General features: G+C 39.4%; 1 protein-coding gene and 1 pseudogene across 1 annotated transcript; both read right to left on the bottom strand.

Annotated features, from left to right (window-relative positions):
- Positions 1–11,820: 11,820 nt before the first annotated feature.
- Positions 11,821–59,568, bottom strand: AQP9 (aquaporin 9). The gene is made up of 7 exons (XM_045449602.1): positions 59,405–59,568; positions 57,852–58,659; positions 29,094–29,220; positions 25,486–25,623; positions 23,798–23,916; positions 18,377–18,594; positions 11,821–13,733 (listed from the first exon to the last, which is right to left on the bottom strand). The coding sequence occupies exons 2-7, from the start codon at positions 57,960–57,962 to the stop codon at positions 13,559–13,561; spliced, it is 888 nt and encodes a 295-aa protein (XP_045305558.1). The 5' UTR covers positions 57,963–58,659; positions 59,405–59,568; the 3' UTR covers positions 11,821–13,558.
- On the bottom strand, positions 43,350–43,433 carry LOC123584563 (annotated as a pseudogene).
- Positions 59,569–72,089: the final 12,521 nt, after the last annotated feature.

Genomic DNA, 72,089 nt, shown 5'->3' on the forward strand with positions numbered 1-72,089 from the left:
GATTAAAATGAGATCATGTGTGGAAAACATTTAGTACCATCTTGTGATATCTCAATACATGTTGCATTTCATTATTGTTCCTGTTTTATTATCGTAACAATAAGTTGTTCCTCAATCTGCGGTTTCTAAAATTGACCTCTTTCTTTTCACTTTTCTGAAAATTTGAATAATATATGCCAATCCCTAGTTTTATGGCACTGTGTTGAAGAATATAGCAAAAATAAAAATAGTACTTCTTTCTATCTGCCATCTGTTAACATTAACCATCTGCCCGAAGCTGTAGGCCTATCGCTTTTTTTTTTCCTTTCTGCTCAAAACAGTGATTAAAATGAGTCCCCCGCCCCTGCATCTAACTCATACCTTTTGTGTTCCTAACCTGTTTCACATGGTTCAACTCATGTGGGGCTCCAGCCTCCATCAGACAAAGCCATTGGACCACTCTTTTGCTTCTTTCATATTTTGCATAGGTCTGTTATCCTGTCATAGTTCTGTCAACTCAGGAGTAGGTTAGGCCAGACCTAGAAGTTATTAAGCTCTGCCAGAATGGTGTAGAAAGCCACTCAACACTAAGAAGTCATTTGCTCGTGGGTTAGGGAGCAGGGCTTGGAGAAGCAAGAGAGCACTCTAGTCATGAGGGAACTGGGGCACCAGAAAGGGAAATGGAATAGAATTATAGTAGCAAGGACCTGGGTACCAAGTCATAGGATGGGGCGCAAGGCTGACATAGTGAGATGCTAAAAAGTATCAAATCCAGGGTTCCTCACATCTCCCCTCTAAAACTGGTGGTATCAGGGTGCCTGGGTGGCTCCGTCGGTTAAGCATGTGACTTTGGCTCAGGTCATGATCTTATGGCCTATGAATTCAAACCCCGAGTTGGGCTCTGTGCTGACAACTCAGATCCTGGAGCCTGCTTCAGATTCTGTGTCTCTGTCTCCCTCTCTTTCTCTCTCTCTTCCCTGACCCTGCTTGCATGCTCCCTCGCTCTCTCTCCCTCCCTCCCTCTCTCCTTCCTTCCCTCTTTCTCTCTTTCTCAAAAAAAAAAAATAAACATAAAAAAAATTTTAAAAAATGTTTTTTAACTGGTGGTATCAGATCTTAGGTCTGAGTTGAATCTGTAAGTAGGATTAGGTGGATCCAGTGGTGGGGGTAATTACTGTGCTGCCCCAGCACAGAGCCAAGTGAGATACTGAGATGTCCTCTAAGAGAATTTCCAAGATTCCTGACACTTGCTTATCCTATCCAGTTCTTCCAGCTGGTTTTGAATTAAATCTTGAAGAGCCTTCCTTTTACTGATTTCTGAGACTTTTGAAACATCGCTATATTGTAAGACTAGACAGAAACCTATCAGATACCTTTCTTTCAGCAGGATGATAATATTTGACTACAGCTGAGTGGGATCCAGGTCACTGGTGACTCTCTGAGTACTCAATATGTCAATTTTATGTTAGAACAGATCTGATTAGAATGGAGAGAGGCAGTGATGGGTTACACTTCACAGGGCAGTCATTTTTAATCCACTTTAACAACCTAAGGGAATGGTACTGGTTATAATCCTTTGGCTGTCTGCAGCATCAAGGTGCCCTTAAATGTCACTCAAAAGCTATCTAAGACTTTTGCCATTTCTTAATCTTTTTTAAAAAATTTTTTATTGTTTGTTTTTGAGGGGGGGGGAATGGGGGAGGGGCAGAGAGAGAGGGAGACACAGAATCTGAAGCAGGATCCAGATTCTGAGCTGTCAGCATAGAGCCAGACACAGGGTTTGAACCCATGAACTGTGAGATCATGACCTGAGCTGAAGTCAGATACCGAACCGACTGAGCCACCCAGGCGCCCCCATTTCTTAACCTTTTAAAACAAAACAAAATATTCCCTTCCCATTGTTTTTAAAAGAGGTGGAGAAGTAAAGAGATGGGGAAATAAACCTCACCTCCTAGAGATAACATCTCTTAACATACTGGAGTGTATTTGAGCTAGCTTCTCTCTGCCCTCCTCTCCTCCCTAGTCCTTCTTTCTTATCCTCCTCCTTCTGTGTCTCTCCTTAGACCTCAAAGGCAGAAAGTTGAGTTATTTACACTTCTCAGTCACGGCACATTATCAACATTTGCATGTCCTTGGCTTTGCTTCTATTTTATTTTATTATTTTTCCCCTTCATTCTGAGTCTTTATCCCAGTCCTCACTCCCGCTAAGGGTAGCCATTCTAAGATGCTATATTCTTGCATTTGCATATATCATTGAAGAATATGTTATATTTATGCATTTTTAATTTACACAAATAGTGCTTACTATAGATCTTGTTCTCTCTCTTTTTATTTTTTAACTTGACACTGTTTCTAGGATCTATTTAAAGTGCAAGATGTCCATCTGGCTCATTGCTGCTAACTGCTGCATGATGGTTGATAACATGCATCCACCACATTTCATTTCCCTAGTGATGGACTTTTAGATTATTTCTAACATCCTTCTGTCAAAAACAACACAGTAAACATCCCCATGCATATGTCCCTATGGATCTGATTATCAGAAGTATATGGACAGGAGGGAGGTGCTGAATCACAGGAATACAAGTACCTACTACAACTAAATGCTTCTAGGTTGTTCTTTAAATGGTCATGATAGGGGTACCTGGCTAGCCAAGTTGGTAGAGCATGTGACTCTTGATCTTGGGGTTATGAGTTCAAGCCCCATGTTGGGTGTAGAGCTTACTTAAGAAAAGCTAATCTGAATGGTCATAACATTCTTTTTTATTGAGAGATAATGTGTTTCCTGTAAAATTTTCTCTTTTAAGGTATATAATTCAGGGGTTATAGATTACTCACAGAGTTGTGCATCTAATTCCAGAACATTTGTAGCACTTCCAAAAGAAATCTGGTATATATTTGCAATCACTCTCCATTTCCTCTTCCTCCAGACCATGGCAACCAGGTCCTGAAAATCCTACTGTCTGACTCTATAGATTTTCCTGTTCTGGACATTTTGTATACGTAGAATCATATTATGTGTGGTCTTTTGTGTCTGGTTTCTCTCACTTAGCAAATTGTTTTCAACAGTCATCCATGTTGTAGCATGCATCAGTACTTCATGCCTTTTATGGCTGAATAATATTCGGTTGTATGGACATACCACATTTTATTTTTCCACTGATCAGTTGATGGATGTTTGTGCTGCTATTTGGTGTAATAAGTGTCTATGAACATCCATGTGCAAGTTTTTGTATAGACATTTTAGTGTAAATATTTTCATTTCTCTTGAATATGGACCTAAGAGTGGACTTGCTATGTCATATGGTAACTCTCCTTAATCACTGAGGAACTTTTTCTGAAGCAAACATATCATTTTACATTTCTACCAGCAATATATGAAGGGTCCAGTATCCAGACATCCTAACCAACACTTGTTGTCTAGCCATTCAAGTAGGTGGGAAGCAGTATCTCGTTGTGGTTTTGATTTGAATCTCCCTAATGATTAATTATTTTGAGCATATTTCTATGTGTTTATTGGGCTTTCTTTGTATTCTATGTGCTTATTGGCCATTTATATATCTTCTTTGGAGAAATGTATATTTAAATCCTTTGTCTGCTTTTAAATTAGTTATTTGTCCTTTTATTATTGATTTCTGTTAATTTTTTATATATTATGGACATAAGTTCCTTATCAGATATATGATGTGCAAATATTTTCACCTATTCTATAGACTGTCTTTTCACTTTCTTGATGGTGTCCTTTGAAACACAAGTTAATTTTGATGAAGTCCAGTTTATTTTTTTTCTTTTGTTGTTTATGCTTTTGGTGTAAGCCATTGTCTAATCCAAGGTCATAAAGATATATGCCTATGTTTTCCTTTAGGAGTTCAATAGTTTTAGCTTTTACATTTAGAGTCTTTGATTCATAATGGATTCATTTTTGTATATGTTGTAAGACGTGGATCTACATTCTTTCCTTTGCAGGTGTATATCCAGTTGTTTCACTATCATTTGTTGAAAGAAACTTATTTCTCCATTGAATTGTCTTGGCACTTTTGTTGAAAATGAATTGACTGTAAGTGTGAAGGTTTGTTCCTGGGCTTTCAATTCTATTCCATTGTTCTATGTCTATCCTTATCCATACTGTCCTGATTACTTCAGCTTTGTAATAAGTTGTAAAATCATGCAGTGTAAGTCCTTCAACTTTGTTTTTTTCAAGATTGTTTCAGGAGTGTTTGACAGTGTTACCATTAGTATTAGTTTTCTATGGCATATATAACAAATTGGCACATAGTGGCTTCAAACAACACAATTTTGCTACTTTACAGTTCCATAGGCCAGAAATCCCACATGGATTCACCAAAATCAAATCAGGATTGCATTCCTTCCTGGATGCTCCAGGGAATAATCTATTTTCTTTTTTAGCTACCAGAGGCCACCCTCATTCCTTGATTCATCACATGCTTGTCCATCTTCAAAGCCAACAATGGTAGGCCGAGTCCTTCTCATGATATTCTCTCACTTCCTCTTTCTTCTACAGTCACATCTCCTTCTCACAATGTTTTGCAGTTTTCAGTGTACAAAGCTTGAAAGCATTTTGTTAAATTTATTTGTAAATTTTATCCTTTTTGATACTATTATAAATGGAATTGTTTTATAATTTCATTTCAGATGGTTTGTTGCTAGTGTATAGACTTAAAGCTGATTTTGGATTCTTGATCTTTTATCCTACAACTTTGCTGAACGTATTTATTATATCCAATAGTGTTTTTTAATTTTTAAATTTTTTTAATGTTTATTTATTTTTGAGAGGCAGAGAGAGACAGAATATGAGCAGGGGAGGGGCTGAGAGAGAGGGAGACACAGAATCTGAAGCAGGCTCCAGGCTCTGAGCTGTCAGTACAGAGCCTGACATGGGGCTTGAACTCATGAACTGTGAGATTGTGACCTGAGCTGAAGTCAGAGGCTTAACTGAGCCACCCAGGCCCATGATATCCAGTAGTATTTGTGTGTGTGTGTGTGTGTGTGTATGTGTAATCCTTAGGATTTTCTACATACATAATTCTGTCATCTGGAAATAAACACAGTTTTACCTCTTCTTTTCCAATCTGATGTCTTTTACTTCTTTTTCTTGCCTAATTGTACTGGCTAGGATTTCAAGTAAAATGTTGAAGTATCTGAGTAGACATAACTTATCTTGTTCCTGATCTTAGGGGGAAAGATTTCAGTCTTCCATCATTAAGTATGATGTTGGTGTGTGTTTGTTGTAGATGTCCTTTATCAGGTTAAAGAAACTCCCTCCTATCACTAATTTATTGAGTGTTCTTATTATAAAAATGTTTTAGATTTTTGTCAATTGATTTTTCGGCTTCTACTAAAATGATCATGTCATTTTTGCCTTTTATTCTATTATGGCTTATTACACTGACTGTTTTTCATACATTGATCCAATCTTACATCCTTAGGATAAATCTCTGTGATCATGGAATATAATTCTTTTTATATGTTGCTGGATTCAGTTTGCTAGTATTTTCTTGAGTATTTTTGCATCAATACTTATAAAAGATTTTAGTCTGTAGTTTATTGTAATATCTTTGTGTAATTTTGGTATCAGGATAATTCTGGTCTCATAGAATGAGTTGAGCAGTGTTTTCTCCTCTTCCATTTTTTGGAAGAGTTTGTGAAGAATTTGTACCAATTCTTCTTTAAATGTGACGTGGAATTCACCTGACACGCCATCTAGTTTTGGGTTTTTCTTTGTGGGAGGTCTTTTGATTATCAATTTAATCTTTTCATTACAGGTATGTTCAGATTTTCTATTTCTTCTTGAGTCAGTTTGAATGCTTTTTGTCCTTCTCAGGAATTTTTTTTTTTTTTCAAATTTATCTAATTTGTTGGTATATAGAAGTTCGTAGTATTCCTTTATAAATCTTTTTATTTCTGTATGTTCAGTAGTTATGTTCCTTCTTTCATTCCTGATTTTAGTAATTTGAATCATATTCCTTTTTTCTTGGTTAATCTAGCTGAAGTCTTGTCCATTTTGTTGATTTTTCAAAGAGCCCATTTTTTCATTTTGTTAATTTTCCCTATTGTTTTCTATTTCCTTTTTGTTTTGAAAGTTTTTATTTATTTAGGTAATCTCTGCACCCAATGTGGGGCTTGAACTCATGACCCTGAGATCAAGAGTCATATGCTTTTCTGACTGAGCCAGAGAGGAACCCCTGTTTACCTGTTTCCTATTTCATTCATTCCTACTTTAATCCTTATTATTTCATTCCTTTTGCTTGCTCTTAAGGTGTTTTTTTTTTTTATTCCAGTGTAGTTAAAATTGTTCCGAGTTTAGTTTGATCTTCTTTTTCAGTGTCTTAAGGCAGAAGACTAGGTTGTTGATTGGAGTTTTTTTTCTTTTAACATATGCATTTATAGTTATAAATCTTCCTTTGAGCATTGCTTTCACTGCATCCCATAAATTTCCATATGTTGTGTTTTCATTTTCATTCATCTCAACATATTTTCTAATTTTCTTTGGATTTCTTCCTTGACCCATTGATTATTTAATAGTGGTTGTTTAATTTACACATACTAGTGAATTTCCCAAATTTCGTAGCTATTGATTTTTCATTTCATTGTGGTCAGAGAACATATATTGTATGATTACACTGCCTTTTTAAAATGTTTATTTATTTATTTTGAGAGAGAGTATAAGCAAGAGAGGGTCAGAGAGAGAAGGAGAGAGACAATCCCAAGCAAGTTCCACATTCAGTGTAGAGCCCCACATGGAGCTTGATCTCAGGACCTTGAGATCATGACCTGAGCTGAAATCAAGAATCCAACACTTAACTGATGGAGCCAATCAGGCACTGCTGTATGATTTCAATCCCTTTAAATTTATTGGGATTTGTTGGCCTACTTATAGTCTGTCCTGGAGACTTGTCCTGCTTCATGTATTTTGGAACTCTACTTTCAAGTACATGTATGTTTACACTCCTTAGGTCTTCTTGATGCACTCTTTTATCATTTTTAAATGTTCTCTTGGTTTTTAGTAACAGTTTTTCATTAATACCTATTTTTCTGATATTAGTAGACACTTCTCTTTTGATTACCATTTGCATGGTGTGTATCCTTTTCCATCATTTTACTTTCAACCTATGTTTGACTTTCAGTATAAAGTGCATCTTTTGTAGACAGTATAAAATTAGATGATATTTTCAGATTCATTCTGCCAATCTCCATCTTCTCACTGAAGTGTTTAATCTATTTACATTTAATGTAATCATTAATAAGGTAGAATTTACAATTGCTATTTTGTTATTTGTTTTCTATATGTCTTATGTATTTTTATTTTTTTATTCCTCCATTATTACCTACTTTTGTGTTAAACATATTTTGTAGTTCAGTATTTTCATTCTCTTGTCTCTTTCTTAGTGGCTGTCCTGGAAATTACAATAAATTTATTAATTTATACAACCTAGTTCTGATAAATAGCCACTTGATTTCAATATTGTAAAAAAAACCTAGCTCCTATACAGCTTCATTCCCTCCTCACTTCATGCTGTTGTCACACAAATTACATACTTATACGTTATAAAACTATCAATAGAACCATGTAATTATAGTGTTATACAGTTATGTTTTAAAATATGCCATGTGAAAAAAAGTTATAAACAAAAGACATGTATACTGCCTTTGATATTTACCTATGTAGTTACTTTTATCAGTCTATTTCTCATGTGGATTTGATTACTGTCTAATGTCCTTTAATTTCACCCTGAGAGATTTCCTTTAGTATTTCAAGCAGTGCAGATCTATCGGTGACAAACTCTCTCAGCTTTTGTTTTTCTGGCAAAGTCTTAACTTTTCCTTTATTTTTTAAAGGGTAGTTTTGCTGGACATATTTTTGCTGGACATAGAATTCTTGATTGATGTCTTTTTCTTTTGTTACTTTGAATTTACTATCCCATTGATTTGTGGCCTTTATAGTTTCAAATGAGAAATCATATATTAATATTTTTAAAGATTTCTTGTACTATTTACATACAGTGAACTGCACAGATTTTTCAGTGTAAGTTTTGACATATGTATACATCTATATAATCTTTAACCCAATCAAGAAATTTAAAACTTTTATTTCCAGAAAATTTTCTCTAGTCCTTTTATAATCCATACTGCTGCCCACCTCTGCAGCAAATAATACTCTGATTTCTTTTTCCTGCCCTTGAGCTCATTAAAAATTTAACCATACAGTATGTACTTTTTATATCTGATTTCTTTTACTCTGCATGTTTTAAAGATTTATCCATGTTATGGCATGTGTTAATAGCATGTTATTTTTAAAGTTTGTTTGTTTGTTTATTTGAGAGAGAATGAGTGGGGAGGGGCAGAGAGAGAGGGAGAGAGAGAGAATCCCAAGCAGGCTCTGCACTGGCAGTAGAGAGCCCAACGCAAGGCTTGAACTCATGGACTGTGAGATCATGTCCTGAGCCCAAACCAAGAGTTGAACATTTAACTGACTCTGCTACCCAGGTGCTCCTTTAGCATATTATTTTTGATTATTAAGTAATGTTTCATTGTAAGAATATACCACAAATTATATATCCGTTTTCTTATTGATGGGCATTTGGATTTTTTCCAAATGAGGGCTATAATGAATAATGATGCTATGAACATTCTTGTATAAGGCTTCTTGGAAGACATATTTTGTTTTACTTGGGTCAATATTTGAGAGTAAAATGCACGGTCATGGAATATATGTATGCTTAATTTTATAAAAAAACACTTTTACAGAGTAGTGCCATTTTACACTTCCACTGATAATATGAGTTCAGCTACTGTTATTAAGTCTATTTTGGAATTAGCCATTTTAGTGCCTGTAATTTAATACATTATTGTGATTTTAATTTGAACTTCATTCATATTCTTATTGGCCATTCATATATATTCCTTAATAAAGTATCTATTTAAGTCCTTAGCTCATTTAAAAAACATCTGTTTGTCTTTTTTATTGAGTTGAAGGAGTACTTTAGATACTCTGGGTACAAGTTCTTTGTTAAGTATATGTATTACAAATATTTTTTCCCAGTCTGTGGCTTGCACATTCATTTTCTTAATGGTACCTTTTAATGGGTAGAGGTTTTACATTTTGCAGAAGTCTGATTAACCTATTTTTATTGCTTTATATTCTTTTACAAGAATTCTTCTAATCCTAAACTTGTAAATATATCCTCCCATGTTTTCCTCTAGAAGCTTTAGCCTATGATCCATCTTGAATTAATGTTTGTGTATTATGTTACTATGAAGTAGGAGTCAAGATTTCCTTTTTTCTATTCCTTTATTCATTACTATTTTTTCAAACCTGTGTCCTTTCTCTATAGGATTACATGGACTCCTTTACTGAAAATCAATTTACCGCATAAATGTGGATCAAAGTCTGTATTCTCTATTTTGTTTCATTAATCTATTTGTCCCTCCTTAGGGACATGCTCTGTTAATAGCACACTGTCCCTGGCTGTATAGAAAGTACTGAAATCAGGGAGTATAAGTCCTCCAATTTTGTTCCTTTTTTCATTTGTTTTGGGTCTTCTAGTGCCTTTTCATTTGCATATACATTTTAGGCTCACTATGAACTTCTCACTTGTAACTGCTTTTGCTTCATCCCACAAATTTTGGTATATTTCCATTTATATTTACCCCCATGGTATTTTTTCATTTCTGTTTTGATTTCTTCTTTGACCCACTGGTTGTTCAGTAGCATGTTGTTTAGTCTCCACATATTGGTGGATTTCCCAGTATTCCTCATGCAATTCATTTCTAGTTTCATACCATTGTGATCAGAAAGATGCCTGATATAATTTCAATCCTCTTAAATTTGTTAAGACTTATTTTGTGGCCTACCACATGATCTAACCTGGAAAATCTTCCATGTGCCCTTGAGAAGAATGTATGTTCTATTGCTTTTGGATGGAATGGTCTGTATCTGTTTAGTACATCTGGTATAATGTGTTGACAATAAAAATACCTAGCTAAACCATAAAACTTGTGTTATTTAGGACAGTATGACCAGTCTGACTCCTCACACAATGGAGTCGAACCAATTAGGAATTGACAACCCAGCACCTAAAGTTGTCTAGCCAGTAAGGGAAAGAATGAGGGGGGAAGGGACATGGGTGCTGACCAGAACCTTATAAAACAAGGACCCTTACCTATAGTTGCAGGCATTAGCTTTTGAATGCCCCCTCTCTGTAACGAGAGCTTTCATACTATTCTTTTCTGGTCTTATACTCTAATAAACTTCTGCCTGCTGCTCATTTTGTGTCCACCTCTTCATTTTTCGAAGTGGCAAGACAACGAACCCCGGGTATTGAGGTAAAAAAAAAATCTACAACATTTATATAAGACGTGTGTGTGTGTGTGTGTGTGTGTGTGTGTGTGTGTAAACAACTTAAAGGAAACAATAATTTATATCTTAAGGATCAGATTTTTAAATGTGACATTTATCCTTTGCTTATCCTGTTCAACAGCTGAGTATTAACCTTGGTTCTTACTAGTTAGAAAAGTCTGGGGTGCCTCGATGGCTCACTAGGTTAAGCGTCTGACTCTTGGTTTCGGCTCAGGTCATGAACTCATGGTTTGTGGGTTCTTACTCCGCATTGGGCTCTGTGGTGACAGTGCAGAGCCTGCTTGGGATTCTCTCTCTCCTTGTCTCTCTGCCTCTCCCTACCAATAAATAAACTTAAAAAAAAAAAAGTCCTACAATATTTGACATGCTTTGAGATCTCAACAAGTTGGAGAATCATAGAGAAATTCTGTTTGTCATTAAAATAAATACTTTCTATTCAGTTTCATGATTGACAAGGAGGGTGGGGGATGTTAAAATTCCAGTTCCTAAAAGGTCTATTTAAAAAATAGGTTATTTGGCTCTAATTGACTTCTGATACTGATCATTCAACCACAAAGACATTATCTTGCATAAGAACCTGCCACAGGCAAACTCACTTGTAAACTGGGGCAGAGAGAGAATGTGAGCACCTAGAACAAGAGGAACTTTTTTTTCCATTAAAAAAAAAAAGGCTTCCTGGGTTTGATTTCCATAAGTGTGCATTTCTTCTTTATAATTTCAGTCATTAATCACCAAGTAGTGTTTAATGAGCACCTGCATAGATCATAAATTACACAATTTAACCCGAAAACTAAAATTTTACGTTGCCTCTTCCTCTAATAATTATAATCTACCCTGGGGCTGTTCCTGACTTGTTTGGCATCTCTGTTTTTGCAGAACTTGAACCAGGGCACAGGGTTTTGGTGTCTTCTCTTATTCCTCACCTCACTTTTTTTTTCTAAATCCAGGGTCTCTTAACCTCTGCATTATTGCCATTTTGGGCTGAATAATTCTTTATTGTGGGGGGTGGGGTGGGGCTGTCTTGTCCTTTGTAGGATGTTTAGCAGCATGCTGACTTCTATCCACTAGATGCCAGTAACTCTCCTGCTCCAATTATGACAACCAAAAACCTCTCCAGACATTGCCAAATATCCCCTTGCAGGGGGTGGTGGAAGGGAATGGAAAGGGGGCAAAACTTCCCCCTATTGAGAACCACTGCTCTCAAATCTCTGAGGATCCCAAGCCTGTGAATGCTACCAGGAATCACCTGGCCACCTCCAGACATGGTTCTCAAAGAAAGCTTAGACACATATAATTTAACTAACTCAGTGTTCTCAACCCTGGCTATGCATTTGAATCACTGTGATATTTACAAAAGAATAACTGGGTATTAGTAATTTTTAAAAGCTCCCCAGGAGATCTCAATTTGTAGACAGGATGAACATATGTACTTAGAAGTCATAATACTCCTAAAAACTTAAAAAAAAAAAACAACACTAATTTTATTTCAAAGAGGAAATATCCAGGTAGTTTCAGAGCAAGGAAAAAAAAAATTCCAGGTTGGTAGATGGTAGAACATAGGCCACTGGAAACATTTCACATTTACTTTTTGTTCTGCGATCATCACAAAGCAATTGGGAAAGTGGATACCTCTGGGAAGGCTGGGCTTTTTAACAGTTTGAGAATGAATCACTTGGTGTAGGGCAATTTCTCTGGTGCTTGTGAGTTACAAGCTTGTGTAAACTTGTCACCAAAGCAACATCAATTAGAGCACTTCACAGGGAAGAGCCTGACCAACAGGAAATTCCCCAAATGTAATGTTTGTGATTGGCAGGGAAGGAAGGAGGGGGAAGAGGAGCAAGATTTAGCAAGTGCAAGCAAGAGAGGCCTTCTGATAACGTTTTTCAGCACATGAAAAGTACAACCAAATTGCTCCCTCTTTCCTTTGTTAGTGCTTCAGTAACAGTGGAAATAAAACCAGATGATGAAGGTCTTTATATTTTAGGATCCCAGGAACATTATGTCCAGAAGATGTGCACATTCTGGCAACTGCCAAGCCATGTCTTCTGGCTAGCCAAGAATCTTGGCCAGTTATTGATCTTCAGAAAGGTGTAGGATGCGTTAGACAAGGTTCAATTTTCCTTGTGGCCTTCGGCAACTCACTTAACTTCCCTGAGCTTCTGTTTCTTTATCTGAGAAAATGGGAAGCATGGCATATACCTCAAACAATCACCATGAGAATTAAATTAGATAATAAATATGGAAGTGTTTTGTGAGTTGTAAAGCCCAATAAGGTAATGCTATCTTTCCAGGGACCTTCTATCCTGAAGATTCCTCTAGTCCAGGTTCCAGTGGCTTTCAGCTTTGACTTCTAGGGCATGTGAAGAATAATGGATGAGTGCAGCCATTGACATCTTTTTTTCAAACGTCTATCCTCAAGTGGACAATTAGGAAAATACATTTGAGTTAAAAATACAGAGTGATGTATTTTTCCTGACTGAGGTTACAGTTGTATTTTAGGTTATTATATACCAAAGACAAGGAAATTAGTTGGTGCCCTCTAAAATGCAAAGAGCAAGAGATTAATCTGATAAATGGTTTCCATTAAAAAATTCCATTTGGTTTCCCAAATTTGTCTTGTCTCCTGAGGTTTCTGAATGCCACAATGTCCTTCCCCTGTGCTTTCCAGCTGTAGTCTACGTTTCCTTTATTCCGAGGTTTGAGGAATATCTGTATTCATACAAAGATAGTGGCAAAACATAACTACAGAGTTAATACTAATCCGTGGACATATTAACTGAAATCACTATTTTGTCTTTCAATTTAGTTTTAGTTGATACTCAAAATGTAATCTTTGTGGAATTTGAAAACAAGGCTTTTGTAATGTCATTTCATACAAGTAATGCAGCTAAGATCATCCAAATAAGTCCATGGTCAAAGTTCTAAGTGATTAGTGCTCATCCACTAATAAAGATTCCCATCAAAGGATAAAATAAACAGAGCAGGGAATATTCAGTGCTATTCTGGGGGAAGCTGGTGGAGAAGAGGTCGGCATTTGCAAGCTTTTACTTGAATGCTTTTACAGTTAGGTGCCTCACACAGCTAGCAGAGAAAATTGGATGGATTCCATCCTAGTCTTATGAAAACACAGATGCCTGGATGCCATCTTTTCTGAAGAGAATACTAGTTCAGCCAATTGCAAACCCAGAACTGAGCACACTACTACATTATCACACTAAGTTCATATTTATCTGTTTTGTCTTCAGTTTGTTCTGTCTCGAAGTCTGGGTCAGGGTCTGGGTGGTGGATTTCAATGACAAGCACATAGATGAGGCCTCCAATGACAGCACCAACCAAAGGGCCCACTACAGGAATCCACCAGAAGTTATTTCCAGCTCTGAAATCAAACAAGAAATTAGTGATATTGCACTTGGACCTTTCTCCTGATATTATTGTTTAGTTATCCACTAAACAAGCCAGTCTTTCTCAGGCTCATGGTTCCCTTTTAACTCAGCAAGAATTAAGCATAAGGACACTCACTGTAGCTTGGCAACCATCATCCTGGATTTTCCATTTACCTGATTTCAGATGATCTATTCCATTTTCCTATGAGTACTCTTGAGAGAATATGCCCCATTTATTTTCCTTTCAGAAAATATAGTCCCTGAACCCACTGTCAAAACTGAAGACATCTAAGGATAGTTCAGGTTGATTACTCAGGAATTGCCTTTCTTGTATCCTGAAATGATGAATCCTGGGGATAATGAATGGAAAGGTGTGGAGGGGTTCCTGGAAATCATCCATCTATGAGGGCAACCACAAAATAAACAATCAGGAAATGTTTATCAATGAATGAATTAATTTTAAAAAATTAAAGGTGGATATATGAATTACCTACTAAATATAATTTAGTTACATGCTTATTTTTTGAGGTCACAGCTTAAAGTTCCTCTCTGATAAGGGTTTTGTGCCATGATTCTGTCTTCTGAAGAAGTCTTCAATGACGGTACATTATACTAAAAGTATAGTTATGGGAGAAAGCAGATGCCTTTGTAAATTGTCACCATCTTTTTCAGAGACAGGAAATTGATTTAAATAGCTCCATAGAAAGGAACATGATCCTCAGAAGCAAGCAAAACTGTACAATATATTGTTCAACGACCTATATATTTCAGATAAAACTTTTTAAAGCAGGGGAATGGTAAACACAAATATTCAGGATAATGCAGAGGAGGCAGGGGAAATAGCAAGAGCACACACATATACTTGAGGACTTCACATTGTCCTACCTAGAAAAGGTTGATGGCTGTCCTTTTTATCATTCTGCTTAATAACTACATATATGTTCCATGTGGCCTTTTGTTTCTATCACAGTTTGATTAGAAAGGATAATAAAGGAAATAAGCCCTGCCCTTGAACTTCGTTCTTTCATCTGCATGGTGGTCTCTTCTACCTGGATCATTCAAGCACTCCAAAATCTTAGATTAGGAATGCAGGCTGGAGGGAAGAGCACCGAGGGTGAGCACAGCAGCCACCAGATGTCACTCTTACGGCACGGGAGAGAGGAAGCTGCACTCGCTGCTTTCTCAGTGCTCCTTCACAAGCCCCCCAAGGACTTTCCTAGGAGAGGCACATGGACTTTAAAGAGCTAGGAGACTTCTCTTTGGTAAACACATGAAGCAAGTCTAAGCCATCTAATTTGTCTACCATTTTCTTTCGTTCATCATGATTTAATGGCGAATCTCACTGTCATTTAACAGATTAGTGTCCCAGATATCTGCCAGGACACATGTCCTCTTTTCACTGGCTGGGCTCTTCCTTCTGTCAGGGCTGAACCTGTTGTGCCAAGGTCACAAGTCATAAATGAAGGTCCTCACATGTAGTATCCTTCTTGGCCCAGTCTTAAAAGTCCACAGTGTCATTTGCACGCTGTGATTGGGATATTCCAGGAAAACGTCTGTGTTATTTGCTTAAGGTACATACCATCATCAGGGATTCATTCCTTTGGGTAAACTATTTAAAATGTTAACAATACTCCTGAGATCCTTCATCTATGAAGTCATAAACAACTTAATATGAATTAGTGGAGAGAGCTTAGATGGGAAACATCCTAATATTTAAGGGAAAAGCAATAGTCAGCTAGAGTCTGTTGACTTGCCCTCGTTGGACCCTCTGGTGCCCCACTCCGCCATCATCCTCACTGCCTGTCTTACAGGGGCAAGTGAGTACTTGAGAATGAGGCAGTCTTGGTTTTATCTGAGACTGTGGGTGTAGATCCAAGCTGGGATATCTTCTGAGATGCTTATCAGGGATAGGGAATCCTGAAAGGATGGGAGAGTCTGGGAATACTTTGGAGACCTGTTATCCCTCAAAGGTTTTCTCAGAAATTTTTGATGATTATCGGCCAGCCAGCTCTTTCCTAACTGGCTTCTGATCCTCTACTCTCCTTTTTATCCATTTTATGTAGTGATGTCAGATTAATTTTGCTAAATTGGAGCTCTAAACACATCAAACTTTTGCTCTAAATCTTTTGCTACTTCCCATAATCTACACAATAGGGAGCGGTCAAAACCCAATTTTTTCATTCTGGGAGTTTAGATCTTCTGTGATCTAACAAGAGTTGTCGTTTCCAGCCTTCTTCATGCACCCTTCCAGATAGACTAGATCACATGTCATTTGAACATTTGTCTTCGTATACAGCAGCATCTCTGCCTGAAATATTCTCTTTGTCCCTGTTTAAACATGTCCAAATACTATAAAATGTCCCTACTTCCACCCCTATAATTCCTAAATTTGAAGCTGAAAACCGTTCAAGTGCTGGTTTTAATGAGTCAAATCTGTTTAATGCCATTTGACAACTTCAACTTGTGTAAGAGCCTATGCTAACCCCTCTGAAACAAAACACAAATAAAGCTGAAGGACAGCAACTGGTTTTTGTCATCTCCAGCACAGCTCCTTGAATGAGAGCTCAGGTAGCTGCATGGATGAATAAATGAATGAATGAAGGGAGAAGACCCTGACAGAGGGACACGGAGCTCAATTTGGCACTAGGTGATTGTAGCACTTTGCCACAGACATGATCTCCTGCATATACATAATAAAGCCGAGAGAGTAGGGAAAATCTCTGCCTATCTTAGAACCACGATCACTCTTAGGGCTTTGGATGAATCACCAAGCAGGGCTCAAAGGGAGGCCTTTGAGGCATCTTTGTTCAGGGTCTGTGTGAAGCTAATTGAGGTGACCTGGTCATGGGGGCAGTGGTCTCCTAGAGCGAAGCTCAAGAAGGTGGAATTAACGAAACTCATAGGTTAATTCTGGGCTCTGGTTATCTTTCTGACATATGTTTTTCATTCTCTGTTGGAAGAATACAAAAGATCCTTCCTAGTTGGAGACATTTTGTTCAACCTTTTCATGTTCTAGTGGTAATCATTCTGGAACAAGAGCCCTTCACCTGTGGTACTCTTAACAATTTGTCTGAATAATTCTTTGTTGTGGGGATCTGTTGTGGGTACTGTAGGATGTTTGGCACTATCCCTGGCCTCTACTCACTAGATGCCAGTAACAACTTTCATCTCCACCCTCCCCAGTTGGGACAACCAAAAATGTCTCCAGGCATTGCTAAATATCTCTGGGTGGAAAAAAAATCACCTCTGGTTGAGAACCACTGCTCTAGAAAATTCACTGCATTACTAGTTTCTTAAAGATAGGGGATGTGGCTTGGTTTTCTTTGTATCCCTCATCTCTTAGGACATGTCTGGAATATAGTGTTTATCCATTATTTCATTAAGACATTTATTAACTAATATGAGACTCTGTATATGACAGGCCCGAGTCTTGTCACTGGGAGTGCAGCAGTGAGGAAGCTGCCAGGTCCCTGTCCTCAGCATGCTTATACTCTAGCAGCTCTCAACCCTGTCTCTGGTATTCTGACTAGTATCAGTTATTTCAATAGCTAGTTTTTCACATTGGAGAAGACAACCCAGCTTACACTTAAATAAGTCATAACATGTATATGACTATATGTATAGGTCAGTGTTTAGAAACACTCAAGTCTTTTCTCATAGCAAATATCAAACTAACATTTCCTTACACATGTCTCTCCTGCCTCTCTTTCTCTGTATTAGAGCCCTGTTTCCTGATGAACCAAGTAAGTTCCTTTCCCAGAGAGAAATGTGATAAAGGGATGGGGACAGGCCACTGTGATTTTATGGGGCAAAAGTGGGAAGGAAGAAATGGGTACAGATTGTCCTGGAAGACTGGTCCCGACAGTTGGCATGTTTCCACAGCACATTCTGAGGTAGAAAGCATGGCGTCTTGCCTTTTCTTATACACAGGCTCTCTTTTATGTCTGTTCTACCAGGGACTTCCTACTCATACCTCAAGACCCAACTCAGCTCTCACTTTTTCAGTGATGCCTTTTCCAATTTCCCCAGGCATAGCTGGCTAGTTACTCTCTTGTCTAGCACTTAGTTTTAGGAGTTGCCAGAGCACTTATTATGTTGCTCAAGGCTAGTGTCTTAGCTGATTTTGAAATTTCCTTACCTAGCACAGTGACCACAGCACAGATAGTGTTCAGTAAAGATAGGTTGAATGACTGAAGCATACATAGCATGATTCCCTAGAAAGAGCCCTGTAGTAGTATCGGAATATGTAAATTCTTGCCGCAACTTTGTATCAAAGTGAATCTGCAGAGAAGTTATACAACCAAAATATCCACATAAAACCATATATCAATTGAAGATTGATTATTATTATATAGGGCAAGGCTATCTCTTCTGGAATTTACCTGGAGCCTCTCTCTCTGTCTCTTTCTCTCTCTCTTTCTCTGTATCTGTGTCCATGTCTGTCTTCCCCACCCATCCCCTACCACACTGCATACCACAAATCACTAGTGAAATATTCCATACTGATGACCAGAGTGTGCCCTTAACCTCCGTGCTCCCGTCTGAACTCTCTTTGACTTCCATAGTGCAAACACAGCTCTCCCCAGTAAAGCATAGCATGAATCTTTCCCTCTCCCCCGACACCACTGTTACTTACGTGAAGACCTCAAACCCCCATCCTGCCAAAGCAGTGAAAAGCCTGGGACTCAGGTCTCGAGCTGGGTTCATGGCACAACCACTGTTCAATCCCAAGGAGGAAGAAATGACAATAATCAGGAGGCCGATGGCAATGGGTTCTAGGCCTTTGGGGACTCCCAAATTTCTGGAGTCAAAAATGGCAAAGACAATCATGAGGAGGAACATGGTGGCCACTACCTGCAGAAGGAGAAAATACATAAGGGATTGAACTTGTATTCTACTCATTTGCCCACTGCAGAATTTACCCCCTCTTGTTAAAGAACAAACCTAGTAATGACTAACATGCATTGGTGAGCAATCCTAGATGTGGGTGCCAGTGTCATCCTCATTTACACATTAGTTACGTGCCAAGGTCAAACTCAGTGAGCGGCAGTCAGGTGTGGACCCAGAGAGTTCAGCTCCGGTGACTCTTACCTTCACTACACCATTCTGCTAAGCTACTACCCAGCTAGCTAAGCAATGAACTCAGGCCCTCAGTCAAACTGGCAAGACACCAGTGGATAAACGGGTAAAGGAAATGAACAGAAAATTCATAAGAAAAACAGAATTAAGAAACAAATAAGTGGGAAAATCTGATTCATAATGGAAAAATGCAAACACTACTAAACGTTAGGGAAATGATACCAGTTTCCTCAGGCTCTTCTGGCAGAACTAAATGTACCACTCTCAAAAGGAAATTCAGCAGTAATTTAGCAATATGCATTAAAAAATCCATAAAATTATCTATTCAGTTTGACCCAGCTAGGTATCTGAAAACCATACCCCAGAAATAATCTAAAATATGAAAAAAAATCATAAAACAAACATGCTCACTTCGGCATTATTTATAGTGCTAAAAAATTGGAAGAGATCTAAAAACATATTAAATAGGGAAAAAGCTAAAAATAATGGGAGTGTCTATTTTTGGTCTACTCTACAGCCATTAAACACAATAAATATAAAACCTATGTGATAATATTTAAAAGTGCTTATGATATTAAGTAAAAAATATATGCACGTTGTATTTCATATTTAAAAAATGTGCATAAAAGAAATACTGTAAGAAAACGTTGGAAGAAATATTGTAAGAAATACAATAATAGGTATTATGAAGTGGTACATTCTAGTTGGTATTTTCCCCACTATTTATTTTCTATATTTTCCAAACTGTTGTTTTACTTACTTAACCACTAATTGATGGACACTATTCACTGAATACCTATTATGTGCCAGGTGTTTCATATGTTTATCTCATTAGCACTTCCTAACAACCATCAGATAAGTCCTATTATTATTATTATTATTATTATTATTATTATTATTATTATTTTAAGTAATCTCTATACCCAACCTGGGGCTCGAATTCACAACTCCAAGATCAAGAGTTGCATGCTCCACTGACTGAGCCAGCCAATTGCCCCAGGATAAATCCCACTATTACTCTCAGTTTACAGATGAGGAAACTTGCAGAGAAACAGGTTAAGAAACTTGCCCAAGGACACACAGCTCATAAGCAGAAGAATCAGGATGAGAACCAGGCAACTGATTTTAGCATTTGAGTTCCTCATCCTTTCATCTGTTTTCCAACACAAGAAGATTAAAAGTATTTGTATTCAAAGAATCATGTTATCCCAAGGGCGCTCTTCCCTGGAAAGTCTTTTCCCACTCTCCCAGGCAGGATAGAAGCTTCCACCTCTGGACTTCCATTACATTCGACTTTACTCCCATCACAATCCTGATCACCTTGCTACAGAGGGATCTGCTTACTTGTCAGATTGGGCACCAGACCCTGAACGTTGAGGAAGGAACAGCCATGGAGCTGTATCTGGCTCAGTAGATGCCAACAAATATCAGCTGAATGAATGACTATTTATTAATTAAATTGTGGAATATCCTTGAACAATACTTAGAGGTAAACGATTTTGTGCTCTTGAGATAAACTGACCCAGAAATATAGCCATGGTAGCCAGAGTTCTGTTGTGTGTCCACTGACTAACAGTTGGTATTCTCTGGAACTCTCCTCAAAGCCTAAAGAATACAGAACCTTCAGGGGTCACCCATGGTTGGAGCATGAGGGTTTTCTAATATTCATTTTCTCTACTTAGCTATACATAATAACTGGCTTAAACCCGCGGCTCTTAGAGAAACTGGCAACTCACTTTGAGAAAAGGTGAACGAAGTGAACACAGTGACTGAGGCTTAGGAGATCATATGGGGATAAGCATCGGGTAAGAGATGGCAACCCTCAGTGAGGCTGGACCTCCACTGACCAGAAGACCAAGCAATTTTCTTGTCACCAAGATACTCAGTGGTACATCTTGAAGACAGGAATTGGAAGAGCATGTAGCATGATATAGGATTGCATTATAAGAACAAGGTTGGGAGGGAGAGAGGGCTGGCTAAAGGTTGAAAAATAACTGCTTATTGAGGAATTTTACTGCTACCTACCGTGTATTAAGCAGGTATTATTGATGCCATTTATCAGAAGACTAACCTGAGGCTTCAGTAGGTTCTGAGTGACTTGTTTCAGGGCAGATGCTTGGAAAGAGGCAAGACCGGGCCCCATCTCCCAGCACACTGCAGAATTCTGAGGGAGGCTTGTGTCACTCTCCTGCCCCCGGAGTGGCAGTGTGTCAGGGATGGCTTGGCCCCAGCTAACTCTCAGGAGGAGTAAGGAGGACAGCATTGCACCAGGACTCAGGGGGGTAATATGTGGGGCTAGAGGCTTCACTTTGCTCCTCACATTCTCAGAAAAGCCTGAGAGCACAGGGATGAAACCCTGTGACCACACTGAATGAAGTATGCAAACCACACTGAATGAAGTATGCAATGAAGCCACTGCCCTTTTCAATGCAAGCCAGGGTTTCAGAGAGAAAGTCAGTATTCTTTCTCTCTTAGCTCAAATGGAAAGGACCTGAAATCACAGGACAGATCTCTAAAGGTCCCTCAACAGCTCTTGACTCTGCTCCCCTCTTCTTCATTATAAGATAAACTGTGCCTGAATTTAATGGAACGTAGGATCCCTGAGAAACCCAACTGTTTGCCATCCCCAGAGTCCATTCTGAGGCAGCCCCTGCATCCCTTACTGACTCAGCAACTGCGCCAATGTGAACTGTTCCCACCCTCCCTGTCCTCCTGGCACTTTGAAACCATTATCACCTAGCCATTCTCTCTCACTTAATAGAGACTGATGCCCAGAGGGGTAAAGGACGCCCACCATCTTGTTTCCAGCAATCCTGCGGTCTCTCCCCTCCCGTCTTTTTCTGTGTTGCTGTCCCAAGTTTATGAAACAACTTCCCTCCTGCTCCTTTCCTTCAGATGACACCAGTTTTTCCTAGTTTCCAACTGGCTAATTTAGTCTCCAGGCTGGAAAGGACCTTAAAGGGGACACATCCCACAATGTCCATCATCTGGTGTTTGAATCTCTGAATCCAAGCTTTCCAGCCCTGGAGGTTACCCAGACAGGCCTACCACTAGACAGGCCTAATGACTGTTGTCCTGTGACAAAAGGGTCTATATTTAGCCCAGCCCCAATTGCTAGAAGAGTCTTCCTTTTATTGAATATAACTTGATCTCACCACAATTTCATTCATGTAGGGATTAAATATTTTATAATTAGTATATAAATACTGGTGTACAAATTTTACATACTTAATATATAAGTATAGTAATAAATATTTATTGAGTACCTGCTATGTACTAATTTCCACCAAATCTCCATGGAGGGTATACACACCAAGTCTAACTTTTTTTGCACTTGACACTCCCTCAAATCTTTGAAAGCTACTGGTACATGATGATCACATACATCCTCCCCAGCTCCTGCACGCACACCTTCTCTAGAGCAAACATCCCTACTCTCCACTCATTGCTGTGTGACCTTTTTGGATCCTCTCTTTCAGTAATATGTCCTCTTGAAGTGTGACATTTGGATGAGTCTGATACTCCAAGCATGGAAATAGAGTAAGACCCTAAACTACTTCATTTGAATACAATCTTCTATTTTTTCAGCTTATGATAACATTCCTTTTTATGGCAGCTACATCTCTCTGTGTCTTTTCCACCAAAACTTTTCTTATCATCCCAGCTCACTTAGACTCTTTGTTCCAAATTACTAATGTGACTCCTACAGTCGTTTCCCATCTAATTATCTTCACTTTTGCAATGTTCCTCTTGTTCTTAGGTGATCATTTTGTTTTTCACTAGATTCTAAATTCCTGAGCAGAGACTGTTTACAATACATTTTCCTCATATTATTCATTTTATTCTTACAAGTAATCTGATAAGTACTACCACTATCCCCACTTTACAAATGAAAACCTGAGACCCTGAAAGTTCAGTAGTTTAGCTAAGGCTACTCAGGGAGTTGGGACAGAACTGTTATTTTAAGTCAGGTACTCAGACTCCAAATCTTGGATCTTTACAACTCCTGTTTACTTGTCAGTCCCTCCAGCTCCAACACAGGGCTGAGCATATAGAAAGTGCTCAAGGAAGACTTGTTGCCTATTTGGTTTATTGATAAAAGTGGGAAGGAAAAAGGCTCAGGACATGAGGGCATAGTTTCTTTCATCTATCTTAAATGGAGGTGGACAGAGTTGGCAAACTGGAAGATCCATTTTATACACATGCTCATTCTTCCCTGTCCCATCGTATAAATCCTGATCACAAGAGAACAACTTAGAGTTGCTGGAGATGTCCTCTCTCCCTTTTTTCCTCCCTCCCTCCCTCCCTCCTCATACCCTTCCTTCCTTCCTTCCTTCCTTCCTTCCTTCCTTCCTTCCTTCCAGGTTGACCAGCAACCTTCCTGGGGTACAGTAAGGGAGGAAGAGACTATCAGGTTGATAATGTTGATCCTCCAACAAATAGACCAGAATAACTGTTCATTTGGCTATATCATAGATGGTGGGTGCAGCTTGTTTAAATGCCAATAAGGTGGAGACACTTCTAGCTACCTTGAGAGTTTAGATAAACCTGTGTATATGAGGAGACACAGAGGATCGGTGATACTCTAGGCTCAACTACCACACTTCACAGTCCTTGAATTGAGATAGAAATGGCTTTTCTTATGGCCTCCCCATTCAGATCACAAAAGAGACTATAATCCTGAAACAAACCCTATTTTCTCCTTTAGGGGTTGAAATGTCTAGTCATCTGCTCTCTTCTAGACCTCAACCAAAGTGAAACAAGTGTATGTATTAAAGAGGAACCAGAAAACTTTTTTAGTAGTGTCAACTTTGGTAAAGGAAAAAACTTGTTAACAAAAAGCTTAGGTTATGCCTAATGACCTCTGACTTTGAAAACACAGCCTTACCTTTCTGCTAGCCTATAATGCAACTATGCTTTCCCCTTACTAGATCATATCTTTTCACCAGAGTTAGATCTTTGTTAAATGTACACTTACTTGGTCTGCAAATGCATTTGTCAGGGACAGATATGGAGCTGGGTATGTCGCAAAAATGTGTGCTGTTGCATTTTCTCCCACGATGAGCAATTTTCCACCAGCAAAGGACATAAGTCCATCTATGGAAGACAGAGCTCTGGAACATTAGTTTCCTCCTGGCAACGTTGAGTGCAGCCTATGTCCTGTTTGTGCTAAATAGCTACAATCACTCAGGTTCAGCTTGGCAGATCCACACTGTTTGCCACTCCTCACTTCATAGCATGGTAGTTTTATTTTTTTTTTCAAGTTTATTTATTTTGAGGGGCAGGGGAGGCATGGAGAGAGAGAGAGTGGGGGATAATCCCGAGCAGGCTCTGCACCATCAGCGCAGAACTCAGCACGGGGCCCAAACCCACAAACTATGAGATCATGACCTGAGCCGAAATCAAGAGTCAGGCACTTAATCGACTGAGCCACCCAGGAGCCCCCATAGCATGTAGTTTTAGAGATGTCCAAAGAAATTCCAGGATACCAGGTCAAAGATAGAAAGCCCTGGTTGCCCTCTATGGTTCACTCCAAACTTGAGCCAAATCCTTAGCCATTGGATCTGGGGAACTAATATTCTCTGGGGGAAATTCTTGGAATTTTTGATATCAACCAAATGCCAAAGTGGAGCTTTGATGTACTGTAGGCAGAACTCATAATTCCCAGAGGGTTCTCAGTAACCCCCAGTATGAGTCCAGAAATTGGGGGTGTGCTGTGGTACAGTGAAGATGCCTTCAGAACAAGGGAGACAGCAGTCCTCGACACAGCCAGCTCTGGCCCCAGTCCCTCCTGCCACAGCAGCTGGCTCTCCAAGTTTCTGATCTGGGCTGCAATTCTCTGTCATTCCTCTTAGGCTCTCTTTCTCAGAAAGACACTCTGTGGGAAGAAGCCTCCTTCAACATTGTATTTCTTTAAGGCATTGTTTCATAAATTCTAGTTCCTAAGGGCTTCAATTCAAGAGTCATAATGTAGGAGACTTAACTTGGGTTAGACACAAGGAACTATTTTAACAGTTAATTTCATACAATCTCAAGATTTTTTAGTTTGAAGAGTCTTAGAAGTCAATTCTCTCATTTTCCAGAGAAGGAAACTGAAACAAAAAAGTCAGATGACTTACTTAAGTCACACAGCTATTTACTCACACAGCACAGAGTTAAAGTCTGGGGCTTCAATCGTCAGGGCTGTGTTTCACCCCAAGACTGTTGCAGAACAGAAGTCCTGGTTGTTTGACGGAATGGAGAAGAGATCCCCACCTAGCCTATTCTCAACTATGCCTCTTCCTCGAAGACTGTTCCAGATTCTTTCTCTAAATACTTACTCATCATATCCCTTGTTACCTACCAGTCAACACCTCCTCTCCCAGCCAACTCAGAGAAAGCTTGTGGAGAAGCCACTGGCTTATTGCTTATTTTGTGCATGTTCACATTGTGGTACTGATTGGATCTAAAAATAGACTTCAAGTTCTGCCCTCCGTTTAAGCTTGTGACCATTTTCTTAAACAGGCTTCATGAATTTGTCCTAATGATAATGTTGGTCCCATTATTTAGAACCTAGAATTCTTAGAACTGCCTGTCAACTGGGGAACATGTTCTGCTCTTGCCTTATCTTATCTCTTCCTACCAAGTAATTCTGACTTTAAAATCATGGCCAGCTGTCCTACTCACCATAGTAAATGCCAAAGAGGGCTGCAGCTCCTACAAAGGCTCCCAAAAACTGGGCTCCCACATAAAAAGGAAATTTGAACCATTTCATCCGTCCAAAGAGACACATTGCAAAAGACACAGCTGGGTTGATGTGGCCACCTACAAGAAAGATAAGATGATTAGGGATGTCAGCAGCAGGCCAGGGAGAATTATTATGAAGAAAGCCTTATCTAGAGATCCCAGGCAGAATTCAGTCTTCTAGGTAGAGAACTGTATGTGAAGAGACAGAGACTTAAGCATTTGTGAGTGTAAGTATGTGTGTAAGTGTGTGTGTTTGTGTTTGAGTGGGGAGGAAATGGGAACTAGTAACCTGCAAGTGTCATTAGACACTGTTTAGAGAGTTAAGCTTTCTGAAAAGGGAGTCAGATATAGAAAGAAACTTGTACTCACGAGGCTTCCTTTCTGTCTATATCTATCATCAATCTACCATCTAGCCATCATCCATCCACTGGGCTTTATCTATCTATAAAACAGTAACCTCAAAGAGATTGATATAAACTGATAACTTCAATATATGTTTAAGTCAATATATTTATACAATATATTGTTTAAGGTTTAAATCTGCATCTAGTAATTCCTTGGTCCACATCCAGAAAGTCTAAAACAATCTTAAGATGGAAAAGAGATATCTAAGGGGAAATTAACCCTCATAAGCACTCTGAGACAGAGACCTCATTCTTCACCTTGGCCTTCACACAATGAAAGGCACATAGCAAGAGTTCAAAATATGAAAGCCGAATAAATAAATAGTCAGAGGATTTTATTCAGGTAGCTCAGACTGCAAAAGTACTGAGAGGGAAAGTTGTTTGGGAATTCGAGAGGGTATGTTCAGGATGGTGCCTTGCAAAGCAACAGGTGATTTCTCCTGGCAGAGATGAGCGCACAGCCTGGAATACTGCTGGACAAAGCAGAGTGGTGTAGTGGAAAGAACATGAGTGTGAGGCACAGAGAATGCCGCCCTCAAGTCTTGGCTCTGCCAAGGTTGTTGTAACTATCAGATTATTCATACGAAGAGCCCGGGGTGGAACTGGAGCCCACCAGGCCCAAGACGGAAGTCTTATGCGAGCAGATTGAACCCTTTCAAGGTGCTGTTCTGGGCAAGTGACCCCCTTTCCCGCACTCAGAGACCATTCTGTGATAGAGGCAACCTTAATATTTTATTTGTCATCACGCAAAGCTCTTTTGTTTTTTCAAGAATTTATACTGCTTATAGAATGCTACATCAAAAACAACCACCATAGCCTAGGTAAAAGTAGGCAGTGTGAACACTGTCACGGGGGACGTTGCAAAATTAATGGAGGAGTTGTGAGTTCCGATTGGCCAGATTTGAATGGCAGACCACTGGCATGTTCACAAGGAAGCAGGGTGTGGTAACTTCCTTCCAGTAAGGTAATGTTTTCTATTTCAAAACCAGATGTCGTTTGACTTCACCGGTCTGTGACGACAAATGAGATCTTATTTATATTTATGCCCAGTGCACATTGGTTATTTTTGGATCCTCAAAGAGGACCTCGTATGTGCCCACAAACCAGTATGTTAGCTGTAGCCACATGAGAAAGTCATCTCGTGTGGCTTCCTATCCTAGTCCCGTGGCTGCTGAAACAACCAATACGGGTGTCTGTGTGGATGGCAGTGGTAGGCTGGTGTATTGTCCCTGCACCTTCCCACCAGTGGGAACGCACCAGTCTTCAAGGAGCCTCTCCAGAGATGGGGAGATGAGTTTCCTTTCCAACCCAATGCCATCTTGTATTAACCGGGCTTAGAAACTGCTGTACTTGTATTGTGGGGTCTCACAGGCTCTCGTGAACAACTTGGTCAGCTCTTAACCCTCACCCAGAAACAGCCTCTAGTGGAAACAGTCCCATCAGCTCTGGTTCTCACCCCTCTGGCCACAGGGGCTTAACCCAGGTCTAGGGGCCAGATGGGAAGACTTCACACCATCCCTCACCCTCTCTTCCTCTTCTTTCCGGTCTCTGCCCCTTTTCTTCCTATGGTGACCGCCCAAATCCCTGAGTATATCAATGGATACAAACAGACATGGGCTGCAGTGGTGATGAAAGCAATTTCTTACACTCCTAGGGCCTGGGGTCAATTTTTCTAAATAAATAGAAGTCAATTCAGGGTGTTATGCAGGTGAAATATTCCCAAACCATGTCACTACCTAAAAAACAGCTGAGAATGCACTCATGTTTATATCCCACGGTTTGTGGAAACCACACTTGTTGTGTGAACATAGGGGGGCCTTGGGGGGCAGCAGTGGAGCCTCCTGCATGCTTGTTTTAAGCCACAACTATGATCTGTGCCTGCTGTCAAGGCCTGCACTGTAATTTGGCCTTGGCACAGTCAGGATGGTCCCCTGTGTACTCTTGTGCTTAGGTAGGCAGTGCAGCCCTGGGATCACAGCAAAGGCTTGACGAGAGAGTGAACATAAACACTGCTCATGCCAAACAAATCACACATACAGGCATCTCTAGCCTGGACCACCCCAGGATCTGAGTCCATGTGCTATGGAAAGGGTGCCAGCCAGCAAATGACCGTTCCAGGTGCCCAGCCCAAGGAGGCTCCCCCGGGGTCTAGGCAACCATTCTTCAGGGCTCCAATGGCAGTATCTGTCACCAGGCCAGCTGGCCAGCATGGTTGTCTGGCAGGCCTGCTCTGCCCAAAGGCCCTGCTTATAACGCCCTTCCCATAATAGACCACTGTGAGTATTGTGTGACCGTGGGGACATGAGGTTTGCTGCGTCAAATCTTTGCTCTGCTCTTTGCCAGTTGTGCGACTCTAGCAATTTATTTAATATCTTGGCGCTCCACTTTTCTTGGTGGGATGTAGACAGTAATGCCTGCCTCAGAGCGCTGCTGTAGAGAAAAGAGATAAAGGATGGACAGCCCCAGGATAGCACCCAGCATGTGGTGTTTCCCTTTCTTCCTTTATCCCCAGTGGTCCTGCCTTAGTGTTCTGACAAGGATTCTGAAAGATTCTGAGTGCCTTTGAGAACTGGATCATTTCCACAGTGCTCTCCTAAGTCCCCAGACTGCGTTAAATATCATCATTTCATTTTGCTTCTCAGAACATTGTGAATGGCTTCTAATCAGGGCAGAATTAGCCCATGATCTGCTTGATGAGACCTGCACTTCCATGAAAGCACCAGTCATTTTGCAAGTGGCATAGACTTTTTCATTGCTGTGGGTAAAGGTCCAGGGATTTTTCTCTCTTGCAGTGATCTTCACTGGGCTCGGCATGGGGTATCCGAGAATGGCTTCCAGGCATGGGGTAGAGAAGGTAAAAGATCATATTGATGGATGAAGAATACAATATAGTGACTAGAGTTAGGGGTCAGCTAGTTCTGAATCCTAACCCCATCTCTGTCTCTTGCTAAATGTTGCCTTTGCACAAGTCACTTACCGTTTGCTGTCCCCTTTGATTTTAACATCTATAAAAATAGAATCAAATGCATATTCTTTCAGGGTTGTGGAGATCCAAATAAATTGAGGTATGTAAAGCATCCAACACTAGGCTAGCATACTGGAATGGTTGAATTAACAGCAGCTATTATTATTTCTATTACTTACCAGAGACACCTCCAGTCACATAAATGGCCATTACAACTGCCATTGCAAATCCAACATTGATAGTGACAATTCCTCCCAAGTGTCCACGACTGAGGATAGCTTGGGCAACAGAGCCACATCCAAGGACCTGGAATGAGAGGAAGCTTCATAAGTGGGGATGGCCACTGTCAAAGACAATGGAAAGCCACAGGAACAAGAAAGATGTTTTAAGCAAACATGGAGATTGGGCTGCCTCAGGCTTCATGGAAATCAAATCGTAATAATCCCCCTGTGCACAGAGAGCAAAATGGTGGTTCTGAAGCTGTATCTGGCTTACAGATGAGGTTTCTGGGCCTGCAGCATTAACATTTTCCCCATACTTGTAAATCGGGTAATTTCACACCATGATCCAGGGTTCTGCTCTTAGTTTAAATCAAACTTTTTATTTGAGGCAGTTGTAGATTCCCTTGAGGTTATAAGAAATAACACAGAAAGATCCCATGTACTTTTTACCACTGGTTCCTTTTCATCAATCAGAAGATCTAGCAACCACAGGGAAATAATTTCCTGGAGCAGAGCAGCAGCTGGTCACTCCCTTTAAATTAATGTTTATTTTTGAGAGAGAGAGCATAAGTAGGGGAGGGGCAGGGAGAGGGGAGGCTGCTCAGTCCCTTTAAACAGAGCTTGTATGCTCCCAAGCGGCTCACTCACTTCACTCCACTCACGGAGGTCTCCTTCCTGGCCCCTATAGGAGAGCTGGCAATCCCTGCTCTAGAAGTTCCCAGTGTAAGCCATCTCAGGCTCACAGTCATATGCACATCTGACAAATGCAAAGGCCATTTGTGCCATGTACAAAGCCATGGGAAAGGGCATCTGATGTGCAAGAAAACAAAGGAAAAGTGGCAGGGGGCATTGGCAATCTAGCTCTCCTCATCCCCATGTCTTTTCTCCCTGATGAGGCTGTACTTTCTTAGGAAGCCAGGCTGCCAAACTTACTGCTTCTTGCATTCCCTCTGGCACCAAGCACAGAGCTGTGCTTATAGGAAGCACTCTGCAAACAGTTATACAGTAAAGATGAAGTAGGATCTTCCATAGTCTTCAGCTGTAGAGGGTATTTTGGAGAATGGGATAAGTATTCAGAAATGTCTGGAACAAATCTATTATAGTACATCTACTCAGCAGAGTACTATGCAGCTGTATCATAGAATGAAGCAGATCAGTGTGTACGGAAAGATTCCCAATATATACTATTAACGTTTTTTCATGTTTATTTATTTTTGAGAGAGGAGAGAAAGTACAAGCAGGGGAGGGACAGAGGATTTGAAGCAGGCCCTGCACTGACAGCAGCGAGCCCAACACAGGGCTCATACTCATAAATCATGAGATCGTGACATGAGTCAAAGTCAGACGCTCAACCAACTGAGCCATGCAGGCGCCCCTATATTAATAACTTTTAAGAAAAGATATAGAGCAGTGTTAAAGCACACTGCCAATCGTATTCAAAATATATTACATTAAAACTTTGGATTGTGAGTAACTTGTTCTGCAAGTGTTCCACAAGTGAACAAACATTTCTAATAAATTTTCAGTTGATAAATGAGTGATGTCTTGCAATATGAGTAGTATGTGCTGCCTAACATCACATGATCACAACCAAGTTAATGATTCTCTCTCTCTCTCTTTCTTTCTTTCTCTCTCTCTCTCTCTCTCTGGGATTGTGGATGATTGTTTCTCATGCTCAGATGCTCGGTCTCAGGCTGCAGTGTTTGGCAGTTATCATTGATTTTTCAGAATGTTAGAAAGTGCCCACAACTGACACTAGTGTATTTTTTGTCACTTCAGAGCAACTATGGACAGTCCTCTGCTTTTCCAAACAAACTAAGCTTAGGAAAGAATGCTTTGCTTCATTCTAGGTCAGACTGCCTGCAGATAGAGACCCCTTCTTCTGCTGCCTTATTGACAATTACATTAAATACAGTATATGACAAAAGTTTATTAATATTGTACTGTAGTCAACATCCATATGAGCATATACAATGGCCCCCATGCAGAAAAAATTCCATTGAGTCAGTAGATAGCAATGATTCCATAAGGGATTGTGAAAGTCGTCCTACACAATAACCCTTCTCTCTCTTATCTCCCTCACATCAGCCACAAAGGTTTTCAAAGGCAAGTAAAAAACTTTTTTTTAATTTTCTTTAGTATTTTGTATTATATTACAGGACTGTAATCATTTCTACATGAATATTTTTGAGTTGTGGAATGAATCATCTGAGTTTCCATTATTTCTTAAGGGAAAATTTGCTTTGATATACAAGGGCTTTGGATTACAAGCATGTTTTTGGAACTAATTGTACTTGCAAACCAAGGTTTTACTGTGTATGTATTTCTTCTTACATTCATGAGCCATCTCTGTGAACACAGATCAGGAGATGGTACTGGATTCCATGGGGGGAGCTAAATGGCCAGTGCAGATACTGGGAGAGCAATTTTCATTGCATACTTTTTTTTTTTTTTTTTTTAACCATGTGTTTTAGTTTGTTTGTACCTCTATAACAAAATACCACAGACTGGGTCACTTATAAGCAACAGGCACTTATTTCTCACAGTTCTGGAGGCTGGAAGTTCAAGATCAGGATGCCAATATGGTCAGGTGAAAGCCCTATTCTGGGTTGCAGACTTCTCTGTTGTATCCTGCAGAGCAGAAGGGACTGAGCAAGCTCTCGTGAGTCTTTTAAAAGGGCACTAATCCCATTCATGAGGGCTCCATCCTTGTGATCTAATCACCTCCCAAAGGCCCTACCTCTAATACCATCACTGTGGGCATTAGGTTTTTAGCAAATGAATTTGGCGGTGGCCGGGGGGGGGGGGGGACACAAATATTTGTAGCATCGTGCATTTCCTAATTTTTAAAAAATGAGTCCTATATTTTCACTGAACAATTAAAACCATTTAATCATGGTCCATTAAGGAAACATTTGATGAGGGAGTGTTACTGGGAAAGACAGATTAGTTACATGTAAGTCTGGTAGAAAAGCAACAAGACAATAAATGGCCATCAGCCATCCTCATGCTGTGGTTTAAACAGCTAGTATGCTCCTGGAGGAATAAGTTCTGGACTGCAGGATCATTAAATCATTGCTCTTTATATTTTGAATTGGCCAAACTTTTTCTAGAATACATGGCTCAGCTTGGGTTTCATAATGAAACAACAACAACTTCAAGAAGGACTCAGCATCAAGTAAAGAATATTATTTAAGGACACGTGAGGAAAAGTTTCAGAAATAAATATGCTCAAGGAAAAAAGAGATTAAACATGTGAATGCCTCTTATCAGGAAGATAATAACCAGCCACTATGTGTCTCTTCACAAAAGGATGAGAAGAGAACTGTGAACCTGAAGTAGGAGAGGTAGCACATAAACAATTTCTTGACAGTGATGGATTAATTCTAAACAGCTCCCCCAGGGTGCATTTGTGAGGTCATTCATAGAAATATAATATACAAACAATAATTTCATACATATAGAATGATTTTGTTTTACTCCTCCCTGAAGGCAGAGAAATTATCTTGATGGTCTTTCAATAGCCTCTGTAATCCCCAATTCTAAGACATATTGACTCACCTCAGTTCTAACTGCTGGATGGTAGGGTTAAGTAGGTGGCTTGATATCTTGAGGGACGCCCTTGGGCTACCCATCACACATGCACTGGCTTGGCTCCAGACCCTACACTGAATCCTAAGTGAGGTTGTAATAGGAACATGTTCCCCTTTCCTTATTCAAAAACATCCCCTGGGTCCATTTCATAGCCTATCAATTTCACTTAGACTTGACCTATTTTTTTCCCAGAATCTCTATCTATTATAATAACTCTCTGAATTAAAACCACCACCACATTGGTGTCTTTTTTTTAAATTTAAACTGAATTAACTGCCCTGTGCACAACTTCCAAAGTAACTGGCATTTTGGCAGCATCTTCAGAAAACAAGAATAAAAGTTTACTGACAACTGCCATGACTTGATTTAGACAATGAGGTGTAATGAGACACATCCGGACACAGGCCAGTCCTGAAATATTACTGCTTTCCATATAAGCATCTTCCCACTTTTATGGTCTGATGCGCGTCCACTCGTGCTAGTCTAGAGGGGACAGAAGAGTTTTAAATGGCCTGAGTGGATTCAGGGAGGCCTCTGCCCTGTCAAATTTCATAATGATTAATACTCTCCTTTTCCACCCCAGATGCTAAAATGGTTTTTTTGTTCTTTCCTCGGGAGGATAATCGATGCTGTGTGCTGTGGGAAAGGAAGGCGGACAAATGAACAGTGTGGGGACTTCCCTGACCATCAGAAATTGCCACTCAGATTTCAGCCCAGATTTACATCATTGCTTTTAAATTTTAAAATACATTTATTATAGTCTCAGAGGCAATGAGGAAGTCAGGCAACTACCCTCTAGTATCACCCCTTGCCTGCCTCGTCCCACCTGAATTTACTGCACAGGGAAGCAGTGCTTGGATATCCTAATGTATCGCGGCCTGATTGATAGGGAACTGGTCACCCACTCTGGTTTCCTTCTTCTGTGCGCCCAGTGTAGTTTTTTTCCTTCCAAAATGAAAGAACTTTCCTTCATGGTATTACTGAGAAATTTTCCAACCAACTCCCTGCCCTAACCTTTGAAAAGCCTGCCCTACCATTCTCCTTCTTAGATACAGAGAAAGCCTATTATCATATCCACTTTGTCTCAGTTTTCTGGTCTCCCTATCTGGAAAGCTGTTTTGGACCCATTACCCATTCATAACTCACCACACCTAACCTTTGTTCTCTGAAATTCAATCGTACTGTCCATACTATACAATTAGTGCTTAGTTGTTTTCCAAATGCTGGACCTTGGTTTCCTTATCTAGAAAACAATTTCTAAGATTCCTTTCCATACCCACAGCAAACACTAGGCTGGTTTATTTTGTTGTATTGTTTCCTTAGGTGTTGTGTTTCCCACGCCCACCATCCCCTCCTTGTATGTGGAGGCCATGTACAGACCTTCAAGTTCTGTTCCACCTTCTTGTCAGGATCTAGCAACTGCTCAGTCTAACTGCCTTCTCCAGGAGAGTTAGAGAACTCACAAAAGCATGTAGAGGAGGGAAAGGCATTACAAGTCATGGATCTGGTCCTCACTGTGTTCCTCTCTGTGCCCCCAAAGCTCCTCATTCATCTCTCATTCATATTCTCCCAATAGCTTCACCAAGCTTTCTCTTCTCTCGTCTGCCAATCCACCAACCTCCTTTCTGCAAATACCACCACCTTCTACTTACTCCGTGCCTGTAAGTTGCCTTGAAGCTCAATGACAATGTAGAATATCACATTTGTGTTCGTTATCCAGCACTATGTAACTACCCCTGAACTTAGTGGCTTAAAATGACAACATTTATTTTGCTTGTGAGTCTGCAGTTTGGGCAAGGTTGGTCAGGGCATTTCAACTCTGCTCCATTTGGTGTCAAGTATGATGGTTCAAAGTTGATAGGATTATAATTATCTAAAGGCTAACACATTCACGTGTTTAGTGGTTGATATTGGCTCTCAGCCGATGCCTTAGCTGGAGCATTGGCCCAAACACCTACAAATGGCCTCTCCATGTGGACTGGCTTCTTTACAACATGGTGGCTTGGTTCCAAGTGTGAGCACCATAGTCTCCAGAGCCTGGGGTCTTAAACCCTGCATGATGCTCTCTCCTCAGCCTTAGCACCATGCTGGTTCTGAACTCAATGGCACACATACTGGATCTTATATAGGCATTTCACCAACAACATCCTAAACAGGTATTCATCTGGTCCATGTTGGATTACTGTGAGGCATAGGGAGCTCATTACCACATCAGGCAGTTTGTGCTATATATTTTTTCATTGTTCCATTGGCTGGGGAGTCCTTCCTTATATGAAGTTGGAATCCTCTCTCCTGTAATTTCTGTCTATTAGCTCTAGGCCCATTCTTGGGACTATAAAGAATAAACTTCTTTCGCATACCGGGCTTCTAATAAATGGAGGGAGCCTAAGGTCCTCTCTAAGTTCTCTTTCCTGGATGCCTGTCCCTTCATTTTTGATTCCTGAGAGTCAGATTCCCAGTGAGTCTCACCTGGTTGAGCTCTGGGTTGTCAGCATTCCTCTTAAAACACAGGGCCCAGAAATGGACACAGTCCTCCCTTATTTGTGTGTCATGTTCTGACATGGTAATTTACCCTATACCCTCTGCTCATTGCTTCTACTGCCATCTAGTGGGACACTCAGGCACAGGATGTACTTGAACTGTTCACGTATCTATGCCTGATTTTCCCAATTTTATAAGGTATACAAGATCATGTGTTAAACTTCTTTGTCTCTGTAACAGCATCTAGAATATTGGAGGTAATTAAATAAACAGATTTTAGCTGCTGTTTCCAGGTACGACTGTCGGTGTCTGTGTAAATGAACATGTCAATTCTCAGTCTCAGCTTGATTATCTATTAAAGCGTAATAATAATACCAGCCAGGCTTGTTTCATAGGATTGTTTAGTAAAGGTGCAAACGGGATAACAACAATGAAAGCACTATTTAAATGACAAAGGGCAATGACAAGTGCAGGATATTATTGCTTTTAATATAAACTAAAAAAGAAAACCCCCATTTTGGGTGAGTAAGTTAAGACAAACAGACTCATGAACTTAACCACTGACTCACTGATGGGTAATAAAACCAGGGAGAAACACATCTATGACATGTATTACAAATAGTTGCTGTTTCATTCCTAGTAGTGGATAAATTTGCGGAAGAGAGAAAGTGGGAAGCTGACAAGAGCTTCACATTGTTTTGCCTATTTATGATTCCTCTCCAAAGATGGGTCCTTTCATATTTGGTGGGGTTTTAGTGCTTTTGGTAGGAAAGTAACACAGAAAGGGGAGAGGGTAAATACTGTTGTTATTATCAGGCACCACATGTGGCAGGAGTGGGAGAAAGAATTTCAGTGGAAAAGCAAGAAGGACATTTGAAAGGCAGTTGGACTGGTGACCAGTCATTCTCAATCACCCAGGCCAAACATTCTGGAATCATTTGTATTCCCTCCTCTTCTCTCCCTTTGCCATTCATAGCCAATCATTCTCAAATTTTCTGAGTCTTCTTCTGCAGCCCCCAGCCAGTGTCCTCACCCCAGTGTCTCCCCACTCAGTGACCATGCCAGATGAAGCACAACTTATATGCCATTACTCAGGAAGTAGCAGCACAAACACCTCCACCTGGTCCTCAGGGCCCTCTGCTGCCTTGCCTCGTGACTCATCCACTTTCTGCCTGGTATTCTTCAGCATAAATCTGCATCAGCCAGGCTGGTGTCCCAGTCACTTGAGTCCTTTGAGCTCATGACACTCATTCCCACCCTGTATACCTGCTCATGCTATACCTTCCAGCAAAATGTCCCTTCTCTTCACTTTCCCCAGCCAAACCCAATCTATTCTTAACACTGAACTAAAATCCTACCTCCTCTGTGGGGTTTTTCTTTGACAGCTTCAGCCTGCAGAGGCCTCTTCTGCTTCTTCTACTATGTCTTTACAATGTCATTTCATTATATTCCACCTTGCCTTGTGTCACCCCACCAAGACTGTAGTGTCTGCCACAGCAGCTCAAACAATATCTGATGTAATATATTAAAATGTCTAAACATAAGCAGGGAAAATAAAACCCTGTGTAAATGTCTTTTCAAGAGAAACAGTCAATTTCAGGGTGGGATGTGAGAAGTGGGAGGTGTGATTTCTAAGAAATATCAGTTGGGCTGCTGGCAAGTTCCCAACTGAGCCATGACCCCTACGACAAGCTGATTACTGGACACAGATCAAATTATTATCACAGACAAATGCTGGAGATGAGGAGAAAGGATAATAAGCCTGCAATTCTCAAAACTCTTAGGTATCTATTACCTCCTTTACAGTGCCAACCAAGATAGTCCCAACACAGTACACAGTGCATAATAGACCCTCAACAAATATTTATTTAGTCAGTATGTAAAACAGAGACTCAATAAACATTTACTTAGTAAGTAGGTAAAAATTGAGCCCTTTCAGAAAAGCAGTCATTAATAAAGGCTAGGGATTCTTTAGCAAAATGTTTACAAATGTTTGCAAATGCTTGCAACACAAGGCCAATGATCACTAGGGAAACTTGTAATTATTATAAGGGGTCTGTGATTCTTTGTGTGCATCAAACATGGTCCAAATAAGGGGAAAAAAACCATGTCTCATATCTACTTTTTGTAGTTCGGTATTTTCAGAATTAATAGATACTGAAAGAAGAGTTGAAAGGACTTCTTGGGAAATACTGTCATGGACTTTGGAGTTAAGGCTTCATGAAATGCTTACTATCTTTACTCATCCGTTGAGGGTAGCATGGATAAAGAAATATAAACACCAGCTATGATCTATTTGGTGTGTTCTTTGTGCTGGGTTCCATGCTAAGTGCCTTACCTGTATTACTTCATCATTATCAACTTCTGTTCACCCTAGGAGAAAAGTACGGTATTATTATCTCCCTTTTATGGATGAAGAAATTGAGGCTGAGAGAGGCCAAGCAATTTCTCTAATGTTACATAATAAAAAATAGAAGAGGCAGAACCTGGATTTGATCCCAGGTCTGTCCTAATCGGAGGCCTGTGCTCTTAACCATTACACATTGGGTGGAGTGAGAGGTCATCAGAAGGAACAAATACCCCCGAGAATTGATAGAAATATTCAGGTAGAATGCTGGGCTCCCACAGTGTGGGATCAGGGCACCAGTTTTCCTATCTCCTACTGCAAGTGAAGGGCTGTCCGGGAATGCTGAAGGACTTGGAGACCCATGATAGCAGCCACCTGTTATCAATCTACCCAGGGCAAACAACTGCATTGTAAACCAGGTATATCAGTCCAAGGGGACTGAAGGCCTGAGGATGATGCTCATTTGGGGACTCTTCTTATAGTTCTTGGGCTCCTGTACCAGGGCACGTGGTGTTTCTGGTGATAACAAACATGGTCACTTTGGTCCGACACTTGTGAATTTTCACCAAAGCTTCTAGTGACCCAGCGAAAAATCCTTTTCAGGCCCATTTCCCTTCTTTCTCAGAGACCAGTGAGATAGGCTGGTGACTAAGTGCAGCTTTTCAGTTTATGCAAAACCTGTTTCACTGATTAACATTTGCTTGCTCTCTTGCTCCTCCTGCATAGGCAACTTCCACTTTTGTCTGTCTTCTTTCCTCTTGGTGTCTCGCAACTTTGTGGTCATCGGGAGAAGGTACACTCATGTGCCCGATGCTGACCAAACCTGCCTGGTACCGGAAGTGAGTGGGCTGAGATAATGGTGGGGCAAGGCCTTTATCTGTACTGATGAACCACACCCACGAGCCACATAGATGGCACTGGCCAGCATTCTGGGGACTTATTAGCACTCATATCTGTTCTCAACACTAAGATCCAAGAAGTGAAGCCATTCCCCCACTCTCACCTGCCCCTTTAACCAGACCCAAGAAGTAACCCAAGGGGCCATTGTAAAATGCCCCAACATTTTCCAAGCTCACCTGGCTAGTATTTATTTATTACCATTCTCTTGAAAACTTTTCTAAGAAGGGAATATCCTCCTTTAATTTAGTAATGCCAGTTTGGGACATGTTTGTTGCGTCTCACGTGGGAAGCAACGATGTGAGCCAAGAATGTGAGTCATGTATGACTGTTTACCTCATACATTGGTGCAGGTCTTCTTGAAATTTAGGGGAGGAATATATTTTAAATGAAAAATATCCTTCAGTGGAGAATTTGTCATTTAATGTAAATGTTCATAAAACAGAAGTCAGTATTCAAAGAGTATGCCTGTGGCAACATTTGTAATTTAAATGAACTGATTTGTTTACACACACACATATATGTTACAAATACTCTCTTTTAGTCCCCATAATAACTCCAGGGAAGGAAAAGTCTGCTGTTTTCTTCTAAAGAAACCCTTGGACAAAGAAATTAAGTAATTTGCCCGAGGCCATACAACTAGTGAAAAGATCTTTTGGAACCTAAAATTAACATTTGTGTCCAAAGGTTGTGTTTCTTCACTTACCCTAAACTGCCCTCAACTGTACCTGAACAAAATACGTAGTTTGTCCAGATTTGTGCTTTACAAGTCTGTCTTTCAAAAAATGTAATATAGTAAACTAAGATCCCCAAATCTGCAAGTAGCCCTAATTGTGATCTGGCATTCACTCAGCCATTCCTTCCTCTCGTCATTTATTCTTCCATATATATGTACATTCGGCACATGTGGTGCCTCATGGTAGCAGGGGTGCAAACAAAATTCAGACACAGGTCCTCTAAGAGCTCACAGAGTAGTGGGAGGGGTAAGATAGCTGAGAACCGGTAAGAAAAATATGGATGAAGTGTGGTGCTGTTATTTAATATTCTAAGCTTGTTATTTTTTTTTTTTTGATGTTTATTTATGTTTGAGGGAGAGAGAGAGAGAGAGAGAGAGAGAGAGAGAGAGACAAAGCGTGAGTGGGGGAAGGGCAGGAGAGGGAGACACAGAATCTGAAGCAGGCTCCAGGCCCTGAGCTGTCAGCACAGAGCCCAATGAAGGGCTCAGACCCACGAATCGCAAGATCATGACCTGAACTGAAGTTGGACTCTCAACCGACTGAGCCACCCAGGCACCCCACTAAGCTTGTTATTAGTAAATGGCTTAAGCATTTATGGCTAGGGAAAGTATACCTGGAAATGTGGTTTTATAGTTTAGTCTTACGACCTAAGTGACAGCTATTTTGACATTTCAGTCTCCCCAAATTCTTGAATTATCTGATTAATACCCCAAATTATTGAATCATCATAGTATTTAATAATACTATTAAATCTGAGATGTATTAATATATGCACATAACAGATTGGCCTAATGAGCAACTTGATTAAAATTATATGAGATCAAGATTTCTCTTCTGGTACTGCCTGAAATAAAAATGGTTTTCACATGATTGCCTCAATCAATTTTGCCAGGTGTTAGGATGAGAAAAGAAAAGGACGACAATCTTGCACTGAGGAATTTGATTTCCAATAGCAGGCCTCTTACAAACAGATGATATTGAATAGAAGGCTGAGGCCCTCACAATCTCTCCACTTGCCCTTTTCTGGTGAGAATAGTTTGTAGAGTGTGGTTAAGGACATCTTGAGAGCACAGTCACAAACTGGTGGTCCATGACTGAAGACAGTCTATGAGTGGGATTGACTCAGAGATATGCTTGGCCTACACGGTGATTTTTTTTTTTAATTTTAGAAATTGTCACTAGTATTTAATCTTATTTTTTAATGGTTATTTATTTGTTTTGGGGGGTGAGGGGCAGAGAGAGAGAATCCAAAGCAGGCTCCATGCCCAGCGTGGAACCCAACGCGGGGCTCCATCTCATGAACCATGAGATCATGATATGAGCTGAAATCAAGAGTCTGAGCTTGACCTACTGAGCTACCCAGGCACCCTTGTTGCCAGTATTTAAAAAGAAAAATTACACATAGACCTTTTTTTTTTTTTTCAAACTTGAAAGTCTGATAAAAATCTACCCCATTCCTACTTGGCCACAGTGGAGACAGTCTGGGTGGCAGACGCCTCCTGAGACAGGACAGACACTTCCTTCTTAACCCTGCTATGTCCACTTCACCCATATATGTTATCTGCCTCATCTCAATAAGCTTTGGGGCTACTGACTCCCATCTTAAGTCCTGGGAGAAGAAATCCATTTAGCTTTTGGTGTCGGTGACTTCCTGACCCCACAGATATCCTGGTGATAGCAGCCCCAAGATGAGATGCAGCACAGACTCTCAGTTCCTGGAGAGAGAATCTGTGGCTACCTTCAAATGAAAGACTGACTATGGGCAAGACTTTAAGGTAGCAGTGATAGGGAGACCAAAAGCACAGTCTCCATTATTATTTTGTACAGTTTATTTTGAGAGAGAGAATGCATGAGTTGGGGAAGGACAGAGAAAGAGGGAGAGAGAGAGAATCCCACGCAGGCTCCACACTGTCAGCGCAGAGCCTGATGCAGGGCTTGAACTCATGAACTGTGAGATCATGACTTGAGCCGAAATCAAGGGTCAGATGCTAAACTGACTCAGCCACCCGGGCGCCCCGTATAGTCTCCATTCTTGAGAAGGGAGTCACTTTGGGCCTTTGCCAGAGGTTCTCCTCCTCCTATAAACATTTTGTTTTTTGTAACTGGAGAGGAAGGAGAACAAATGCCAATCTGTCAATACATTCTCTGCAAACCTTGGCCCTTCAGCCTGTGCTGTAGGTATATGTTACTATAAGTCGCACATCCTACCTATCATACATCTATTTAGTTTTTGTGACTATATCCACTGGAACATGTCATGATAATAGAAACAACAACAACAGCTAATATTTTATTGAGTGCTTTTTATGAGTTAAGTACTTTCCATACATTAGCCCATTGGTCCTCACATCAACCCTTTGAGTCAGGTCCTCTCTCTTACTTCCTCCATTTTACGAACAAGGGAATGAAGTTTAGAGAGGTTAAGAGAATTTCTCACATTCACACACATGGGGCCCAGGTTTGACTACACATGATTTTGACCACTGGATAGGTGAATGAACAAACATTAATAGCACATGTATCACACTGTCGTGTACATTGCTTCCATTATTCTTCCCAACATTTAATCCGCATTTAAAAATTGGAAGGCCAGGGCGCCTGGGTGGGTAAGTGTCCGACTTCAGCTCAGGTCATGATCTCACGGTTCGTGGGTTTGAGCCCCAGGTTGGGCTCTGTGCTGACAGCTCAGAGCCTGGAGCCTGCTTTGGATTCTGTGTCTTAGTCTCTGCCCCTCCCCGGCTCTCAGTCTGTCTCCGTCTCTCAAAAATAAATAAATGTTAAAAAAAAATGTTTTTTAAATAGAACAAAAAGTGGAAGGCTGGAGAGAGACAAACCAACACAGACTCTTAACTATAGAGAGCAAACTGATGGTTGGGGTCGGGGTAATGGGTGAAATAGGTGATGGGGATTAAGGAGGGCACTTGTGTTGAGCACTGGGTGTTGTATGGAAGTGTTGAATCACTATATTGTACACCTGAAACTAATATTACACTGTATACTAACTGGAATTAACATAAAAACTTTTTTTAAAAAAATGGAAGACTGGATAACCTGACAGAATTCATACAGCTAATAAGTAGCAGAATTTGAGTCTGGAACCAGGTCTTCTGATTCCTAGCTCTGTGTCCCTCCTGTGCCAACTGCTGCTGTTTTGGTGGGTCTGTTTGTTCCCTTTATTAGGACAGAATGCATATTTATGCACAGCTTTCTAGTCAGTTAGTTTTCAAACTGGAAAATAAAATGTTCTCAGTCATAACAAAAATAGTCACAAAAAAACCCAAGACTGAAACCCGGACCTTCTGGTTAAAAATAAAGTATTTGATGGTATGTGGCCTGAGAAAATATCAGGATAAGATCAATCACCCCTCAAGAACCAGCTGTACTTGAAAAGAGATGATGTTAGGGCAAGCTCATAAAAACAGAGGAATCTGAAATTTGAGAACCAGGTGAATGGGCGAATGGCCAACCTCAGTGCTCTCTAAGTAGAAAAGAGGACCAAGCACAAACTTGGGTCTCAGAAATATAAGGTGATAAACATCATTCTTTCTCATAGGATGAAAAGAACAATGCTCTCCTTTTCTGGCCTATATCAGGTGTTCATGTCCCTCAACTCATCCAAAATAATGCTAGCTTGGACAAGAACTTGATCACAATCCCTGGGTCAGAATTAGGAACTAATTAAACATTTATTTATTAAGGTATGAGTGTTCAATAGGATAAGCATGGGTCTGATGACGCTGTACATAGATGGAGGGTTGCTGAGGACAGTTCTCTCCCCCTCCCCCACTTTTTTTGGTAAATGTTTATTTATGTTTGAGAGAGACAGAAAAAGCATGTGAGCAGGGGAGGGACAGACAGACAGAGAATCCATCGCAGGTTCTGCACTAACAGCAGAAAGCTTGATGTGGGGCTTGAACGCACAAACCGTGAGATCATGACCTGGGCCCAAGTCAGATGCTTAACCAATGGGACCACCCAGGCACCCCAAGGACAGTTCTCTCTTTATTCAAAGTGGTCTAACAATGTTAAGAACACCTTGGGTCACTTTCAGTCTGGAAGATACCTGAAGATAGGAATTCTGGGGCAAATTTGTTTCTTAGATTCATTCCAGACCCAATATGTTCCACAGACCATCAGTTCCATGAGATGCTCCTCAAAAAAAAAAAAAAAAAAAAAAAAAAGGGATCTGTGCAGGGGCCATGCTAATCTTCTCTGTATTATTCTAATTTTTCTCCAAAGAAGTCATACAGATGGCCAACAGACACATGAAAACATGCTCAACATCACTCATCATCAGGTAGTGCAAATCAAAACTACAATGAGCTATCACTTCACACATGTCAGAATGTCTAAAATAAAAAACACAAGAAACAACAAGTGTTGGCGAGGATGTGGAAGAAAGGAACCCTTTATGCACTATTGGTGGGAATGCAAGCTAGTGCAGCACTGTGGAAAACAGTATGGATGTTCCTCAAAAACTTGAAAATAGAATGACCATGTAATACAGTAATCACACAAGTGGGTATTTACTCAAACAATATGAAAACACTAATTCAAAAAATATATGCACCTTTATGTTTATTGCAGCATTATTTACAATAGTCAAATTATGGAAGCACCCCAGTGTCCAATGATACATGAATGGATAAAGAAGATGTGGTATAAATACACACAATGGAATATTATTCAGCCATAAAAAGGAATGAAATCTTGCCATTTCCAAGGTGATGGATGGATCTAGAGGGTATAATGCTAAGCAAAATCAGTCAGTCAGAGAAAGACAAATACCATATGATCTTACTCATGTGTGGAATTTAAGAAACAAAACAAATGAACAAAGGAAAAATAGAGACACACCAGGAAACAGATTCTTAACTATAGAAAACTGATGACTACCAGAGTGGAGGTGGGTGTGGGTGACGGGTGAGATAGGTAATGAAGTTAGGAGTACACTTATCCTGATGAGCATTGAGCAATGTATAGAATTGTTGAATCACTATATTGTATGCCTGAAATCAATATAACACTACATATTTACTATACTGAAATTAAAATTTTAAAAAGGGATTTGTTGGCGTGACTGGGTGGCTCAGTTGATTAAGCATCTGATTGTTGGTTTTGGCTCCAGTCATGATCTCATGGTTTGTGAGATCAAGCTGAGTCGGGTTCTGTGCTGATAGAGAGAAGCCTGCTTGGGATTCTCTCTCTTTCCCTCTCTCTCTCTGCCTTTCCTCCCTCTCTCTCTCTCTCAAAATAAATAAACATTAAAAAAATAAAAATAAAAAAGGAATTTGTAGTCAAGTAAGTCCAGGGTCTATATATTCTATTTCCCTCTTAGAGTTTATAGTGAACATTAAAAGCTCTGATAAGTCCTATAGTTGAAGAAACTGCTTAACTTGGTTTAACCCAGTGTTTTCCAAACATATTTGGGACGGACAGCATATTTTCTTTCACTTAATTCTTATTTGCATTTCACGGAACTAGTATTCTTCAGAATACATTATGAGCAACTACCTAAAACACCTTGAAGGGAGAAAATCTGCTGAGTCAGCTCTTTTAGGGGAACAGGGGATTGAAGAAAATGTACATGAATATGTAAAATTTTTTTCAAATACAAAGGGTATACAATAAAATGTAAGAAATTTATCTCTTGGTGTGTGTGGGTGGCTCAGTCAGTTAAGTATCTGACTTTGGCTCAGGTCATAATCTCACCTGTATTGGGCTCTCTGCTATCAGCACAGACCTCGCTTCAGATCCTCTGTCCCCCTCTCACTCTGCTCCTCCCTTGTGCACAAGCACTCTCTCTCAAGCAAAAAAACTTAAAAAATAAAAGAAATTTGTCTCTTTCCCATCCCAGATTTTATATTTTATTCTTTACAGTAACTAATATCACTACTTCCTGGTATATCCTGTAAAAATGTGTGTGTGTGTGTGTGTGTGTGTGTGTGTGTGTGTGTATGTGTTTATACAAATAGGAGTATTTTATACATACCATTTTCTGCTGGCTTTTTCAAGTTGTTAGCTTAATGAATCTTTTCATAACAGCATATAAGAATTGGCTTCATTATCTGTAATTCCTATGTAGCAGTTCATTGTAAGGATGCACCCCAATTTCTTTAACCACTTATTTGTTGATAGAGGCATGGGTTTTTCAGGAGGTTTCCTCCCTAGAAAATCTACACTTTGAAATAGAGACTAAGGCATGTGGGCTGATTCTAGGCTGGGAGAGAAATGAAGCCCTCAGATCTTTTTTGGTCTTGGCTGGTCATGTCGGGACTGTGTGTCTTAGCATGATCAGCCAATCTATCATGATGGAGGAGGGGGGCACATTTTGCTGGCATATTTTCTCTTAAAGCATTTTCTTTGCTTGGTGGGTTCAGTGGGCTCAGCAATCCTACCAGGACATGAAATAAGGTGCCCACTACATGTATGGAGTAGACTTCATTGCTGGGCTGTTGTAGCATTTTGATCAGGCCTATCAGCTACCTCACTTTTATGAGGCTTCTCTTCCTCCCAGTCCTTCAGTTTATGCTGTATCTTCATCATAAGGCTGATGAGTAAAGAGGAGACAACCTCTGCTCTCATTTCTATGTTCTCCTTTCTTGTCAAGTAATGGAAACATGTTGCAATGGGCTTTGTCACTAAAGGAAAAAAATGAACCAAACCCATTCTGGAAAGTAGAAAACAAAAATACTTCCTCTTTGAAAGTCAATGAAAGTAGCAAGTTTTCTGAGTCAAAATTCAAACTCAGGGATCAAAAACAGAGTTCTATTTGGCAGAATTGTTTGGCTTTAGGAATCTGTAGCCTTTAGATCAATGACCCAGAACAGACTTTTCTCCCCAGGTCTTTTGGAACTCTGAAATTTTCCAGGCCAGTCTGGCCCTTCATGTTCACTGTTGGTAAGGGGAACTCTATAGGAAAGTCCTCCTTCAGCTGATCCTGACTCAGGCTGTAAGGACTAGAAGAGAATCAGCTTCATTTGGAGAAAGCATGGGATTTCCTAGTTAGTCATTCATGGTCACACATCCCATGTGGGGGAAAGGGAGCAGAGAGACATTCTTTTTTTTTTTTATGTTTTTAATGTTTATGCATTTATTTTTGAGAGAGAGAGAGAGAGAGAGAGAGAGTGAGTGAGGTGGGTGGGGAGGACAGAGAGAAAGGGAGACAGAGAATCCCAAGCAGGCTCTGCACTGTCAATGCAGAGCCTAATGTGGGGCTCAAATCCACAAAACTGTGAGATCATGACCTGAGCAGAAACCAAGAGTCAGACACTTAACAGACTGAGCCACCTAGATGCCCTGCAGAGTGCCACTTTTTTGGGGAGAGTGCTCTTCAGCAGGATATGCACATTCATCAGTCTTCCTTTTCTAGTTTTCCACTTTACAACAATCATTTCTTGTTGGTGATATACCCGAGCAACCTCCCAGAAACAAATGTAAGCCTGCTGTGGAAGAACAACCCCACAGTGCAGGCCGTACAGAATTCCCACAGAGAAAAGCAAACCCTCCTGGAAGAGTTTACACTACAAATTTACAAAACGCTAAAGGAAGTTTTCTTTTGTGAATGAGAGTGCATAAAATAAACAGGATTATTAGTTCCCCCAAAACTTGAGATGAACAGAACAATCATAAAATACCATCAGTACATTAGGCTTTAGTGAGTTAGAGAGATAAAAGAAATAAACACATGAGAAGAGAAAAGAAAAGCAATTTTTGAAAAGAACCAAATAGAACTTCTAGAAATGAAAACATATTAATGAAACTAAAGACTTAATGAATGTATTAAAAGATTAGATACAACAGAGAGGAATTCGTGAGACAACTACATAAAATTCATCATGGAGAGATTAAGAGATACAAATATGAGAGAAGGGTAGAGACATAAATAAAAACAGTAAGAAGGTCAGGCATATATGCACATTTAATAGGAATTCTATAAGGAGAAAACAGAGAGACTGGGGAGAGGCAAGGCGATTAAACTAAGAATTTTCTAGAACTGTATAAATTGTGAATCTTTAAATGCTGATAAACAATGAATCCTGAGCGTTATGTGTAAAATAAAATAAGCCCTAGTCATATTGTAGTGAAATTTCAAGGGAAAAAAAAGAGAAAGTCTTTTTGTTGTTGTTGTTGCTTTTATAATTTTTAAAATTTCAGCATAGTTGAAACACAATGTTACATTAGTTTTAGGTGTACAACATAGTGATTCAACTTCTCTATATGTTATATTCTGCTCCTTTCCAATGCAGTTACCATCTGTCACCAAACTACACTATTACAATACCATTGACTAGATTCCCTATGCTATGACTTTTATTCCTGGAAGCCTGTATCTCCCATTCCCCTTCACCCATTTTGCCCATTCCTCTCTTCTTCTCCCCTCTGGTGACCATCATTTTGTTCTTTGTATTTATAGGCCTGATTCTGCTTTTTGTTTATTTATCCATTCGTTATGTTTTTTTAGATGTCACATCTGAGTGAAATCACATGGTATGTGTCTTTCTCAGTCTGGCTTAAATACCCGCTCTATCTAGGCTTGTCCATGTTGTCGCAAACGGCAAGATCTCCTTTTTTATGGCTGTATAATATTTGTGTGTGTGCGTGTGTGTGTGTGTGCCACATAAAAAGAGAAACTCTTAATAGAAACTAGGGAAATTCAGATTAAGACAAGAATTAGTTGAACACTAGACTTGTCAACAGCAATAAGAGACATTGGAAAGACACCTGCGAATTGCCAAGCAAAACCAGTTGTCAACCTCAAATTCATCAGCCAATCATTGAAACTTGAGAGTGAAATAAAGAAAAACTCAGGCAAACAAAGACAGAGAAAGTTTATTCCTCACACACCCTTTCTGGAAAATTTCCTAAGGAAAGGTTTTTTTACTGCACAAAGAAGGAAAATGCACCTAAAAGTAATGCATATATGTATAAGTAATTAGCAAATAAACTGATAAGTGGTAGTAAATTTAAATAAGTAATCATCATTAAAAATACCAATAATAAAAATATTGGGGGTAGAATTTAAATATCAGACAATAAAGACATGTAAGATAGAGTGGTTGATTACAATCAGGATTTTAAAAAGTTTTTGTGTTGTTCAGAAGGAAAGAAGTTGATTCACTTTAAACTTTGTTAACTCTAGAATACATTTTTTAAAGATGAAAGGGTAAATACTTAAAAATAGAACAAGCACAGGAGAAAGGGGAGAAATAAAGAAACCTGTTCAACTCGATGGAAAAATGTAAGAAAGGTCACTTAAAAAGGGGGGCCGGGCCCCTGGGTGGTTCAGTCAGTTAAGGGTCAGACTCTTGATTTCTGCTCAGGTCATGATCTCACAGTTCGTTCATGAGATTGAGCCTCTGCTTGGTATTCTCTCTCTCCCTCTCTCTGCCTCTCCCCATTCATCCTGTCTCTCTTCTCTTTCTTTCAAAATAAACTTTAAAAAAAAAAAAAAGATCAAAGCAGAAATTACTGAGTGAAAAAAAAACACATTAAAAATTAGAGAGAATCATCACAAGTACAGTAGAGATATTAAAAGCCATATGGAAATACTATGAAAAATTATTTCACAATTATTGCTTTCACTGTATTGATTTTGAAAATATTAGCAATTTTAAAAAACTATGTTTGAAAACACAAATGAAGTACAGTTTCCTAGAAAAAATATAAATTGTTAAAATGTAATTAAGAATAGAAAATCTAGGGGCTCCTGGGTGGCGCAGTTGGTTTGGCTGAGTGTCTGACTTCGGCTCAGGTCATGATCTCAAGTTCTGTCGGTTCAAGCCCTGCATCAGGCCACATGTTGACGGTTCGAGCCTGGAGCCTGCTTCATATCCTGTGTCTCCCTCTCTCTCTGCCTCTCCCAACTTGTGCTCTGTCTCTCAAAATAATAAATAAACATTAAAGAAATTTTTAAAAAAGAATGGAAAATCTAACTTAGACAATTAGACATAAGTTTTAGAGAAATCTTGTACACTTCTCTCTCTCTCGCTCTTTTTTTAGTGCATATGCTAAGTAATCTTCAAGGAGTAGGTAATCCTTACTTTATACAAAGTGTTTCAGAAAATATAAAAAGAGGGAAAGAACTACTTTTCATGGTGCTAATGTAATCTTGGTGATTAAATTAGACAAAGGACAACATAAAAAGAAATTATAGTCCAAATCCTTAATAAAACATTGCAAATGAAATGCCACATGATTAGGTGGGAATTCATCTCAGAAATGTAAGGATGGTTTAATGCTAAAAACATTGTCAATGTAATTTTCTTCATCAACAGATAAAAGAGTAACCCCTATGCTTATCTCAATAAATATAGAAGAGATACTTTTTTAAAAATTCAATAAACATCCCTAATGAAAGTTTTAGTAAATGAGGGGCAGATAGGAATTCCCTTACTCAAATCAAGAATGCCTACCCAAAGCCTATAGGAACTATCACACTTAATGGTAAAACATGAGAAGTAGATTCTTTAAAGTTGGGAATAAAATAACAATGCTACAATGATAGCTTCTAATAACCTTGTACTAGGAAGGTTTTAACCATGGTAATAAGAAGAAATTAAATATTAAGGTCTAGAAAGAAAGAAAAGAAAAGTTCTCATATTCTCAGGGGAAAAAAAAAATTGTTTGTACCAGCACAATCCAATAGAACTTTTCACATTAAGAAGGGCACTTGTTGTGGGAGCACTGGGTGTTATATGTAAGCGATGAATTACTGGGTTCTAATCCTGAAACCAATATTGCGCTATAGGTTAACTAATTTGAATTTAAATAAAAACTTGGAAGAAAAAAAAGAAAGTAATTATAACAAAAATATATGGCATTGGTGCTGGTTTGGACAGAGAAATCACTAGAACTAAAAGTTTTGACATACAGCCACCTTTATATATGAACTGATATATGATCTATCTAACTGGTATATGATATCATCACAATCAGTAGAAGCAGAACAGACTGGTCAAATACATTACTGAAACAATTGGCTCTTTTACCAGATAAAGGGCACCTACTCTGCACCATACACCAGAATAAATTCTAATGATTTAAAGACTTAACTATGAAAAGTAAGACATTAAGCTATAAGAAAACACAAAATATCAAAATCCTATTATAATCAATAAGAAAAAGTTTAAAAATGCAGAGGATATGAGCAGGCAATTTAAAGAATAGGAAAGCTAAAGCTTCAGTAAACCTGAAAAAGATGGTGGATTGCACTAGAAATTCATTAAAATTACTAGTGAAATTCTATTTATTTTTTTTTAAGTTTATTTATTTATTTTGAGAGAGAGAGAGAGAACGCACGAGGGAAAGGCACAGAGAGAGGGAGAGCGAAAATCCCAAGCAGGCTCAGCACTGTCGCATGTCAGTGCAAAGCCTAACGCGGGGCTCAGTCTCACAAGCCGTGAGATCATGACCTGAGCCGAAATCAAAGGTCAGACACTTAACCAACTGAGCCACCCAGGCACCATGGTTTCTTATATGTCGAATGGGCAAAAGTCTAAAAGTTGGGTAATATCAAGGGTCAGTGAGTACGTGGAAAATGGAGACTCCTATGTTGTTGATGGTACTTAAATTTAAAACCACTTTAAGAGCAATTTTACAATATGCATAAGTTGAAGATGCACATGCCTAGGGCCACCAAACCTACTTCTAAGTATGTACTCAGAAGAACTCTGGGACACACATACAGGACACGTACAAAGACGTTCACTGCAGCAGTGTTGGTAATGTGTTGCAAACCACATAACAGTTCATGAGGGGAATGGATACACAAACCCACTGTACTACAAAAGTAAAATGAATTGCCCACACCTACATGTCCCCAAATAGATAAATCTCAGAGAGTGTATTTGGGAGGTAATTTTCAAATCGTAGAAGGCATACAAACTATAAAGCCATATATGTACATTTTGAAAACATATAAAACATATATTGTTTCAGGCAACAGCAGTGGAAGTTCAAAAGCATACATGAGAATGGTAATTTCAGCATGGTGAAGAAAAAACAGAGATTTGATTCTAATCCCAGCTCCACCACATATTTGCTTGTGGGCAAGTTGCTCGATCATACTAAGCCTTCATTTCCTTATCTGTAAAATAAGAAAAATTCCCTTACCTCATGAGATTTTTCCAGAACTAATGATTGTCTGGGTACAGTGTATGTTCAACAAATGTGTACCCCTTTCCTGGTCTTTTGTCCTCATCTCATCACCATGCTGGAAGGCAGAGAGCCTTCTGCATCAGCCTTCTCACAGCTGCTAAAGGTACAGGGCAAGGGCCCACATAGAACCCTACATGCTTAGTTCTTCCACACTTTCATATTTAGAACCTGGGACTTTCTTAAAGTGACAGAACACCCAGTACAGAAGTACAGACCCATGAGAGGCTGAGAACTAAACGTAAATCGAAAGTAAATAATAAGAATCAGGTGGAATTGACTGTGGTGGAAAAAGCATTTGACAGAATCCTGTGAGTGTGTGGGTCTCTGTTTCTTCATCTGAAGGACACAGAGGCATGGCATTTGGGGCCAGAATCAGCCAGGCACTGCTGACAGCAGAGGCTTCTGCCCAATCATATGTTGGCAGACTGACAGCTCTAGCTCAGTGGGACCCTCATCATTGGCAGCCAGGCTTGGAGGGGGACAGGTCTTTGCAAAGTCATAATCCAGACCAAGCAGAGAGGAAACAGAGAAAGGGCAGGTGACTGTTGAGCAAGAAAGTGTGAGAGAAGAGTTATGGTGTCCCTTTATTCCCCCTTGCCTATTGGTCCCTTGCTCTGAGCCACAAGGTGTCCTCAAGGAGAATCCAGAAAATAGAAGCTCTAGGGGAAACACAGTGCAATGCATGGTCAATGTGTTCATTAAGGACATGAAGATATGACTGAACCACCTCAGAACCCTAGTGTTACAAGAGCTTAGAGTGTGTTTGTAGATACTGAAGTGGTCCATAAACTCTATGCTAATAGAGCTTCTGTAAAATTTCTCTGCCAGGATCATGTCTGCTCTATATAATCATCTTTTGGTACCTTTACTATCTAATGTATTTTAGGCTATAAAATTAGTAAAGTTCTCTTGAGCTTTCCCATGAAAGGAGTTAATTCTCATCAAACAATGGTCCATTAGTAATAACTAAAGCCAAGATATCAAGCCCAGCTCTCACATTCATGGGCTGGGTGACCTTGGGTGAACCTCTTAATTATGTTATACCTATTTCTCCCACCTGGCAAAATGGAGTTGATATCTTTCTCTCTCTGTATCTCTTTCTTTCTCCCTCTCCCTCTCTCTTTCTCTCCCTCCCCCCAGGAAAGATATAAATATAACAATAAACAAGAATCTATATGAGATGTGCAACAACATGGATGGATCTAGAGAGTATAATGCTAAGTAAACAAACACCACATGATTTCACTCATATGTGGAATTTAATAAACAAAACAAGCAAAGACAAAAAGAGACAAACTCTCTAGAGCACAAACTGGTAACCAGAGGGAAGGTAGGTGGGGGCTGGATGAAATAGGTAAAGGGGATTAAAAGTACACTTATCATGATGAGCACTGAGTAATATATAGAATAGTTGAATTTCTATATTATACACCTGAAATATAACACTGTATATTAACCAAAATGAAATTGAAAAAAATAATCTACCTGAGAAGGCACTCTATGCCTCTTGGAGGGAAAACGCAGTGGAAACCAAGAGAAGTTTATGCTTACGGCAGTGTGGGCTCCACACTGACTCAAAGGACATATGATTGCATCAATCTGTGTGTCAGCTTCCCCATCAATAGGAAGGGCCAGCAACATCTATCTCTTCCGGTTCTCAGAGCTGTCCTACTAGTACCTGGAAATTCTAAATATGTAGCAGTCCCAAATGTCCTGAATTATGCCCTGCAGAGCACTTATTTTAAGAACTGGCTTGTTTTAAGAATTTTCCTATTTTACTCTAAATGCTAATCATATATTCTTTTGTTTCAAAAGCTCTCCAGTATGAAATAGACCCACTCTAAGATCTGAGCACACTTTGTAATAATAATTTTAAAGACCTAGAATTTCTATAGTTAGCATATCTGGTATCTCTCCAAGAACAGAATGGCAAACTCAGTGACTTTGGCAAGGTGGGAAGTTTGGTCATGAAGTCACGGAGGAAGGCAGAAGCAGATATGGAAATCACTGTGGGGTTTGACACTTGTCATGTGCCATCCATCTCACTTCCTCCCTCCCTCCTGCACTGCCCACTCCCTTATGCCCTCCACATCCTGTGTCCCAGGTCTCTGCTCATTCTATTTCACCTTCAGGGCACAGATAGAGGCTATTACTTTTAGCAGAAGTATTTACATTTTTTCAATCTTAGAGAGGCCAAAAGGTAGATCTCTAATGTGCAAGCTTGACGGAATGAGACAAGAATTTAGAGTCTTTCCCAATACACAAGGAGATGATCACCCATTCATAAATTCTGCCCTGGAAGGATGCCCTTCCACTACAAGAGGAAATATAGCTGCTTGCCAGGCTGTTCACCTCAGTGTCTTCAATAGGATGAACTCTGTATCAAAGAATCTGGAAACATTTGAAGACAGGAAAGGGTGCATGGAGTGGTGAAGAGTAAACATAGCTGCTACAAGAAACGACTAGAGATTCTGGGAATTTCAGCCACCAAAAGACATTTTAGTTGAACACACATTTATGGGGACCCATTTACATATGTGCAGAGTTCTGTGGCAGATGTTGGGGAAAGGAGCCTGCAAGATGTCCAGAAGGAGACAAAGAAGCTGTTTTCAAGTACTACAAAGACTCTGAAGTAGAAGAGGGGAAGGGGAGAGCATGGGGAAAGGGAGCCAGCATTTTATGTGCGGTTCCTATCTCAGGAGCTTTACATGTAGTGGGTATTTAACGTGCAGTTTGAAATCCCCAGGCCCTGAGCCATGTGCAGAAGGCTAAGGATTCCCCTGCTCGCTCCCTTCCCCTTGTTGAGCAGTGACCCTTGTTGAGCAGTGTTTTCTGCTTCAGAAAGCTTTGGGGGTACAACTCATGGTCTGGCCTCATCAGGTGCCCACCAGTTAAACTCACGTGACTGCAAGCAAATGAGAGAGCTAACTCATGGCTCCAGTCTATGGAGACATTCAAGTGGAGGGAGTCTGATTTAGTATCTATCAAGGACATTGTGGAAGGAACTCCAGCAATGGGTGGGAAGTGTAGGCTCTAGAATTAGAAAAAATGCCAGTTCAGTGCTTTCCGGTTTGGGCCAGTGACTTCATCTCTTTGAGTCCTCATTTCTTCAATTGTTTATGAGTAATAATAAAGCCTTCCCAATGCAGCTATTGTAGGATTAAACAAATGTATGTAAAGAAGCTAACATATGGTAGGTACTTAATACATACTCCCTCCCTACGTTTGCAGCTCAAGGCTTTGAAACCCTTCTATGTATTAGGGAAGATCCACTGTGACCCCTCTCACTGGCACTAGCAAAGGTGAAAAGGTATACCTATCCCATGTCTATAAGCCCAAATTAGAGCTAATTCTTTGGCTTATAACCTAGTTATTGCTGTTTTTAGTTATAGTTTACAAAGAATTTTTCATGGACCTTAATGCTACCAGTGGGCCTTATTAGTCATTTGCACCATGGTATAAATGAGTTTAAGATACTTCTTCTAAGGGCAGGTTTTTGAGAGGAAGGAGGAAAATGGCACCAGACTCTCAGGGTCTGGGGGAAAAACCAAATTTGAAGGACTGATGAGTCCTGCATATCCTCTGCCATCTTTTTTTTTTTTTTTTTTTTATGTTCCCTTTTGCCCATACCTTGTCAACAATCAAAGCTTTCTACTATACAAAGCAACATATTATGCACATTTTCTAATAAAGCAGAAATAATTATTTTGGCTAAGAGTTGAGCAAAGCCACATAATTGGTTAGAAAAAATATTGTGTTGTGCGAAAACTTCTGGCATATATACCCCCAAGCCTTAATAAAAATATTATAATCACAATTATGGATTCCACAAGAGTTTGCTTTAAAAAACAAATGTACAGGGGCGCCTGGGTGGCGCAGTCGGTTAAGCGTCCGACTTCAGCCAGGTCACCATCTCGCGGTCCGTGAGTTCGAGCCCCGCGTCGGGCTCTGGGCTGACGGCTCAGAGCCTGGAGCCTGTTTCCGATTCTGTGTCTCCCTCTCTCTCTGCCCCTCCCCCGTTCATGCTCTGTCTCTCTCTGTCCCAAAAATAAATAAACGTTGAAAAAAAAAATTAAAAAAAATAAAATAAAATAAAATAAAAAATAAAAAATAAATGTACAGTGGAGATGGAAATGAATCATTTAGGAAACTATTGGCTTTGGCCAGAAGACACAAAGTTTTATTTTTCAATATACAGTATGAAGATATGTGTTTAGCTCCCACCGTGAATGGTAGGGGAAGACATGCTACTAATTGTATGAGTAAATGGCTGACGGTAACTTTCACTTACTCAACTCGGAGGGAATAAGATTAAGAAACAGCTTCTTGTTAAGAAAGGAGGGTTTAAATTAAAAAAAAAAAGGAGGGTTTTTAACTTTTTCAGTTGCAAAATGGTTGTTTAGTTCACTTCCTCCTCCGTGTTTTCTGCAGATGACGACAGACTGTAACTGAATTTGCTTTACTTCTCAGTACCACAGGTCACCATAGAGCTGCATCGAGTCTGTAGTGACATCCACTCTCTTCTTTGGGACCAAATTTCAAGTAACATGAACAGTTTTTGTCTCACTGAGGGTGATTTTCCAGTAAGCACAGAGTAAGATCAGAAGAATCATGGGCTTGGGGCACCTGAGTGGCCTAGTCCCTTAAAGTGTCTGACTTCGGATCAGGTCATGTTCTCACAGCTTGTGAGTTTGAGCCCCGCATCGGGCTTTGTGCTGACAGCTCAGAGCCTGGAGCTACTTTAGATTCTGTGTCTCCCTCTCTCTCTGCCCCACCCCTGCTCACACTCTGTCTCTCTCTCCTTCAAAAATAAATAAACATTAAAAAAAAATTTTTTTTTAAAGAAGAATCATGGGCTTTTATTTTCTCTCTTTTTCTCCAACCACCCACCCTCCCATCCACGTTCTTAACACGAGTGAGGACAGTCAAGAAAGAGTGCAAATAGCTGTCCATTTGCCTCAAGAATACTTGAGTGAATTCAGTAAAAAGAGGTTCTCAGAAACCAGAACACTTATGACTTTCTCTCAATTTACACTAGTTCAATTTTTTGAGTTCACACTTGTTTCTTGATCTTGGCTTATTCTCCTAAATTATGTATTTATACAAAGCAAAGAACTTTATTCTGAGATATAGCTGACTTATAAACATTATGTTAGCTTCAGGGGTACAATATAATAATTCAATATTTATATATATTATGAAATGATAACCACAGTAAGTCTGGTTAACATTTATCACAACATAGTTATAAATTTTTTTATCCTGATAACAAACTTTATCTATGCTCTTAGCAACTTTCAAATATGCAATACAGTATTATTAACTGTAGTCACCATGCTGTACATCAGCAAGAACTTGTAAGTTTATGGGCAAATCTCTATAACTTTAAGAAAAATGAAATTATTAATACTGAAGTAGGGAATCTTTGAGGGGATTTAAAAAAAATTTTTTTAACATTTATTTATTTGAGAGAAAGAGAGAGAGTGTTAGCAGGGCAGAGAGAGAGGGAGACACCAAATACAAAGCAGGCTCTAGGCTCTGAGATGTCAGCACAGAGTCCAACACGGGGCTTGAACTCACGAGCCATGAAATCATGACCTGAGCCGAAGTCAGATGCTTAACCAACTGAGCCACCCAAGAGCCCCTTGAGAGGATTTTTTTTAAAGCAAGTTAAAGTCAGTGGTTGTTGCATATGAGAATAATTGAAAATTTAATTTTCTGGCTCCAGCTGAAAATTCAGGATCCAAAGAATGCTATAGCATGCAATAGGGTGGAAGCTTAGAGCCCGTGCCACTTACATAAACTGTCCAGTCTTTCCTTAATAGCTGTGCAGTTCTCTGGACAAAATCCTTCAGTGGTTCTTAGAATCAATCCTTCTGTTTATACACACACACACACACACACACACACACACACACAAGTTTCTTATAACTGTTGCATTGAAGATCTTTAGATATCAGTTTCAGGTAAAAAGAGGGGAAAAATGAGGTAAAACCAAAGATGGATGATTGTAGAATGCATATTTCTATCTAGTGTAATTTCTAACTTGTTAAAAGTCAAATGATATGACAACACAATCTTTGCCGAGCACTTGTAATACTGAGCTGTTTCTTGCCACTCATATTTATTGACTGCCAGTTCTTACTTCAAGTGACTGAGTCACCTCAATATTTGTGGGAAATAAACAAGGTATAAATCAATTAATCAATGAGACAAATTACTAATGACTGATTTTAATCAAAGCCAGCTCAGAATCTCAGTAAATTGCTGAAGTGAAGAAAGTAGTTCACTCCCCCTCTCCTGTCCCCATCAACTCTTGTGAATAAATGAAATGTGTAAATGGAAACCCAACCTTATGGCCAGTACAGAGCCAAACAGCCCGGAAGGAACGTGCTATTTCCTGGAAGAGATGAATCTAGCGACAAACTTAAAGAAAAGAAAACAAAACTATTCATTACCAGCTGGGTAGAAAGGAAGGGTCAGGATTCAGGAAACACTTACGATCATTATAAAGGTGCCCAAGAACTCAGAGATTGTTTCTTTAGCTAAGGTGCTCTTCAAGACCAGTCTTTGCTTGAAGCTCTTCCCCTTTCGTCCTTTCCCAGGCTGCATCTTGGGTCTTCTCCAAGGACCACTCTCCACCAATACCTGCTTCTTCTGGTCCCTACTTCACTCGCACATGAAAATGGAAGTTTTGACAACTGCTCACAGATTCCTGGAGATGTCTGGTGAGCTTCTCTGACTGTACAAACACTGTCCCAATTAGAACCCGTGACTTAATCCTCTTCTGGTGAAATTGTCATCTCCTGTTCACAGTTGTTTATTTGAATTAGCAGGGTAGAACCTGAAATCCCCCAAACGATCCTTTTTGTGCCTGATAGATTAATCATTACCTTTATTCTCAAGGTATTTTTTTCTCTGTTGGTTTTTGTTTTGTTTTGTTTTGTTTTGTTTTTTTTCTTCAAGAGATGAGAAAAGAGATGTTGTGCTGGTTGTGTTGCCAAACCACAGCGATGGGCTCCCGTCCAGAAGATTTGCATGTTACACAATTGCAGTCTTCTGTTTTCTTTTTTTTTTTTTCCCCTGTTCAGAAGTGGGTGGTTGGGGTGTAGTTTGGGATTGTCAAATCAGGTACAGATACATCTAGTGTAAACATTCTCTTCTGAAGGAACTTTTCATGCACGTTGGAGAATATGAAGCAAATACAGAAGTATTGTTCTGCAAGATTAATCCCTCTTGTTTTCTTCCAATGTAATTCCAGTGATTTAATGACACCTTCCTCAGGGTGGTAAGAACAACTGCATCCATTCTAGAGATGGAGAAACTAACATACAAAGAGACCATTGCAAGTCTTTAGGACAGGATGGATCTCCTCCTTGATTACTGTGGCTGGGTTTCATCTACCGAGGATAGACTGGGATCCAAGAATTAAAATGATGGAGAAAGCAACTTGTTGACTTTCTTCTGAAGGAGGATTCTGGTTTGAAAATCTAGTTACTCCCTTTTGTTTACCATGAAATATTTAAGCAAAATTCATAGAAAATAAACAATAGCAGCTTGAAACTGTTGGAGATCACTGAGCCAGAAAGAGATCAGTCTGAGTATATGCCACGCCAGTTAAACAAGAAAGGGGTTAAATACATCTAAATAATCCTTCTAGGTTATGCCATTTAAGTTTGGTGAATTATCATCCTTGTAGGCAACAAATTGTTTAGGACTAGCTTCCTGTCATGTCAAATATTTAAGCCTTGTTTTTTAAAGCTAGTTTGTCTGAAGAGATAGAATGCATCAGTTGTTTTTGAATATCAAGGCAGTGCCATGGAATTAGTACCCACGCTTTGTGCTGCCTCCCAACCCTCCCACAGAGAAGCCAGCTCTGTTTCAGGTCTTTCCCTACCTTTGCAGGAGGCCTACAGTCATTTCCAACCGAGGAGGCAGGCAGGAAGGGAGGGAGGTGAGATCTGGCGAAAACAGCTATTGAGAGTCAAAGGACAGAAGGAGATACCTAATCTGTAGGTGAGGTAGAGTTTAGACCTAAAGAAATTATAACTTACCTGAGGGCACATCATTGCAGAGCCAGGACAAGAATGTAGCATTTTGGCTTTAATTCTTGGTTAAGTTATCATGGATACCATTGTCCAGAAGGATTACTTGTGACCACACTATTCCAAAGTCCCAGTAGATGAACCAGAGAAACAGGACTTTATTGCTGTGACTACAACTAATATCATGCAAGGGTGTTCTTTGGTCTGTTTATTCACTCATCTAAGAAATATTTATAGCATACTCATTATGTGCCAAGCACTGCATTTAGCAAAGCACACATAGTTCTTGTCCTTTACAGAGCTTAGAGTCTAATGAGGAAGATAGGCATAGTGAAACAATCATACACACAGAAATATGAAATCATAATTGAGATGTATGCTATAAAGATATAAGACATACTTCTATGAGCGAATAAAAGAGGGGGATTTCACCTCAATGGAGGTATCTCTGATGGCTTCTCTAAGGAAATCATGTCTGAGCTGAGATCAGAAGGAAGTGTAGGGCTTCACTACCTGAAGTGGGGGAAGTGCATGTTCAATGGCCTTGGGCAGTGGGGGTGGGAACAGTATGATGTTCTGGCCAACCTACTAGCTGGCTCCCAGGGACAATGAAGGAACACGGTGCAAAAAGAACCTGAAGCCATAGGTGGGAGTCAGACCATACATCCTGAGCCCTATAAATCATATTCAGGGCAAAGCAATGATAAGCCATGAAGGTGGTTTAAGTGAGAACACAACACCACCAATTTGAGTTTAAAAAAAAATCAACTTGGGGGCTCCTGGGTGGCTCATTCAGTTGAGCGTCTGACTTCAGCTCAGGTCATGATCTCACAGTTTGTGAGTTTGAGTGTCAGGCTCTGTGTTGACAGCTCAGAGCCTGGAGCCTGCTTTGGATTCTGTGTCTCCCTCTCTCTCTGCCCCTCCTCTGCCCATGCATGCATGCTCTCTCTCTCTCTCAAGAATAAACATTTAAAAAAAATCAACCAGGTTATGTGGTGGAAAGGGGATTTGAGGGTGCCTGAAGTGGTCATATGTAGACCCACTGGGGGATATTACAGAATTTCAGCACTGGGTGGTGGCTTTGACAGGGAGAGACATGGAAGGATTCAAGAGTTCTTTGTATATTAAAATTGGAAGAACTTGGTGATTTGGATATGGAAGGTGAGGAGAGGGATGCAGCAAAGTTGATCATTGGGTCCCTGGCTTGCTGGAGAAAGAGGTGCTAAGTAATGGGAGAGGAAACACTAGAAAAAGACGAGGATTGCCATGGAAGATCATGACTTCTGCTTGTGCCGATTAAGCCTTAGGGGCTCTCTAGTGCTTTGGAGAGAAGATGGTAAGTGGGAAATAATTTGGTTCAGAGGAAAAGTCTGTGTGTTCATAGATGTGATCATTGAAGCCAAGAATAAGGTGAGGTTGCCTAGGGGGAGAATTTGAAGAAAGCAGAGGCTGAGTTTGTGGTGCTGAACATTTCATGCTCAGGGAGAGGAGAATGGAATCTTTGTTATGTCTTTTATTCTCCTTTCAGAAAAGTCACACTTTCACTTTCATCACCAAGAACTACTAACTTCACAGTGAACATAACTCACATTCCCGTTTGCACCCTCACACCAAAGTTCCTATTAGAAATATGCGGCTGCTTAGTTTTCATTCATTCATTCACTCACTCATTCGGTTTTACTGAATATACCATGTGTCAGGCACAGGGGATTCAAAAATTAGGAACACAGATCTCTAGTATAGTCTAAGTGACAAAGACTTCCAAGTGAATACATCATATAGTAAAATAGGAGCATATGCAAAGCATTGAACTAAAATTACAGCTATCACCACATGGACATCTGAGAGGTCACTCTCCATTGCCAACATACTGACTCCTCCTTCTGCCAAGACTTCTAGAATCATAATCCCTGAGATGCATTGCCATGCTGACTCTCCAGGGCTAGCCTCCCCAGCTCTTTTAGATCCCCCTGACTCTGTCACTCCCTGACCCCAACGTTCTCTTCTTCCCTATCTGGTTGTACCCTGAGTAACCATTTTGGTTCCACTGATGGGATTCAACAAGTCTGGTGTTCATAAGGAAAATTATCTCACACTCTCACCTCACTTCCCCAACCTCTTCTACTTGACCAACTTTATCTCCACTTTAGTTGAGAAGCCCTTTGATGGCTATTGTTGGGATGTGTTACCATCTTCCCTTTCAGAACCTTTCACGCAAAGACATACTTCGCTGACTAAAACTTCCAGTTCTCACATTTCACCCACTGTCTTTCACAAATGTGTGGGACATCCTCCTCTTGGACTCAGTCCCTCAGCTCCTTCCTCTCCACCCATCCTTAACTTCATGATCATCCAGGTTAACAATGCACTTACCAGTATCTCAGGCTCCACTGGCACATTGGCTTTCTTCCACATCACATTACCAAAGCCCAACTCTGAGTATAACCTAGCCACCTGTTTTTCTCAAGTACTCCCTTCCCAGGCTACTGAATGAAGCTGGAGATCATCATATTAATATATTGATTGACCCTATTTAAGATCATTGTGATCTATTATCAGCGGTGGGTACATAATCTTAGTTGCCCTTTTATTTCAAAGCTTCCAGATTTTAGTGTGCATTAGGATCACCCAACTTCAGAGATTATGCTTTGGTAGATCTGGGATGGAGTTCAGGAATCTCATAAACATATAGCTGATGATTCAGACACCTTGCCTCATTTCAGGCAGCAGCAGTACACTTTCTAAGCCCCTCCAGATAGCTGTCCCAAACCTCCTGCTCAGCTGATAAACTTTTCTCCCAATCCATTGAGGGGGAAAAATGGGCTTAATAGCTATCATACCTTTTGTGTCTCTCCTCCTCAAAAAATTGTCCTACTTTTATTTGTGTTGTCCTCTTTTCCTTTCCTTCTTTCTACCATTAGCCCGAGGTTGCTATGCTATTCTAGCCCCTCTAGGATGGCAGTTGATTAATAATCTGCTCACACTCCCTATCTCTTTTCCCCAGTAGTTTCTTTCCCAGGGCCTACAAGCAACTTTCAGTCTTACCTATTCTGAAAAGCATCCCTTCCCAGTTGTTCCGCCTCAAATTCTTTTTTTAGTTAGTTGGAGCCACTACAGAAAGACTGAAATTAGGGTGCTGGTATGGTCGGGTTTGGGTGAGGACACATGTTCAGGTTTGTAGACAGCCACCTTCTTGTTGTATCCATGCATGGCAGAGAGACCTCCTACCTCTTTATCCCTTTCTTAGGGCACCAATCCCATGATAGGAACTCTACTCCCAGGACTTCATTCAAAATCAATTTCCTCCTGAAGGCCCCACCTCTGAATACTACCACATTGAGGACTAGGGCTTTAACATATGAATTTGTGGGGTAGGGGCAGGGGAGACATAAACAAGCAGTTCACAGCAACCATTTCATTGGTTTTCTCCACATTCTTTCTTTTCTATCTGGGGGAAGAAATAACCAGTTCCCCTCAAGCATAAAATCATGTTACATTGAAAAAATAAAACTAATTCAGAAGTACTTAAATTAAAACATACAAATGTCTCATAATCCCAGCCCTCAGAGATTACCACTATGGTTATATTCAACCGCAGGTTAAACTATATCTCTCCAGAATTTTTTTTTCGGTAGATATATATAAATTTTTTTTCCCTAATACTAGGTTTGTAGGGCTTTTTTCCACTTACAATATTTTGCTCATCTTTCTATGCCAATGTATAACTCATCTTTTTTTTTTTAATTTTTTTTAATGTTTTTTATTTATTTTTGAGACAGAGAGAGACAGAGCATGAACGGGGGAGGGGCAAAGAGAGAGGGAGACACAGAATTGGAAGCAGGCTCCAGGCTCTGAGCCATCAGCCCAGAGCCCGACGCGGGGCTTGAACTCACGGACCGCGAGATCGTGACCTGAGCCGAAGTCGGACGCTTAACCGACTGAGCCACCCAGGCGCCCCAAACTCATATTTTTAATGACTACATAATATTACATTGTATAAATATGCCATAATGTAACAAGCTCCTTTTGATAGACGTTTCCAATTTTCCCCCATTAAATGAACATACTCATGTAAATACTTATGTACCTCTTAGTACAACTTCCTTGAAGTTAAATTATTTACTAATCAAAGAATGTGTATATATCAAGTGTTTTAAAAAATTTTTTTAACGTTTATTTATTTTTGAGACAGAGAGAGACAGAGCATGAATGGGGGAGGGTCAGAGAGAGAGGGAGACACAGAATCCGAAACAGGCTTCAGGCTCTGAGCTGTCAGCACAGAGCCCGACGTGGGGCTCGAACTCACGGACCGCGAGATCATGACCTGAGGCGAAGTCGGCCGCTTAACCAACTGAGCCACCCAGGCGCCCCTATATCAAGTGTTTTAAAAGTACCGATTGCTCCCATTCTTTTCAATATTGGTTAATATAAATCCTTTCAATCTTTTTCCGATAGTTAAGAAATGGTATTGTACTAATATGCACTTATTTGGTTAATGGTGAGGTCGAGCATCTTTCACGTGTTAGCTATTTGTACTTAATCTTTTATAAATTTTATATTTTTGTCCTCTACCCAATTTTCTTTTTTTAATATAATTTATTGTCACATTGGTTTCCAGAAACACCCAGTGCTCATCCCAACAAGTGCTCTACCCAATTTTCAATATAATGTTTAATTTTATTTATTAATTTTTAACTGCTTATTTATTTATTTTTGAGAGAGAGAGAGAGAGAACAAGCAGCAGAGGGGTAGAGGGAGGGAGAATCCTAAGCAGGCTCCATGCTCAGCACAAAGTCCGACATGGGACTCAATCTCACAACTGTGAAACAATGACTCAAGCCGAAGTCAAGAGTCGTACACTTAACTGACTGAGCCACTCAGGTGCAGCTATTTATTAATTTTTGTCACTCTTTACAATATAGGATATAAATGTTTTATATATTATATGTGACAAATCATTTTCCACATATATTTTCCAGTTACTCATTTATCTTTAACTTATGATAGTATTTGGTTGTTATATAGTTTAGAAAATTTATATGCTCAAGTCTATATACCTTTTTCTGTATGGTTTCCAACTTTGTTATTTATTCTAATAAAGACCTGATCTACACCAAAATTCCAAAAATACTAAACTTTGTCCTATATTTTTCCAGTATTTTCATGATTTTCTTTTCGCACTTAAATTTGAAATTTTTCTAGATTATGATGTATAGCATAAGGTAGGACTCTAATATATTTCCCAACTATTTTGACAAGTTTTCCAACACAATTTGACTTGAAACTTCATCTATATATAAAAAATTCCCTAACATAAAATTGTGATTTTTTAATTACTCTAGTCCTACTATGCTTTTAATGTTTTTCTGGTTAGAGAAGTTACCCTCCTCAATATTATTTTCAAATATTTATTAGTTAGGTGAACTTTAGAATAATTTAGAATCATTTTTTAAGTTCCATCTTCTCCCACCATTAATGAGAAAGCATTAGCATTATAGATAAAGTTATAATGTGATTTTTCCTGTTCAGAAATATAACTCCCATCTCTCTATTCGTCTTTTTTATGTTCTCAAGCAAAATTACATTGTACACATTCTCCATTGGGTCTTGTAAATTCTTAAGTTTATTTGATACTTAGTTATATTTATTTTTGGAGTAAGGATGGAATCCCTTATTTTATTCTATTTTCTAACTGACCATTACAAGCAAAACTTTATTTCTGTGTATATATCTTTTAACTGTCTATCCTAATGAACTTTCTTATAGTTTTACATAGGTTTCTAGTTGATATTGTAGTGAAAATTGTTAGTTGCCTACTTGGCATCTATTAAATCCTTTTTCTAATAGTACCAGATTTTCATTTGGGTATCTTCTTTTTATTCTATGCAATTATAGGCTTTGGGTGAAAGATTAGTTATACTCGGGTTTAAAGGTAAACACTGATGAGTCCAAACCTATCAGAATCATTTTCCCACCCTCAAAAACATGCCTAGTTCAGGAATAATAATGTCATTTAATTTGGGCCAAAAAATTTGAGGGGAAGCTTTCTAGGGCTTTGGAAAGGAATTCCTCAATTCTTTGAAAGCTGTAGGAATCCTCTGCCCCGTTCTCTACCCAGTTCTCTATCATCTCTTGGACATGAACAGGGAAGCTTATAGCCCCAAATATTATAGACACCCATACTATCATCTTTGGGGAAACTAGGCTTCTAATTAAACAGGCAGAATATAAATGAAGTATAAAAATCATCATTCACTCTTTTCCTTTTTAATATTACTATTTATTTCTTTTTCTTGCTTTATAGTATGGGCAGAAGTCATTGCAAAAATATTGAATCATAATAATGAGAACAGGCAGGGGCGCCTGGGTGGCTCGGTCAGTTGAGCGTCCGACTTCAGCTCGGGTCATGATCTCACAGCTCGTGAGTTCAAGCCCTCTGTCGGGCTCTGTGCTGACAGCTCAGAGCCTGGAGCCTGCTTTGGATTCTGTGTCTCCCTCTTTCTCTGCCCCTAACGCACTCGCATTCTGTCTCTGTCTCTCTCAAAAATAAATAAACATTAAAAAAAAATTTTTTTTTAAATAATGAGAACAGGCATCCTTGTATTGTTTCTAAGTTTAAAGACAATGCCTTGATTGTACCATTCATTGCTTCATGTTCTTTATTTATCATACTAAGACTTCTTAAAAATTTACTAAGAAATGTTATTTTATTTTTTTTTAAATTTTTTTTTCAACGTTTATTTATTTTTGGGACAGAGAGACAGAGCATGAACGGGTGAGGGGCAGAGAGAGAGGGAGACACAGAACCGGAAACAGGCTCCAGGCTCTGAGCCATCAGCCCAGAGCCTGACGCGGGGCTCGAACTCACGGACCGCGAGATCGTGACCTGAGCTGAAGTCGGACGCTTAACCGACTGCGCCACCCAGGCGCCCCGAAATGTTATTTTAAAAACAGGAATGGATAATGGGTTTCATCAAATGTCTTCTGAATATTTAATGATGAAATTGCATTTAAAAAATTATTCTGTTAATCATTATGTCATTAATTAATCATACTATGTTTTGAATGTTCTGTTAAAATGACCTTGCATTCCTTAAAGACCCCTACTTGTCATGATACACATATACATGTACTGCTAAATTTAATTTTCCAAAATTTAGGTTTTGATTACTCTTTTGGACTTGGATATTCACCATTAAAATGATAAATAGGTGATTTGTGTTTTATTTGTCAGACTTTATGTCAGACTAATACTCTCCATAAACAAATAAACTGGAAAGATTTCCATATTTCTCTATTCTATGAAACTGTTTAAATAATCCAATAGATATCTGTTCCCTAAAAAAATGATAGGCTCCATTTATATACAAATATGAGCCAAGCTCCTTTTTGGGTAGTAGATCTTTGAGTATTTATCACAGTTACTGTTGTTATATGTCTTAAGTGTTTTGGCCAGTTATGCTTTTCTATACATTCTTTTATTTAATATAGATTTTCAAAATTAACACAGACACATCATATAATTTTAAAGCATCTTTTTTCATTTCAAGTACTATTTACTTTCCTCTCTTTTCTCACTGGTCTCAGTTGCCAGAAGTGTACTATTTTTACTGTTATATTTGAAGAAGCATGACTTGATTTTGTTTGTCAATTATTTTCTGTTATTTAAACTCAACTAGTTTCTGAATGAAATCTTGCCATTTGCAACAATGTGGATGGAGCTAGAATGTATTATGCTAAGCAAAATAAGTTAGTCGGAGAAAGACAAATATCATTTGATTTCACTCATATGTGGAATTTAAGAAACAAAACAGATGAACATAGGGGAAGGGAAAGAAAAATAAGATAAAAACAGACAGGGAGGCAAACCATAAAAGACTCTTAAATACAGAGAACAAATTGAGAGTTGCTGGTGGAGTGCTGGGTCGGAGGTGGGCTAGATGGGTGATGGGTATTAAGGAGGGCACTTGTGATGAGCACTGGATGTTAAGTAAGTGATGAATCACTGAATTATACTTGTGAAACCAATACTGCACTGTATATTAACTAAAATTTAAATTAAAACAACATAAATTAATAAATAAAATAAGTTTCTTATTTTTCTTCATTTATTTCTCCTGATTTATATAAATTTCTTTTACTGTTCTTATTTATTTCTTTAGGTTTACTGATTAATGTATTTTCATTTTCATACAAAATTGTTCAACATATTTTTAGGGACCAAACTTAAGTGGTAGACCTGTGAAGAAATGTAAAGAGATGATAAACAACAAGCTCAAGATAGAGGTTACCTATCAAGCAGTGGGAGAACAGACAGATGTGAGGAACCACACAAGGGACTGTCAGGTGATGGTCCTATTGCTCATCACAAACTGGGAAGTGGCTTCATAGATGTTCACTGTATCATGGATTTTTATACTTTATATCTGTTTTATTAATAAAGAGAAAAAAATAAAATAGCATTGAAAATAATAGAAAAAAATGAACTCCCTGTTTCCCTCTCCTCACTGATTCACCTTGTACATCCTTGAGAGAGGAATCTTTTAAAATCATGATTTCATTACAACATTCCCTTCCCTAAAACTCATGGATTCCCCATTCTCTAAGGGGTAAAATCCAAACTCCCTAGACTGACAGTTAAGGTCTTCATCTGCCCAAATATATACATCAATATCCCCAACATGATTCACTCCATTTTATCCAAAAGAGCCCATATAGTTCCCACAAAATGCATTGCTCCTTTCTTTTCTTTGAATTTATTTATTTAAATTCAAGATAGTTAACATACAATGTAGTATTGGTTTCGGGTGTAGAACCCAGTGATTCATCACTTACATATAACATCCAGTGCTCATCACAAGTGTCCTCCTTAATGCCCATCCCCTATTTAGCCCATCCCCCCACCCACTCTAGTTACATCTATGTTGTGTCAAATGGCAAGATTTCATATTTTTATTGCCAAGTAATATTCCACTGTATGTGTGTGTATGTATATATACATATACGTATATTTATATATGTATATATATACATATACATATATATGTGTGTATGTATATGTATATATAAATACCGCATCTTCTTTATCCATTCATCAGTCAATGGACATTTCAGCTCTTTTCATAATTTGGCTATTGTTGATAGCACTGCTATAAACATTGGGGTGCATGTGCCCCTTCAAACCAGGTATTTGAATAAATACCTAGTAGTGCAATTGCTGGGTCGTAAGGTAGTTTTATTCTTAATTTTTTGAGAAACCTCCATACTGTTTCCCAGAGTGGCTGCACCAGTTTGCATTACCAACAGTGCAAAAGTGTTCCCCTTCTCTGCATCCTCACCAACATCTGTTGCTTCCTGAGTTGTTTTAATTGATTTGTTTATTTCTGCCTACGAGTCCTTGCTTGTGTTCTATCCTTTCATCTGGAATGCCCATTCTCTGCCTCTCTTCTTGTCCAAATCTTATTCATCTCTTCTTTTGAAGGCCAAGCCCTCTTTCTAACTCATTTATTAACGCTTCCTCACAATTCCACTGAACAGTGAAATATCCCATGATCAAATGCCGCTACCACTCGTGGTGTAAATTCCTCACTTCAGTCTTAAACATACACAGTTTCTTAACCCTTCCTATCTGTGTGTGTGTATATGTGTATATATGCATGTGTTTTTTTCCTCCCCATATGGATGATAAACTCTTCAAAAGTAACAACTATTTTTTATGTTACTTGCTATGGCCTAAAATTTGTCATATAAATAAATATGCTTTTTCAAAAAGCTTTTCATGGCATGGAATGCTTTGAAAATGCTTCACACTAAAATAAAACTTGGAAACAGTTTTCAAAATTAATTCCAATGTTAATGTGTTGAAATGTGTCTAGCTTATATTGTGTGCTGTGATATTTAAATTTCCCAGTGGTCCTTCCTTTCAGAAATATTCTCACTTAAACGGCATTCCAATGGAGCCATTTTTATCCAGCCACCATGGTACAGAGATATTTTCACATGACCCAAGAAAAACTTTTATTTCTTTCATTTTTTTTTATTTTTACTTTTTTAATGTAATTTATTGTCAAGTTAACTAACATACAGTGTATAAGGTGTGCTCTTGGCTTCAGGAGAGAAACAAACTTTTAAATGTTCAACTTAAAATTGACCAGTGATGTGCACAACAGAACCTCTATCCTATCCTGTCCCATGTCCTGAGACTCACCCTATCTATGACCCCTAGTCAAGAGGCTTCAGGAGTGAGGTAAGGAACTGTGTGTCTTAGAGGTTGATGAGAGGTGGGTGAGACTTTGGGAAAGAATAAGAGAGATTACAGAGTCACATCAAGGTGGTCCTGTAAAATATAAAATGTAAAATCTCATGAATCAGGAAAATCTATAAGTCTGTCTTTACCAGACACACAAATTATCTCACAACAAAATGATCATCATAGAAGTAAAATTTAATAAGTATTTATGGAGAATGTAATATGGGCAGGTCGCTGGCCCTTTTTTAAAATAGCTTTTCACATTTTATCAAGCATTTGCATAAATCATTTATTTTTACCTCAAAACCAGCATGTAAAGTAAAATATAAATTACAAATTTTTGTGACTTGGCCTGTCTCTCATACTATGCCAGTGCTTAGAAGGTTAAAAACTATGCTATGTTAGATACCCCGCACCTGGTATGCCTATGGCATGCAATCTTTGAATAAACACATGTGTAATTAGGGAGAGAAGAGAATCCTCACTTTCAGTTGAAGAAACTGAAGCCCAAGAAAGTGCAGTGACCTGTCCCAAACGATGTAGTTAGTGAAACAGTGAGGATTCAAATCTGAACCTTTGGACTCTGGATCCAATGCACTTCTGCCATTGCTTGGACACAACACAGAAATCTGATTTTGCCACAAACGGAAAGATTTTGGCTTATGGGGAGGTTTTTATTCAACCTTTCCTAGCTTCTTTACAAGTATGCTATTTCATAGAATGAACACGCTATAATTGGGAAAAGGTTTCTCGGGTAGAATTGCAGCTCTGCGAGAATGAGGCTGAGGCCAAGGGCTTGGCAAGTGCCACTTGGTCTGGTGGACTCCACCCCGCAGCCACATGCATCTCTCAATCACACAAAGCTGATCACAAAGACTGAGAATGATCTTGTACCAATTCATCTCCAGAACCGCAAAAACAAAAGCGGGAGCCCTCCTGAAAGTGCATTAGCAACAACAGCTGTATATAGCTCCGTTACTATTATAACTGCAACTTTCGTATTTCAGAAGCCTAAATTCTTCATCAAGTTGGGGATCAGGGTGAGGAGTCACACGTCCCATAAAGATGCCATTCCCCTGGAAGTCCATGCAACCCTCACCCCCCACTAGCAAGGATGCTGGGCACGATATCCTGAGAAAGACGTTGAAGAGCCCCCGAATCTCTCAGCAATTGGGATAGGAGTCCATTGCCTGCTTTTCAAACTCTACCAGTGGACACCCCCAAATGCCTACTGGTTGCTACTTAATAGACTAGTGTGCTCTCCATATAGTCCTGAGAACCTGGGATGTTCCTTCTTGTTCTAGCCCATAGGTAATACTCTTTCAGTTGGTTATATTGTCAGTCATATGTATGAAGTGCTCCATCAGAGGACTTTCCTTTCAGAAGCTTCTCCACAAATTTTAATTCTAACTGTTCCATTAAGCCAGAGGACACAAATATCTGTTTTCAGAGCTCTTTTCAGGGTAATCCTCCTCTAACTTTATATTTGTTGTAGCACAATGGGGAGAAACAGCAATGGTCACTGATGCACTTCCAGTAAAGAGATTAAGTAAAGGGTTTAAGTAGAGAGTGACCTTGACCTGACCCTCAGAGAAGATGTGGTGCCCCAAGCTAAAGAACATCCTGGAGCTCTCTTCATAGGAGACTCCCATGAGCCACTGAGGCACACATGGGAGGTAAGTTTCCCTCATGTCCTGAATCCAGTAAGGGTGGATTTTCAAAATTTTTTTAATTTTTTAAAATTTAACTTGTTGGCTGATGAAAAATATAATGATCTCTCAAAATTTTAAAATAAATTATAGTTTCCAATAGATCATTATCTAGGAACTCATTGCAAAATATGCCACTGGTAGCAAAGCTTTCGTCCTTGGTAGTAAGTTAGGAGTGTGTTTTGACATACTGTATTTCTCAATGGAAATACAGTCTCAGAATACCTCTAAACATCTTTTAGTTTAATACAAAGAATTTGGAGACTATGATAGTGGCCACCCATATAGACCTTTTGCAGATTAATCTCTGAATAATTGATCAAACCCCCATGTAGCTGAGGTGCTTAAACAGTTGAACTGGTAAAAATAACCAATTAATTAATAATCACATAAGCATTACAGAAACAAATTTAAAGTCAACTCCATTTTGAACTGAATCATCTGAATTGAACATAGTCATGACTAATGTGTGATCAGTGAGGGGATCTTTGACTCCATGATTTTCATGACCTCTATGAACTGAGTTCATTGATCTTCTGTTTACCCAAACATTTGCTCAGGGAGAATTTGTTTAAGGGAAAGTGTGTTGACTAAAAGCAAGGTCACTTTTACTTGTGTTTGTTCTATGATATCAAAGGGTTTAACTGTTGAAATTTGGTATGCTACTAAAGAAGATGAAGGAATACATTACAATTAGTTTAAAACAAAATGGCAGTCACTTAATATTTATCAAATG

Source organism: Leopardus geoffroyi, chromosome B3, assembly GCF_018350155.1.
Source record: "Leopardus geoffroyi isolate Oge1 chromosome B3, O.geoffroyi_Oge1_pat1.0, whole genome shotgun sequence".
Lineage (NCBI taxonomy): Eukaryota > Metazoa > Chordata > Mammalia > Carnivora > Felidae > Leopardus > Leopardus geoffroyi.

Excerpts from the sequence above, each read along its gene's own strand:
- AQP9 (XM_045449602.1), bottom strand. The coding sequence starts at position 57,962 with ATGCAGCCTGGGAAAGGACGAAAGGGGAAGAGCTTCAAGCAAAGACTG. Across the intron at positions 29,221-57,851 it reads TGGGCACCTTTATAATGATC|GTCCTTGGATGTGGCTCTGT; the intron begins GTAAGTGTTTCC and ends CTCTCATTCCAG. Across the intron at positions 25,624-29,093 it reads TGTGACTGGAGGTGTCTCTG|GTGGCCACATCAACCCAGCT; the intron begins GTAAGTAATAGA and ends TCTTTCTTGTAG.